At 36.0% G+C, this 67,704-nt stretch overlaps 2 protein-coding genes across 4 annotated transcripts; one reads left to right on the top strand and one right to left on the bottom strand.

Moving 5' to 3' along the window:
• The first annotated feature begins 11,532 nt into the window (after positions 1-11,532).
• On the top strand, positions 11,533-49,230 carry CLGN (calmegin). Its single transcript, XM_063108452.1, has 14 exons — positions 11,533-11,673; positions 13,806-13,879; positions 14,541-14,599; positions 18,332-18,473; positions 22,091-22,172; positions 23,624-23,816; positions 27,039-27,228; positions 32,047-32,160; positions 32,280-32,430; positions 33,689-33,904; positions 35,404-35,529; positions 36,284-36,446; positions 37,958-38,058; positions 49,150-49,230. The coding sequence occupies exons 1-14, from the start codon at positions 11,533-11,535 to the stop codon at positions 49,228-49,230; spliced, it is 1,833 nt and encodes a 610-aa protein (XP_062964522.1).
• A 7,310-nt stretch (positions 49,231-56,540) lies between these two features.
• Positions 56,541-65,870, bottom strand: SCOC (short coiled-coil protein). 3 transcript variants are annotated; one of them, XM_063108093.1, is made up of 5 exons: positions 65,762-65,870; positions 62,270-62,325; positions 60,095-60,166; positions 59,653-59,736; positions 56,541-58,153 (listed from the first exon to the last, which is right to left on the bottom strand). In XM_063108093.1, exons 3-5 carry the CDS (start codon positions 60,114-60,116, stop codon positions 58,011-58,013), a joined length of 249 nt encoding a protein of 82 aa, XP_062964163.1. In that variant the 5' UTR covers positions 60,117-60,166; positions 62,270-62,325; positions 65,762-65,870; the 3' UTR covers positions 56,541-58,010. The 3 variants fall into 3 exon arrangements, with proteins under 3 accessions (XP_062964163.1, XP_062964166.1, XP_062964165.1); XM_063108096.1 differs by lacking the exons at positions 62,270-62,325; positions 65,762-65,870 and adding an exon at positions 65,496-65,754; XM_063108095.1 differs by lacking the exon at positions 65,762-65,870 and having other exon boundaries at positions 62,270-62,340.
• Between the last annotated feature and the right edge of the window lie 1,834 nt (positions 65,871-67,704).

The following is a 67,704-nucleotide window of genomic DNA, read 5'->3' as shown; positions in this document are numbered from 1 at the left end:
ATAATGCCTGTGGATCTGTTATATATAGTACCTTGCACATAGTAGGCCATCAGTAAAACACAGCCATTATTTTGATCCCAAAATATGCTTCCAATGGGACATAACTCTGTTTCATTAACTAGCATGAGTGTTTCCTGCTCTCAATGTATTTCTTCTAGCTTTTTGAATTTCCCAGTCCCTCCAATCTTGGTTAGGTCATCTTGGGCTCTCCCTAAATCTCTCTTCTACTGTGATATACCAAAACACTTCACAACTCTATCATTCCACATTACCTTCTAGGACTCTTCCTCTTGTATTTCTAAAATCACATTATTCTCAGGAAGTTTTACCTCTGGTTCATTTTTTATTATTTTCTTCTCTTATATTATTATTACACTATTATTTTGGTGAAAAGTTACCTGTTAAACAAAATTAGAAATATTGTATTCAATCATCCTTTCAGCAAATGGCAAGTAATTTTGGAGATGTAGGTTAAGGTCTGAATTCCAGGCTAAGGAATTAAGATTTAATTCTGTAGGTAAGGAAAGGTCACTAGGCACTTTTGAATGAGATGAGGATTAAACCACAAAGTGTAGATAGGAGCTGCTGAAGGGGCCACCAGTTAGGGAACTCTTGGCAACAGTTTCTAAAGCAGTGAGAATCTGAACTAGAGAAATGGCACAGGAACTCATGGGGAAGGGACCTCTTCTAGATGATTTTATGGAGATAGAGTTTAATTTATGGAGGCAGTTAACATAGAACCCACGCATAAGAGTCAAAAATGTCCTCAAGGTTTTGAGTACTGTGTGACCAAGAAGATACTAAATTTTGCAAAAATCCCCTATTCATAAATTTTTAGTTTTCACCTTCTTCACTGCAAACTTTGAATGGATTCTTCAAAAATCCTTCTCTAGCAAATCAAGTGTATTTGTTATGGGCTACAAAATTTTGTTGAATAATAGAAGTTGGAAAGATGGAAGAAAGAAGTTAAGGGAATAAGTTTGTTTAAAAGTACCCCGAATAAAATTTCTCTTTTTTTAACCAGTAAATTAAATTTTATCCAAACAGAGGTGACAGCGTCCAAACTCTTGAAATTGTGGCCTTATTAGTGAAGAAACATGAGATGTGCTCAAAGATCTCTGGCCAATGATTGCATGTTGTGTATGGAATGCCATCAATCCATTTAATGTGTTACGCATATTCTTCCAGTAAGATCTAAATCATGATTACACCAGATTCAAAGCCAAGATCTACTATAAAATAGTAGTAAAAAGTAGTAAAAGCTGCACAGTCTGACATCTATAGGACAAAAAAGCTTGTGATTTAATACTGCATTTACGTAGTGTTTTTATTTTAACGTGTTGGTTAAAACTACAAGCTCTGAGAGGGGACAGGCCTGACTTGGATCCCGTTTCCACCATTTCCTAGTTGTGTAAATTCCAGCAAGTTATTATGATCAGTTTCTTCACCTGGGTTGTTGTGAAGGTTAAACGAGATAATGAACATAAAACAGAGCACACTGAGCACAATAAATGTTAGCAATTCTTATTAACAGTATTGTCAGAAAGAAAAAGAATATATTGTTTTATATATAAACTACGCGAACATTTAATATATCTATATTGATCATAAACACGAAATACAATGACCGCTCATCTCGTAACATACAGAACTCTAACAAAAGCCTAGAGTACTAATTAATCCTGCTACACCAGTAACTGGACCCTGTTCAAAAACGAGATTTACATGAAATTCAGGACCCAATTATTGTGCAACAGCAGGGAGAACCGCACTGTCCGCAGAGAGGGGAGGCGCTCGCAGGAGGCAAAGGCTTCGGACTGCTGAGGAGCTTCCCCTCGGCCAACCCAGCAGGCGGCGCTGCACGAAGCCCAGGGCGCGCGCCTCGGCGGCCGTTGAGCCTCCCGGGGCAGGTGCGCCCCGCACGCGCGTCCCACCGCCGCCTCCACCCCGCCCGCGGCCGCGTGCGCACGCGCAGTTGGCAGACGCTGCTGGGCGGCCGCGGGCGGGATTGGTCTGGGGAGACTTGGGGACCAAGTGGCAGCGATTCGGATATCTGAGTTGCCGCTGCCGAACACAGACCCGCAAGACAGGTGCGTGAGCAAGAGGCCACCTTTCCGCTGCCCTTTTCGCTCGGGCTGGGGTGAGGAATCGCTGTCGTTGCTGCGTCCCCCAAGGTGGGGAGTCCATCCCTTTCTTTTGCCACCCGAAAGACTAAACAGGTTGGGGCCGGGGACGCGGGCGGATGTTTAGTTCGGGAGTTGGGGTGCAGCGGGCCAGGCTCTTGCGTGGGCTCTGCCGGCCTCGTAGGTACAAGGCCAGTCCCGGGCGGAGGGAGTTGATGCCACCTCGCGTCTGTTGGGTCCCCTGCCGAGCGGGGACTGGCGCGGGGATGGCCAGCTGTCCCGCCCAGCCCGCCGCCCCCTGCGGCTCGAGGGCCGCGGGATCCGAATCCGTTATTCCAGCCGTTGCCACTTCAGCCCCGTTCCACGCTCGAGGCCGGGTGCGCGCTCCCCGGGGCTGTGGTGGGGGCCCGGGGCGAGTCCCGGCGCTGCTGAGTCCAGTGGCTGCTCCTCACAGAAATGCAAACAAAAACAAAATAGACTCAGGTTGCGCAATCTCCACCTCTGTAAAGGCAAAGGAACCCAATTGTCACGGCAGCGGTGGCCCGTGCCTCCTGGCCACTCCCCAGATGCGCTGCGAAAAGCCCAGTGTGCACCGCTGGAGAGGGAGCGAAAGGACTCTGTTGAATCCCGTGAAGCTCTAATTAGTAGAGACTCATTAGCTCCTACAGCCTGTTTACTATCGACCAGACACTTTAGCTGATCTTATTTATAGCACCTGCCCAAGCGGCAAAGAGGTATTTGCTTGGGATTTAGAGGCAAATGGCAACAAAGCTCAGGACTGGGAGAGAGAGTAAATAACATGCCCGTGGGAAGAAGTCTCAAATTAGAAGAGAGCTAACTTATATTGAGACTTTTTGATGCATAAAAGCCAGCAAAACTCCGATCTAGTCTTATGGTTTTGCTTGCTTTAAAATTTTAACATCTGTCTAGGTAGCCCTCCTTTTGGTAATTTTAAGTTTGGCCGCTTTTCAGTTTACAGTTGTGCCCTCATATCTAATTGGTTTGATCGTCCAGTCACATTTAGACGTTATCCCCATATCTTTAGAAGATATCCTATATTCTTTGTCCTATCTAGTTGATAAGATTAATTATTGTGGGTAAATGATGTTATGTTGGTGGGTCTGTAGAAATCGAACAGTGCTATAAGTTAGCTTTACTACTTGTTCTCAGTACCTAATAAATTTTAGTGTTCTTAATTAGAAAACTAGAGTTTTCAACTTTAATGGACTTGTAGATCATCTGATTTAACTCATTCACTTCACAATGAGGAATCAGGCCCCAGAGCAGTTTTAATCACTTGCCTTTTTAATAATACAACTAGAAACTTGGTGTGATGGTGCCAAGCTTAGTGTACTTTCTATCATTCTATAGTTGAGTTCCAGAGGCCACATGACATCTAAAACTTTAAATAACAGGGGATTATCAGACAGCACTCCCGAGGCATACTGTGTTGCCTGGGTTCTCAGTCAGCCATCAGAACTGAATAGCAGCAGAAAGCCATCTCAGAAACAGCATATACATAGCATAAATGTGTTAAACAGGTGAGTGTTGAGAGTGAAAGAAATGAGCCTTAGAAAGGGCAGAGTTTGTGCTGACACTATAGAGAACTATTGAACACTTTTATAAACAGGTAGTAAAATGACTTGATTTTTAGAAAAATCATGCTAGTGAGAAGGCAGAGGATGGATTTGGATATTGGCAAGAATGGAAGTGAAAAGGCAATGTGGCAGTTTACTTATCCTTCTCAGAAAAGATAGGTTCCAAAATTAAGGCTGTGGCATGGGGATAGAGACATCCCAGAAATACCCAAATGGATTTAGTTAGCAATGACATGGGAGATTGGTGAAAGACTAGTCTTAAGATAATGGCAAAGTAATTACTGATTTGGTTGACTGGAGGTACGGTAATAGGAGAAGGGAATTAAAGAGAAAAGCAGGTTTGGGAGGAAAGAAGAAGTTCAAATTAGTGGAGGCTTTGGGATATCCTTGAGGGTGGATGATGATTTGAGACTGAAAATTTACCTCTGAGATGTGAATATGGTTTGGGAATCCTTAGCTAGCTTTTATAGGTAAAAGCCAAAAGTACATGTAATGTAACAGAAACCGGGAATAGACCCCCAAGGAACACCAACATTTACAGCAGATTGGAGAAAGTGCCCATGAAGGAGGCAGAGAAAAGGAAGAGAATCAGGAATGATACCATAGCAAGGAAGAGAGGGTTCTCAGGAGGAGGCAGGCAGCAAGGTCAGAAGGGGCAATAGGTAACAGGACTGCAAAATGCTATTGCACTTATCAAATAAGACTTGATTAATAAAAACAGTTTCAAAGAAGCCAGAATTAAGGAGTAGATGAATAACAGGAAAGATACTAATTTTTCATTGCTGCCATAACAAATTACCACAAACAGCAGCTTAAAGCAACACAAATTTTCTCACAGTTCTATAGGTCAGAAGCCTGACTCAGGTCTCACCAGGCTAAAAAAATCAAGGTGTCAGGGCAGCATTCCTCAATAGAGCCTTTCAGGCTTGTGGTTTTAGGACTGAGTTCCCTAATTTCTTGCTGACTTGTCAGCTGAAGGCAGTTTTTATCTTCTAGAGGCCACCCATATTCCTGTGCTAATAGCCCCTTTCCTTCATCTTCAAGGCCCCCAGTGGTGGGTTGAGTCCCTCTCATTTCTGAAACTTCTCTGCCCATCTCTCTCTGACTGCCTCTTCCACTTTTAAACCGTCCTGTAATTACATTGGAGCCACATAGGTAATGCAGGATAGTCTCCCTATTTTAAAGTCAGCAAATTAGCAACCTTAATTCCATCTGCAAAGCCCCTTTTACTAAATGAGGTAACATTCACAGGATCCAAGTGTGGACATCTTTTGGGGACCATTATTCAGCCTATCATAGGAAGTTAGAAGTATTAACGGTTAATGGGGACAGTCTTTCCAGGAACTTCATTGTTAAGGAAAGGTGATATCTAGAAGCATTTATATTATCTAGCATGTGATATATATTTCCAACAGTAAACCTTACTGTTTATTCTTGAGCTTTTTAACTAAGAAATCCAATTATCTTTTTAAATATCCTGAAATTTGTTTGAGCACTCTATAAAATTTTAGAGTGCCATACAAATATAAGGTAATACCATGAAATTGTTAGTTTTTATATTTTTATGTATCCTTTACACCATTTAAAACCTTTTCTGGAAAAAGGCCATGTAATCAACTGAATGTATGTGTGTAAAATATTGTCCCGCGCAACCGTCTCGCCAGCAAGAACGACACACACAGGATCCTTCTGCAGTTTAGCTTTAATGCCTCTTGAGAGGAAGAGCATAAGCTTGCTAAAAATGGAGACCCCGAGCGAGGGGAGCCGCGCCCCTTATATAGAGACAGTCCCTCGCCTAGGACGTGTTCCCATCTGATTGGTGGCTGCCCAATCGGCCCAGCTGACGCCACAGGTGGGGCGGAGACTAGAGGTGGGGAAATTCCCAGCACATGCGCTCTAGACTTGTTTTTGCCGATTGTCAGTGTCGGCCGGCGCCATCTTGTAATGGCGATTACGGTGTAACGTGGGCAGCTCCCCACATCTCCCCCTTTCTTATTACATTAAGAGGCTGGAGCAAGCTCATTGGCCACAACATGTCTAGCCAGTAGTCCTGTCTTAGGTCGACCCACCTCAGGCCGTGACCTTACCCGTCAAAGGTTAACCCTATCGCCACCAGGCACCATGTCTTAGGTCGGCACACGTCTGGGGGGAAGTTGCCCGTCTCTGGATCTACTGGAGCGGACTCTGAATTGTGAATTGTGGGCCAGCACGAGCCAGGGCGAACCCCACTGATCAGTTTTCAGGGAGGCCAGCCGAAAAGAGGGGGGGGGACTAGTCTTTGAGCATAGATAGCCAAATATCGGGATTGGCTCCTTGCTCCAGAGCCACAAGTGCTTGGGCAATGACCACCTTGTCTTTTTGTGTTTGGGCTTTCAGCCTACAGACCAGCCAAAGAAGGAACACTAGTCCACAGCAGAGGGCCGCTCCAAACAACCCCACCCCCACCCATTCCTTGAAATGTGCCATGGCAGTTGTGATCCAGGAGGACAGTCCAGCTGAAAAGGAGGCATCCACTCTTGTTGAATTCACAGACACGATGGCATAGCGCAGTTCTTGCATCAGGTCGTCAAAGTTCCCTGTCCAGTTTCCTAAAAGATACTTAGACAATTGATGAGACAAATTTGCCGCCCTGGTAAAATTTTCATATTGGATGCTGGTTACACATAATCCTGAATATTTCCACTGACATCCCAACTGTGCTACTTGCCACAAAACATCTACTTGTTCCTGTACTAGATCTACCCGCTGGTTAACCACCATTAATCCTCCCTTTAACTGAGCATTTATCGCAGCTTGTGTGTTCAGGGCCTGAGCAACAGAAGAGGACAAATTATTTAATGTGGAGGCAGTCTGAACCGTGGTACCCAAAGACACAGCCGCAGCTGTAGCTGCAGCTGCCGCCAAGGAGACAGCGGTAACAATTGCTGCGGTGAAACCAAAATCCCTCTTTTGCCTGAATAAGGACATAGCATTAGGGGCCTCCACAGGAACGGGAACCCACCTAGGCATTCGCGCAATCACAGCCAATTTAAACCCAGTAGCATTCCAACACTGTGCATAAAAGCAGGATTCATTGGTGCAAGTAATCTGATTTTCCTGTACTGCATCCTGAACTAAAATAAACACGAAAAGGGGGGAAAAGGCAGACTGGTGTCGATGGTACAGACGTATTTTGTCCGTACCTTTGGACAGAAACAGAAGACTCAAAAGTCTCGGACGTATTCCACTCAAAGGTGGCATGCCCCCAGCTTCCTCCTTTAAATCGGACTCCTTGCTAGGGCTGAGGGAGTCAGAGTCGGGTTCATGTAGATTTAAGTCCTCCAACCCTTGGTCTATGGCCCTCAGCTCTCCTACAGGGTAAAGCTCTCTTTTGTTTTTTCTCTTTTGGTGGGGGTTTAAAACCCCTTCCTCCCCGGCAGATTTTCCGGGAACATCACTTTGATGGTTTAGAATCTCTCCCTCGTCCGTAGACTTACCGGGAGGGCACTTTTTTCTACAGGAGACGTCTCTCCTCTTGCGGGTACCCATCCTCTCACTCCGTTCAGTTTCTGACATGCTGTCTTGGACTTCCTCTAATATATTTTGTCCTTCTGTCACTACCGGTTTACAGCCTTCATCCTCCAAACAATTCTTAATGAACTTCCAAACGGTCTTGGTGCCCTGACGTAGGTCTCCCTCTGCGTACTTGCGGTCAAGGTCTTTGCCCAATTTGTTCCAAGAGCTCAAGGTTAGGGAGCCGGAACAGGCATACCATGGCGCCACACGATCTACCTCTTTCACAAAATTTCTGAGTACACGGCCCCCTACTTTGATCTCACGTTGTCTCAGCACAGCCTCTAACGCGGTAACCATAGACTGCGTGGAACCCATAATGCGCCCTGCTTTAGGAGGCGCTGTGAGACACACCGCTCCCTTATGTACGAGAGGCTCACACGGGTCTCAGGTGCAGCTGCGTATCTACGTCAGTCTGACCACACCAAGGGATGAGTCTAAAACCTTGTAATCTAACCGAATTCACCCCAGACCAAGAACAGACACACCTCTCTGAACTTACCCTCCTGCAGTTCTGAATCCTCCCTGTCACCAGGGGGTCTCCGAAGGTGCTGACGATGTCACAAGTTTCCCGGGTTTCGGCATACACAATTTGGATACACATCAAAATATGGCTTTTAAAATGTAAATCCCCATACACAAATTGGAATGCATGTCTAATGGATGGAAGATAATAAGAAAATATTTAACCTTGTACTGTATTTTATAGGCCTAGAACTTTAATGCCATTTAGTCAGGATTAAATAATTAAGTCTTCTAACCTTAGAGCCTTAATGAAAGGAATGTAGAGTTTGAAGCCGGACCCAACCTTGAGTCTTGCGTCTTATGTGTAGTAGCCTTATGTGGCCTTGGCTAAATTACTTATCTCCCTGAGCCTCACTTTCCTTTACCCCTTCACCATAGTGTGCTATAAAGATTAGAATTAATATACTTGAAACACAGAAAGTTCTCAAAAACAGCACTTCTTGTTGTTGTTCCACTCTTCTTTCAGTTCCTTTATCACGTGCTATTTCCTTTGTCTTTGTCCTCTCTTTGTCTTTGACCTTTGCATCTCACTTTAAATATTACTTTCTCTCAGAGGCTTTCCCTAACCCCTCCCCCACCATGTCAATTCAATTCCCCAATTGGCACAATTTCCTTACTTTTCGGTCACAAGTTCTTTGCTTTTCTGTCACTTACTATAGTTTACCTATTACACCTGGGCTGTTTGTTGTCTGCTTTCCATCCTGGACTGTAAGCTCTTTAAGATTGGGGGCCGTATATGTTTTGCTCATGACTGTAAATGCAGTGTCTAACATAATGCCTGGCACATAATTGACAATCAAATATTTGTTGAGTGAATTAGTGAATGATGAGTTCTATTATCTACTAGCTGATCTCCCCTGAATCTCTTGGGTGAAACATTAGCCATTAAAAAATTAATAAAATCCCTGATGCAGTTTATTCTGATTCATGCTAATTGCTTCTGTGTCTTTGACCATAAAGCTGGCAGCAGTAACACATGTCAATATAGAATGCTCATATTGTGGTAGGTGGTTGTTAAGATTTTTTAAAAGAAAACATTCATTTCAAAGTAAACTGTAGGGTTGTATCCAGTGACCTGTAGAAGAAAACATGGCCACGTGGCCCACACATTCATGTGAAGTTTTGATCTCACTGAAAATGGTTCTTATCAGTTGAGCTAAGGATATAGAAATGCTTTTTATGATTCGATGTTTCTTTTTCTTTTAAACAGCTTTATTGATACATAGTTTGCATACTCTCATGTTCACCTGTTTAATATGTGCAATTCAGTAGGTTTTAGTATACTTACAGAGTTATGCAACTGTTATCATATTCCAATTAGAACATTTTCTTCACCAGAGAACGAAAACTTGTACCCAATAGCCCCTCCCCACCCTACCCCCCAGGCAGTCTCTAATCTCTTTTCCAGCTCTATGGATTAGCCTGTTTCTTTCAAGTGGCATCTTACAGTCTGTGGTTTTTTTGTGTATGACTGGCTTTTCAGTCAGCACAATGTTTTTGAGGTTCATACATCTTATAGCATGCATTCGTTTTTATTGCTGAATGGTATTCCGTTGTATGGATATTCCACATTTTTTATGTGTTCATCAGTTGATGGACATTTGTGTTGTTTCCACTTTTTGACTATTACGAAAAATGTTTCTTTCAATATTTGTATGCAAGTTTTTGTGTGCGCATCTGTTTTAATTTCTGTTGTACAGATACTTAGGAATGGAATTGCTTGGACATATGGTAATTCTATTTTCAACATTTTCAAGAACTACTACACTGTTTTCCAAAGCATTTGCATCATTTTACCTTCCCCCACTCCCAGCAATGTACGAGGGTTCCAATTTCTTCATATCCGCCCTTGTCTTTTTGATTATAGCCATTCTGGTAGGTGTAGAGTGCTATCTCATTGTGAATCCGGTGTTTCTTAATCAGACTCATATAGTCCTATAGATCTGTTCTGAAGGGTCTAAGAGTTCTAAGAGTTTCATTTTTTAAAAAAAATTTCATGTTGATGGTAACATTGGAAAAAAAGTAATTATATTCTGGATTATCTGGATGATTGACCACCTTACAACCAATGAATGCCACACTGTTTCAGTGTCTGCATTTACTTGGTACCAAGAAATAAAACTTGAATTTTTTTTATGCTAATGGTAGTAGAGGAGGACATAATTATATAAGTCGTGTACTACTGCTAAGAGGCAGCCAAACTGTATTTGGCTTCTACTCATCTCAATTAATGCTATAAGGAGCAGAAGCTTTGCAGTATTTGAGTAGAGAAGTGGTTAGATAATTTTGTAATCACAGAATTGCAGGAATGACAAACACAGAAGAACTTTCCCTATAGCTGTCAACCTGATTGCAGTAAGCCCCATATTTGTTTGATTTGATTTCAGCAAAATACTGTCACATTGAATTTGTGATAAAATTCTTTCTTTAGTTTTTTGGTATTTATATATAAATGTTTTTGGTTTTATAGTTATAAAATGTCCAGTGCTATGTTTACATACACTTAACCAACATTGTAATAAAAAATAATTTAAGTGAACATTTAGGAATCATGATACTTTTTTCTTCCTTTAAAAAGGGTCTATGTAAGAGCTAAGTAGGCATTTCTCTAAGGAAGATATACAAATGGCCAACAGACATATGAAAAAATGCTCAACATCACTCAGCATCCAGGAAATGCAAATCAAAACCACATTGAGATACCACCTAACCCCAGTTAGGATGGCTAAAATCCAAAAGACTCTGAACGATAAATGCTGGCGAGGTTGCAGAGAAAAAGGAACTCTCATACATTGTTGGTGGGACTGCAAAATGGTGCAGCCTCTATGGGAAATGGTATGGAGATTCCTCAAACAACTGCAGATAGATCTACCATACGACCCAGCTATCCCACTGTTGGGAATATACCCAGAGGAATGGAAATCATCAAGTCAAAGGTATACCTGTTCCCCAATGTTCATCGCAGCACTCTTTACAATAGCCAAGAGTTGGAACCAGCCCAAATGTCCATCATCAGATGAGTGGATACGGAAAATGTGGTACATCTACACAATGGAATACTACTCAGCTATAAAAACGAATGAAATACTGCCATTTGCAACAACATGGATGGACCTTGAGAGAATTATATTAAGTGAAACAAGTCAGGCACAGAAAGAGAAATACCACATGTTCTCACTTATTGGTGGGAGCTAAAAATTAATATATAAATTCACACACACACACACACACAAAACCGGCGGGGGGGAGAAGATATAACAACCACAATTACTTGAAGTTGATACAACAAGCAAACAGAAAGGACATTGTTGAGGGGAAGGGGGGGAGGGAGAAGGGAGGGAGGTTTTGGTGATGGGGAGCAATAATCAGCCACAATGTATATCGAGAAAATAAAATTTAAAAAAAATAAAAATAAATAAATAAATAAATAAAAAGGGTCTATGTAATATTTGAGTTTGATAATCACTGTTGTCTATATTTTTCGATTTTTGTGCCATTGGCTCTTTGCTTTTGGAGGAAGGCCTATAGTTGTAGAATCTGTTTCTTAAGAGATCTGAAATTTGTATTTTTACTTATTCAAGGCAAGTTGAAAGAATTTGGTTAATTATTTGTTTTAAAAGCCATCCTAGGATAAAGGAGGTATTAAGGAGAAATTACTTCTTTGTATGTATACTTAACACATTTTTCACAACTTTGTTTTGTTTTCACAAATTATTTTTAATTTCACAGATAATATGCATTTCCAAGGCTTTTGGCTATGTTTGGGTCTTCTGTTCGTCTCAATTAATGCAGAACCTATGGATGATGGTGTTGAGATGGAAGACTTTGAAAATTCAGAAGAGACTGATGATAATGAAGGTGAACCTTCCTCAGAGGTAAGGTATTGAGAAGTAAGTTATAAGTTATTCCTTTACATGATACATAGAAGTGACTGATCTCTTAAGATTCATTTTAGTTCTAATAGGCTCCATTTTCTAAATAGAAAAATATTGTTTTTTTCTATCTTGTTGCTGTATTTTAAAGAGTGCCCATGAACTACAGAAATTTGTGCATGTCACCTAGCACGGTTTTATTAACAAATTCAGGGATGGATTTTACTATCATAATAGGAGTTTGTCACTGATTACAGAGGACTAAGTACTCTAGCTAAGAGAAAGGTTTTTAGTCTTATTTTTGACACTGCCAGACCTTTTCAAATAAAATAAAAGGTAGTCTGATTTGCAGTTCTCCTAGAAGTAAAGTATGTGGCTTTTCTTTATTGCTCTAAGGAAAGAAAATACTAACAAGGAGGTTGACTTAGAAAGGGAGGCATTGCTGGGGTAGGAATTTAACAAGGGTCACCCATGTTCTGTCTCAGCCTGGTTAAGATGCCTGCTTCTGTCTCAGCCTGGTTAAGATGCCTGCTTTGAGGTGGTGACTAATAGGAGACTCAGAAACTTTACAAAGATTTTTGTATACCTTGAAAATCCATAAGAGCTTTTACATTGGCAATATTCCTATCTAATATTGTGATAATCAGAAATATTTTTGATGGTGAGAAAGAGTTAATTGTATTGTGCCAGCTACTCTTTAAAGGGCAGAGGGGAATAATGCCTAGTTGTAATAGACTTCTTTGCTTCATTTCCTCTTATTTAGACTTTTTTATTGACAAATGTAAGTGTTGTTTAGCTATTTAAGGTGAGTATTCTGTTTCCTCTGTTAAATTTTAAGCTCTACTAAGACATTTAAAAAACAAACAAACAAAAAACCTGGTTCCGTGATCTACGGAAATTAAGTAGTACTTGAAGTGCTAATTACTGACTTACATACGCTACTACAAGGGTCTTCAGAGATTAATACTTCAGAGAAATTGACAGATACCTACCACTCAACTATATTTGACAGTAATTTGAGAAGATAATAAGAAGTGGGAAAGAATGATTTTTGATGCTTCTAATTATATGGCATGAGTAATCTAGATATGGTAAAGTAGGGAAAAGGACAAAATAAACTTTTAGTGATTTTTAAGGGTGGTCTAACAGAAGGAAGCCTCTTCTGAGACCATTGCACATTTTGCCGGTCTAGGAAAATATAGAGAACAGTAAAGTTGTAATTGAGTAAAATTCATAGAAGATTGGTAATTTTGGTAGCTGAATCATGACCCTGTCAGTAATTATGTGGAATTTTGTTTAATTACTGATTTTCCTCCCTTAGACAGGAAATGTTGTACTACCAGGGTAGGGTTGGGACAGTGAAAATAGAAGTACTTCTGCACACTTTTTCTTAAAGGCTGAGAAAAGAAATATATATGAGCTTTGGAGCCAGACAGTCTGGACTCCTGTATAAGTCCTGTAGTTATCTAACTGTGTGACAGTGGGCAAGCTACCTTCTCTCTCCCACAGTTTCACCATGTATGAAATGGGTACCATAATAGTACTTCCCTCATAGAAGTATTATGAGGATTAAAGGAACCACGATATTAACACCATCACTACTGCCACCATCATCATCATCATAGCAGCTGACACTTGCATGGCATTTGAAACAATGCTTTGCCAATAATTGCTTTGCAATGCTGTCTCTGTTGAATCTTTTCCTTCTCTGTGTTCCTGATCTCTTAACAGTGAAATTTAAGAATTAATTTTAAACTACCCTATATGCCTATTAAGCTTTTCATCTTATATGCTTTTCCTTATGCTATTTCCTTTGCTTTTAATGATTTTTATCCCCAAATATTATCATTCATCACAGTCCTTCTAAGACCATGTCAAATGTGTCATGAGACCATCTCTAATTACTTCAGCCTGTTCCTTCTGTGTTAGGAGGGGTCAGAGTATCCTCTGCACATATTGTATTTTCATCATCATAGTATTTCTTATGCTTTCTGGTATCTTATCATTACTAGGATGCAAAGTTTTGAGGTCAGAGTCTATGTCACCTCATATACCAGTTTGTTAACTAGTAAGATTGTTCAGTTAAAATATTTGTGGAGTGAATAACTTTAGATTTTTTTAAATTGGTTCTCTAGAAAAAATATAAGACACCTCGACCTATAGGAGAAGTATATTTTACGGAAACCTTTGATAGTGGAAGGTTGGCTGGGTGAGTATTCATTCAAGAGAATGGTTTTCTTGATTTGATTAGCCTTTTTGAAGCTTTTGGTTATTGGCTTATGAAACTTACTTCTACTACAGATCTATAAAAATTTTTAAAGTACCTTATTTGATAGTGTAAACCAGTACTTAATACATTTTTGTTATTGATAGAAATGTTTAATTTGAATAGTTATTCATTTATACAAAGAAAATATACAGATAAATTCTCAATGTAAAGAGAAACTTACATTTCGTTATTCTTTAGGACAGATACTAATCTAAGGTCAGACAACCAATTTGAGTTTCTATTCCATCCTAAATAATGGTAAAAACAATAAAAGTTCATATATATTGATTAATATGTGCCAGATACTGTCCTAAGTAGGTAGGTAAGTACTATATTTATCCCATTTTAGAGGTAAAGAAACCAAAATTTTGTGTGCCTTACCTGTGATCATACAGCTACTAAATTGCAGATTGCATATTTGGTTTAACTCTAGGCTTTCAGGATTCTGTACAGGCATCCTTATTTAACTTCTAAGTATTAATTTATTTTTTGAATGAAAAATGATTGTATTGGGTAATTTTTTGTGTGTTTCTAATGTGCATTGTATCTATAAACTGCTAGTTTTATTTTTAATGACATGTGTTTTCAACTTTATTTACAGGTGGGTTTTATCAAAAGCAAAGAAAGATGATATGGATACAGAGATTTCTATATATGATGGTAAAATATTTATTTAAATATTAGATATAACCAGTATGACCCAGGGTTCACTAGCTTTTTACATTATATTTCCATTAAATTGTGTTGGCTGAAAGCCTCGTCCTGCTTCACAGTAAAATATTCAGTCTTTTATCTTGTCCCTCTTCAGTGTTTCTGGAAATTTCACTCTTGAGCCACCATCTGGTTTTCACTCCACTGCATCTAGTCTTGCATTTCCGAAAGCAGTCTTTCTAGACTACTGCTGTTCTCTACATGGGCACACCTAGATCAAATTATAATTATGGCAAGATTCTCCTCATGAGTACAAAACAGAGAATAATTAATGAGAGCTATGAGATATGTGGCTACTCTTGGAGCCCACTTCTCCAGACCTACATCCATCATCATAGGGTCTCTAAGAGGATTATCTTCAGGTTTAGCTATAGAAAGAAATGCCCTATGCACAAGGGCCATCTTTTCTTCCCTAACAGGACTTCTCTGGAGTATGACAAAAGAATTTCTTCCTTCTAATCTAAAACCAGCCTCCTCAATTGTTATATCTTGAAGTAACATCAGCCTCTTCTCAAGGTGACTGATAATGGGAATTTCCGCTCTCAGAGTACCTCATACCTATACGCATGTAACGTCTCACTCAGACCCCACCAGTTACATCAGAACAATGACAAAACAGACAACAGCATGTCCACTTCCTTTTCATGGTTTCTCTTTTAGTATAAGATAAAGATCATGCCTACATGTCTTCCTTTGCACAGTGTTCCCCATCCAGCAAATTCCTCATGCTTATATGTGCTTCTATACTCCAAAAAGAACACCACCATAATATATGTAGAACAAGTAATACTATATTCAACCTAAATCCATTTAGAGAAAAGAATAAATTCCCCCAAAGAAGCAGTGAGTGTGCAGAGATATATAATGCTGCCTGAAATCTAGTCACATAAATATACATTATCAAAGAGAATGTCTAGCTTCAGACATCTACGTTTAGGTACTTTACAGTTTTTTCCAAGAACATAGGGTAGATATTTGCTTTACATTTGTATTTTATAAGAATCCATTGATGGAAGTTTCCCTAAAATTAAGATATGATGTACCTTAAGGATGAGTTTTAAGTTTCTGTTTCTTACTAAACTTACTACAAATGGACTTTAGTATTTAAATGAGTTTTTTTCCCCACCTTAAAATTAAATTGAACAAACAAGCAAAATCAAACATTTTCTTAATTCCAAAGTTGGGTCTGTTGTCTTATTAAACATTACATATTAATGTAAATAGTTTTCTTAAAATCATTTAAAAAAAAACATAGAGGTTCTACCAGTTGTGCAAATGCAGGATGCTTACAAATACCTGAGAAGTAACACGATTGAAGTAACACTACTGAAATAATGTAGATGGTCACCTGAGAAGTAACACTCTTGAAATATGTAGATGGGCTGTTGGACCTATGGGTAACATAATTTTCTATATATTCTTAACTTTTATGATTTTGCAATATTACTTTACTATTAAAAAATTAAGGACTCCCACAAAATTTTTTCTAGCATATTAGATTTACTGTGATTTCTGGCTGACTTTTTTCAATTTCTTAAAAGCAACTTTGAAAAATATGGAATAAATTAAAGTTCTGGGTTCTGAAAATGGTGTTTTGGGTATTGATATTAGCAGTGTTTTATACATAGTGGTTAGTTGAGACTAATATCAGATTCTTTGCAAGAATATTTAGTATTCATAGTAGCTAATCACAGCTTCTATCAAGTGCCACCAGAATAAAACTCATTCCAAGTGTTTCAGTAGTAAGCAAATTTGTATGAAACATTATGTGCTGGGATACAGGTTGTGCATTTGGGGGAGAATTATTTAAATTTTTCAGTTAAATTTATTAAGTTATTAATAAAAATGTAGACATTACATTATAAATACCCCAATTCTTTAAGTGACCAATTTTCAGGGTATCTTGTAAAACTATGTAAATTTTTTTGAAATTTATTTACAGCAGAATTTATATTATGTAGTATTGTCCAGAATTTGGGTAAACGACCTGATTAATAGAAAGTTATTGTTTATGTGAAGTTGGGAAAAACCTCTTGTCTTTGAGAGATAATTACCTTATCACAATTTTTATAAAATTAAAGTGCTAGATGATGACTTTTTCATAGCTGAGATATATATAGCTTTGAAACTGTTATTATATACAGCTATGAAATGTATACATATGAGGGGTCTTGAAAAAGTTCATGGAAAGATTTTTATTATCTTTTAATTCAATTTTTCCCCAAACTTTTTGAAGTACCCTCATATACATTTATAAATTTATATAAAATGTGTATATACACTATATATAAATGTATGTGCATAATTGAAAGAAAAGCAACATAGTTTTAAAAATCTTTTGCTATTGATATCTTGAAAATCCAAAAGATAAAGTTGTTGCTTCTTAAAATAAGACATTTTGGGGAAGGGAGGGTGCAAACCACAGATTAGTAGTGATAATACAATTCATAATCAGTGTAAGAGAAGAAAAACCAAATAAAACTCATCTTTTTAAAAGAATATAGTATGACCAGATGGGGGGAGAAAAAAAAACCCTGAAATTTTATTTTTTTAAAAAAGCATTTTTGAAAGTCTAATGTGTACACAGTGATTAAAAGTCACCCCTCTTTGATTCATAAGACTATTCTGGTTCTTGCATTGTTTTTTTTAGAAGGAAAAAAGTAATATAAGAGCATTAGTGGTTCAGAAGTGCCCATCATCATAATATTTTGAGTTGACATAACACTGGAAAATAGCCCGTTTCTGCCAAATTGAGTTTTCTTGGAATAGGCAATACCTATAATTTTCAAAACTAGAATATTTTATGCAAATTAATGAGTTGTTTTTTTTTTTTTTTTCCTCTAAAAAGAGTAAAGGAGTAAGGTCTAACACAACTTTTGGGCTAGCTTTATGTTATATGTAGCCCATGATCAAATTTCAGGAGTGTTCTGATCTTAAACGGGAAATTCCAGCCAGAGAGGGCCTAACTCAGTTTTGCCACGTTACAGCTTAGTGCTTATCCAGTGCTTTGCTGCTGTCCTGGCCAAAAATCCTGAGAGCTGATTGGCTTAGCCTGGGAAGGGCTTGTGTGAATTAAACATACAATTTTCAAAATAAAATTTAAGTCCCTACATCATTTCATAGGCATTCCAAAATAAGGAGAGAGAGGCAAACTGCTCATTTTGTGTTAAGGATGCTCTTTGTCTCATATACAATTTTAAGTATCTTATTTTTTAAAATGTAATGTTGATAGACCCTATAAGAAAAACCACATTTTATAATTCCTTTGATTGTAAGTCTTTCAGAGAAAACCAGACTACTTTAGCATAAGAAGTGCCTTAATCAGATACTCTAATGTTTGTTATTAGTTTTCACAATTTTAACTAAGAAAATGAAACCAAAACAATGAAATTTTAAAAAAAGAGAGAAAGGAGGCATACACATAGTTATAGATATTATTTCCTGATTTAAAATTTTGTTGGGCTGGCCAGTTGGCTCAGTTGGTTAGAGTGCAGCCTTGTAACACTATGGTCAAGGGTTCAGATCCCTATACTGGTCAGCTTCCAAAAAGAATAAATAAATTGTTCTATTTTTCCCAAATTAGCCTTCATGGAAAAAAAATTATTGTTCATAACTGCTGATAAATAATTCTTATGTCGGTGTTTTCTGTTTTAGTTTAATTTGATTTGCTTTATTTTTTAGGAAGATGGGAAATAGAAGAGTTAAAAGAAAACCAGGTACCTGGTGACAGAGGACTGGTATTGAAATCTAGAGCAAAGCATCATGCAATATCTGCTGTATTAGCAAAACCCTTTATTTTTGCTGATAAACCTTTGATAGTTCAGTAAGTTTTATTATGTTTTTGAATACTTTTTCTGAATTTTATTTTAGTTTTGTATAATTTGGCTTCTGAACATAGCTTGTAGATAATGGGTATAAAAATCTAAATTGTTCTTTTCAGTTTCAGTTTGTTAAATATGCAAATGCAGATGTACACACAAACACACCCTGAAGTTTTCAATGAAAAACAGGTTAATGATAAAGTTATATAATTGATACTGTAATATATACAGTTCTGCCACCATAAACTATATAATGCATGGTAAAATCACCTTTTCTTAAAATTACTTGCTATTAAAATATTAATCTCAATATATTGAGAATGGAGCCATAAATATTGCTGTTAAACCAATGACAAGATTCAAAGGCAGTAAATCAGTTTTAAAAAGGAAATGTAAACTCAGATCAGTGTTTTTAATCATGGACCACTTTTAAAGGTCACACATTCCCACAGATGTGCTCCCCTTCCCCTAGTGTTGGCATAAACTAGTGATGTTGCTTGCATGTGTACTGTCATAAAATCAGGTATAATTTCCACAAGCTTATTTCACTTATACTGCTATAAAACCAAAATAAATCTGTGCAAACACCGTTATAAAACCCACAAAATTCAAACTACAAAGGAAAGAAATATCATTAACTGTAAACGATCTCTCTCCAGAATCCCTTTAGTACTTTGTTAAAATGCTAAACACTTTCTTACCATTTCATATTTTATAGATTTTTGAAAATAAGGCAATTAGTGTAATTGGCTTCATATTTCAGGTGTGATGGTTTGGCTTAGTCTGTATTCTTTCAATGAATTTAAAATATTAAGTAATGTTCAAGAGTATATGACCATTATGTACACAAATTAAAAATATTGTTACAGGTTCTTATTGGGACTAATGTTTGAGTTTGGTATTATTTATCATTATCCAGGGTTTGGTTTGAGTGTTTTTTGGTGGTGGTGTTGTTGTTGTTGTTTTTGAGAGTTTGAAGGTGATCTTATTATTCTCTTGGAACTTAAGTGATTATAATATCACCTTCTGTTTTGATCCTTTGTGGCTTCGGTGAAAGGGCAAAGGAAAATAACATAAAATTTAACTTATCCAGAGTAAAATTAATCAAATTTAGTTTTTTCAGTTTGAGTCAGTACTAGGCAAGTGAACAATGACAGCTTGCAAGATTAGAAGCAATGGTTGAAAAGTAAGTCTAAAGAAGTTCTAAACAAATTATGAAATGATTATACTGAAAAAGGAAAAAGAGGACCAAGGATTGAATAGCAGTCTTTCATGTGCTTAAAAACAATTCTAAGGACAGTGAATGTTTGTTTTCTCTTAATATTGATAAGATGAAATGGGCTAAATAAAATGAAGAGATTTTATATTAAATACTATAAATATTATGGACTTGTGACATAACTACTCTAAAGCTGCTTTTCCCAAAGCATAAATTAGAAATTAGTTTGCTTCACACACACCTGTGTACACCTGCCTCCCAGCCCCTAGGACTATAGGTTCTTCAAATCACTTGGCAAGTCACAGAAGGTCTAAGCATAACAGGACAAAAAAGCTATGGTTACATTTGTAGAGCCAATTTACAAATTTGTTTTTTCTAGTTCTTACCTTTCACAGAACCCTTTGTCCTTAGATCTCTTATTATAAAGCAGTATCTCTCTTTATTTTATTTTTCCTAAATATAGTGACCTTTAAGTCACATTATGTACCATTTCTTCTACTTAATGGTTTTCAAAGAACATAAGTTACATGAAGAAATTTCCTTGACAGCTATTGCTTAAAATAAAGATAAGGTTTTGAGGAAAACAAACTGCCCTTTATTTTAAAAATGAAAAAGAACAAAACAAAACCTTTATTCTGATCATAACATAAGCTAAAATTTTTGAGCATTTATTTGCATTATTGTGCATGCTATCCTTTAATCATCATAATAATCCTTTGAGGTGTTGGTATGGGCCATGTACCCATGTAATAGATGAGAAAATAGAGACTTAGAGCTTGAATTGCTCTTACCCTAGGTGTCACTAGAGGCAGAATCACGAATAAATCTCAGGTCTTACTGACTTCAAAGTACATGCTTGTAAGCACTATTGTCCACAGCTTGAGAAATAAAGCTTAGTAAGTACAGGAGGAGGAAATCACCCATACTTTTGCAAGTCAGAGATAACCACTTAAAACTTTACTGTGTTTCCTGTGGGGTTTTTTTAATACAAAGTATATACACTAACTGGATTCAAACTGTTAAAATTTTCTACACTATTATTTTTCACCTTCTTGTCACTGAAGTTTCTTCAGAAATATTTGAAACTACAGTCCTTTATTAAAAGTATCACTATTTCCTGTTGCTTCTCTAATTTCATCTCTTTTTGTTTCAATTCATTTAACAAAATCATAACCTTTTTGGTTTTTTCTGTGTTTCACACCGACAGCCATTTCCTCATTGATTTTTTTCACACCTAATTCATAAGTTTACCAATAATTTCTTCTAAAACCTGTTCAGTAAGTCTGTGCCTCATTGTCTTAGCAAGTCTACGTTTTTCCTTTAAAAACCAAAAAAACACAAAACTTTGCTGACAATTACACTGTGTTGTAAATCCATGAGAAAACTCTCATTCACTCTTTCATCTGTTTGTCTTAGTCCATTTTATGCTGCTATAACAATACCACAGACTGGGTAATTTCTAATGAACAGAAATTGACTTGGCTAACATTTTTGGAGGAGGGGAAGTCCAAGGTGGAGGTGCCCACATCTTGTTAGGGCCTTCTTGCTGAATCATCCCATGGTAGAAGGCAGAAGGGCAAGGGAGCACATGTGAGAGAGAGGGAAGAAAGTGGGCCGAATTCATCCTTTTATCAGGAACCTACTCCCTAGATAACTAACCCACACCAGCTGTAACAGCATTAATCCATTCATGAGGGCTCTTCATAATCACCTCTTAAAGGTCCCGCCTCTCAACACCATTGCATCAGGGCTTAAGTTTCCAGCATATGAACTTTGGGAGATATGTTCAAACCCTGGCACCTTTATACTAAACAGCTAAAATTTCCCATATCTCCTGGCTGTTCAGGTCTGAGATACTCCACGTTATTGAGTGAGATAACGAAATCTCTTTGCTGGAGCTGTTTAATTAAATGTACAACTTAATTAACATAATTTAAGTGTAGTTGAACTAAAAGACAAATTAGTGAACTCTGGATATCTAACATCTAGCAATTTCTTAGAAACCTGTTGCTGTAGCTGTGGTCTGCATGGTCTTTGTTTTTTAGATTATAAAGTATATAGTGCCTACCTTATCAGAATTTGAAGTTTACTATTATAGTTTTAGTCAAAGTATCTTATTCCTAATTTAATAGTTTTGATGGAAAAATTTATTTAAACAAATTGGTTGGATTTTCTGTAGTTGATTATAATCATTCTATTTTTAATATTTTAATGATGTACCTTGTATTGCAGTAGTAGAAAAGCATTTCTGCTTATTTCCTATAGGTTGTGGATATGCTTTATATGAGCCTTTTGGTAATGTAAAACATTTAAGTTTAAATGAAAGTAATACATTAGATTTTAAAGAGAAGTTAGTAATTTTTGTTTACCAGCAGTATGGTTCTTTTTCCCTTCATTTAGATATGAAGTAAATTTTCAAGATGGTATTGATTGTGGAGGTGCATACATTAAACTCCTAGCAGACACTGATGATTTGATTCTGGTATGATATTTTAATATTTAAGAAAACCTTATTAAAGTTAATAAGTATTTTTAAGGAGTAATTGATAAAACTGGAAATTTCATTTTCAACTGAAATCTAAAAGAACTATGACTGTCTTTTTCCAGCATGAGTTTATATAGCTTTCACAATTTGCCTTCAACTTTTATATAAAACTGGGTTACTTGAAGGCATCAATTTTGTAATCTTCAGCAACATAAAAAAGTATCATGTCTATAAATCAAAAATTACATGCTTATAAATTACAGCTTATAAGTGCTGTTGAAATATCATCTTACAGTTATATTCTTTACAAAGTAAGAATCAAGTTTGTTTAGAGAAGTTAGATAACACAGCAAAGCAGTGAAATGAAACGGCCAAAGAACCAAATAAAAAGTTGGGCTAGCTCAGGCATTGGCAACCCACAGAAAATAATTTTTAAAACTTTTCATGATGAAGTAGCTATGTAATTCTAAGAGGTTGGATTAGGACCATTTGAAGATTGGGACCACTTCTTATAGCATTCTCCTACTGTGTCAGAGTTCCTGCATGTGGCAGAAATATGAATGAGACATCACTGAGACATTTGTCAGAGTGCATGACTATGCACAGGCTAGGAAATGTGGATTCAGGCCTTCTTCATGTACTACTCATTATTAGAATTAAGTAAAAGAGAGGCCATTTGTAGTATATATTGAAGTTCATGTTAGGTGTTGTAAGGTGATGATCACCTGAAGGTAAGATGACAAAAAATCTAATGCCAAGTATTTCTATGAATACTTACTTATCTGATTAACTCAGTTAACCCTATGAGAAACCTTATAAGGTAGGTACTATTATCATCTACATACTTCAGAGATGATAAAATGGAGGTACAGAGAGGTTAAAAACATACTCAGGGCCACATACAGCTACTTTAAGTAGCAGTGATGGGATTTGAACCCTAGCATCTTAATCCAGAGCCCATGCTCTTAACCACTATGCCATGCCAAAGAAAATTACTAGTAGTGAAGCAGGTAGCATGTCTGTCTGTTTTGTGTCTGAATCTCTCTTCATTTTGTGCTCAGAAGGGTCATTTTTCTGGTGTCTGAATAATGGGTAATCATTTTAGTCTGGAGGTAATAAGTACACTTTCCTCTAATGCTTAATCCTCTCAATAAAATATTATAATACAGATTTACATAAAGTTAGTAAAGCTTATTATGATGTTGCTAAGGTAGTTTCAGCTTCTTTCCTATATCTTCAAGAAGAAAGTATCGTGTGCTTTTTTTTTAAAAAAAAATCTGTTTTGAAGTAAAATTTGTCATTTTCCCACATCCATAAGTCATTTGTGTTAAATAGTTCTTTGGTGAATTAGCATTTAATACATTTTTTAAAAACCCATTGGATAGAATAGAGAAATTCATTAAATAGTCTAATTTTGGACTAATTCCAGTACTTATCTCTCTTTGAAGGAAAACTTTCATGATAAAACATCCTATACCATTATGTTTGGACCAGATAGATGTGGAGAAGATTACAAACTTCATTTTATCTTCAGACATAAACATCCCAAAACTGGAGTTTTTGAAGAGAAACATGCCAAACCTCCAGATGTAGACCTTAAAAAATTCTTTACAGACAGAAAGACTCATCTTTATACCCTTGGTATATCCTTTTAATTCATTCATTAATTCAAAAATATTTGCTGACTACTGATGTATTCATGGGAAGTGTTTTGGGAGAAAAACGTGCATCCTACCCTCCAGGAGCTTGTCTTTTTGGGAAAATACGATATACATCATTATAGCACAAGTAGAAAATAAAGTGCCATAGGAGAGTTACAGATGAGGTACCAATAAAAGTTCAAAAGCAGTATTACTTCCAGTTGAGAGATGTGGACCAAACCTAGTGAAGATTATATTTGAACTCATGTTGAAGTATAGATTGTGGAAGATAGAAGGAGAAAAGGACATTTTAGAAACTGTGACATATGTACTGAAAGAATAGAAAACTACAAAGTAAAGTTAAAGAGGAGGAGGTCCTTAATGCCAGGCTCAAAAGTTTAGACTTTGTATGCAGTTGTGACTGTTATTAGGTCCTACCTCCTGGTGCTGTTGGTACATACCTAACTTTGAAAGGAAAAGCACTGAGCAACCATATATTAACACACTTGGCTTTACTTAAGCAAATAGGAGTTTGCATAGATAGGGGGTTGTTTCTCCAGTTTCCAAGTACATATGGTTATAGAACTTTGGCCTGCGCATGATTACTTAAAATCAGAGCATATCAGAACCTAATAGGACATTTTTTTTTTTTTTCTTTTTTTTGTCTTTTTCATGACCAGCACTCAGCCAGTGAGTGCACCCGCCATTCCTATGTAGGATCCGAACCCGCGGCGGGAGCGTCGCTGCGCCCCCAGCGCCGCACTCTCCCGAGTGCGCCGCGGGCTCGGCCCCCTAATAGGACATTTTGAAGTGCCTGTATTAGCTTCCTTTCTCAAGTCTCAACTCTATTCAAGACTAAGGTATTTCAATTTTCTTTTCAAAGGCTGCAGTTGCAGAAACATTCATTTTGTCTGCAAGGGTAGTGCCTAGTTTTATCTCTAATAATCAGTCATGATATCAAAAACCTTTTTCTTGAAATAACTGGAAGAAAATACTGGACATTTTGGGAAACACAAAGTAAACTGTAGAAATGAGAAATTATAACTAGAACAGAACAAATTAAATTTGGTTTTGTATAAACCTGTTCAAAAGCAATTTTGGTGTAGTAGGTTTCGAAGGCTATATGAGGTTTATATCCTTTGAAACTATAATTTCACTTTCAGGAATTTATCCAAAGAAAATAATGCAGAAGAAAGAAAATGACCTATTTGTGAAGATATACTGAAAATTTGAAGCAAACTAAATGTTACAGTTAGGGGAGTTCTCTATACAGTAAAAAGATGGTAACTATGAATATGTTTAGCAACTGAGGGAAAATGCTTATAATATTAAAATTGGGAAAGAAAGCAAGATTGTGGGCATATCTTGATGGCCACTAGGCAAATTATGCAAGAAAATAGGAAAAGACTAGAAAAAAAGAACTAATTTTCATTAACCACTTGATGTATACCATGCTCTATGCTAGGCACATTGTTTGGGACAGTCATGTGAGGTAAGCAGTGGTCTCTATTTTGCCTTAACTTAGTTAAGTAACCTGCCCTAGGAATCAAGAATAACTAGTAGGGCTAGAATTGAGATTCAAGTCTGACTCCTAAACACTTGCTTTTCTTACTACTGTATACAAAAACTTTGATCCTTGTGCTAGGATTATTGAATGACTTTTTCCTTTAAAAAAATCGTTTTAATACAAAACTATTTTATTTTCAAAACATTATTCTATAGTTTTAAGGACCTAAGAGTACCTTTACAAACTTTGTATAATCCAATACCTTTTATTGTAGATTCATTTAAAATATTTATTATAGTTTTCTAAACAGAAAATTCTTTTGGCCAAAGATTTTGAACAGAGATTTTTCACATATGCCTATTTGTCATATGCTTTTTTGTTTTAACAGTAGGTTTAAAAGTTGAATTCAATTGCAAAATTTATTCAGAAACCTTTCTTTTCAGGTTGTTTCCTTTGTTTTGAATTAGGAAGGATCTAGTACTTTTTTTGCACTTAAGGTCTTACCCTTCTGCTTCAATCTTGACTTTTTCCCCTTTGTTTTAGTAATGTAGTTTCATAATCTCAGCTGTATTAGAAGAGGAAATAGTGGAGGAAAAGAAGGGAGAAAACATTGAATTTGGGTTTGCATTATTTGAGTTTGTATATAAATTGCATTATTTGGTTTTGATATGAGTAATTTGGCTTTATTGTGACTGAAACCTCTGGAGATTGTTTTAATTCAGAGCTATTTCTTCCAAAAGTGGTAGCCTGCTTAGCTAGTTAAGTCAGGATGATCCTGACATTTGTTGACAGCTCCTGCTTCTTTTGCTAATTGAAAGCAAATGGTTAGGCAGCTATTTTCATCTATCATGCTTTTCAAAGTTCTAAATTTTACCCAGTTACCACCATATTTACAGAAGGAGGAGAGAGCTTTTATTTTGTCATCACAAAGGATAAGGGAATCCTTTATGAAATTTTTGGCTTAGAGGCTGTTAGAGAGCTAGAATTTACCTTGAAGCAACATGCTGGTATGTGTAAGCCTGAGTATTTTAAATCACCTTTAAGATACTTTACATCACAGGATATGAGTCATTGAATTTGAAAAGCCAATAAGCCTTATCTTGAAAGATTTCTATGAAATGATAGTAATGTATCAGTGTTAATTTTGTGATTTGAGTGGCTGGATTAGGGTAATGTGGGAGAATGTCCTTGTTTGTGGGAAATATACATTAAAACATTTAGGGGTCATGTGTATGAGGTCAGTAACTTACTTTGAAGTGGTTCAGGAAAAAAAATTAAGTTCTTTGTAGTATACTTGCACTTTGTAGTTTACCTGTACTTTTTAAGTTTGAGATTGTTTCAAAAAATTTGAAAATTCTGAAGAAGATTGGGTTGTATTCTGTAACTAAAAATATATAAAAGATATGTAAAACTATATGAAAGAGTTAAGCTAACTGGTCATGAGTCCCAAACAGAGCTAGCTATTGAGGATTTTTTGAGATGTAATGGAGCATTTTATTGTAAAAAATGCAGTTTAAAACAAAATTTTATTTTTATTTTAGAAAGTATTATGTCCAGTGATTTCAACATATTTTGATTTAATGCTTTGGTTATTCTTCTCTTTCTGGTTGGGAATTTTTTTTACTCATGATGTTTAAGGTAGTTTTATTATTTAGAAGATTGTTTTAAAAATGTCTACCAAAATGATAAGTATAATATATTTAAATTGGTCTTTAGTGATGAATCCAGATGACACATTTGAAGTATTAATTGATCAAACAGTTGTAAACAAAGGAAGCCTACTAGAGGATGTGGTTCCTCCTATCAATCCTCCCAAAGAAATTGACGATCCCAATGATATAAAACCTGATGAGTGGGATGAAAGAGCAAAAATCCCTGATCCTTCTGCTGTCAAACCAGAAGACTGGTAAGCAAAGAATTCAGTAGAAAATCATTATTTGGCATAATTAAGTGTGAGATATAAGATATAAATGAAGCTTACAACCAATGGAACTTACTCTTTTAAACATCGGAACTACTTATTTTGATTATTTTCCATGAAATGATTTTCTAAAATGGATTTTACACTTCCCTGGCCTTTTATTTTCTTAAATTTCATTTTAATTTTGCTGAATTTTTCAATATATGTTTATTTTTTATGCTTTTAATGCCGTGGGGAATATTTCATGAATCTAAAACATCCAACACTTTAATTGTAATTCCTGGTTTGATCTTTATCATATGTTTATGAATATTTTATGTAGTTGCAGTCTTTCTGTTAATGATTACTTTGCCTTAAAATAGTCACATCCTCAACATCTTATAAAACTATATGGGATTCACTCACACCATTGTGCTTAAATTTTTCACTAGCTGAGTATTTGTATTGTTTCCATTCTACAGGATTATGAATGTTTTCCTTAAAAGAAATGTATTCAGTTCCTGAGTTCCCATAGCTTGAGTTCAGAGGGTGAGAGATACCTGTATATCTCTCCATTTACCGAGGTATTCTTTGTCCTTCAAATATGTTTTGTAATTTCTCCGTAAAGATCTTGTTACCTTTATTCCTAAGACCCTTATTTTTTTCCTGCTGATTGGGTAACCATTAATTATGGTTTTGGTAAGTAGATTATCTGTCTTTTTGTATTTAGCCCACCATATTAGTTATATATTGCTGTGTAACAAATTGCCCCAATTCTTAGCAGCTAAAGACAACAAATATTAATCTAGGAGTGGCTTAGCTGAGTGCTTCTGGCTCAGGTTCTCTCATGGGGTTGCAGTCAAGCTGCAGGTCAGGATTGCAGTTAAAGCTTTGACTCTGGCTGGAGGATCCTCTTCCAAACCTGCTCAAGCAGCTGTTGTCAAGAAGCTTCAATTCCTCTCCGCTTGGGCCTCCTTAGATTTGTTCATGACTTGGCAGATGGCTTGCCCCAGAAGGGCGCGATCCAAGAGGAGGAGACATAGCAACCACAGAAGCTTCAGTGTCTTTTATAACCTAATCTCGGAAGTAACATGCCATTACTTGAGCTGTATTCTATTTGTCACACAGACCAACCCTGGTACAATTGAGAGGGCACCACATAAGGGTATGAATGAATACCAAGGTAAAAAAAAAAAAGTTCTCCTAGTTTACAGAAAGTCAGGGTTTTTTTTCATGATTGGGTGTTAAATTTTGTAAAGTACTTTTTGTACATCTATTGAGATAACTATATGGGTTTTCTCCTTTATTTTCTAAGTATGTTGAATTACATTGAAAACTTTTCTAATGTTGGACTAATCTTGCAATCTACTTGGTCAACAAATGTTATCCTTTTTATAATTTTCTAATAGAATTATAATTTAATTCCATTGCAGTCAGAAAATATTCTGTATGAGTCTAGACTTTTTTTTTAGTTAACAAATATCAATTATATTAGGTTGATTAGGTATTGTTTAAGGCTTCTATATCCTTATTGGTTTTCAACAGAGTGTTCTCTTACTGAGAAAAGAGAATTAAAATTTTCAACTGTAATTGTGGATTTGTCTTTATCTACTTTAAGTTCTGTCAGTTTTTGGTTTATCTATTTTGAAGACCTGTTAATGGATATTCACGGTATTTCATGACCTGTTGAGGAACTGACCCTTTTATTATTATAAAATATGCTTCTTTATAAACTCTTGTAATATTCTCTACCTTTAAGTCTACTCAATTTGATATGAAACCAGCACTCCTGCTTTCTTTTAAATCCTGTTTACGTTGAATATTATTTTCCATTGCTTACTTGTAACCTACACAAGCCTTTATTTTTAAGGTTTCTTGTAGGCAACCTGTATTTGGGACTTTGTTTTAATTGGAGTGTTTATAAACCGTCTACGTGTAATGTAGTCATTGATATGGTTCAGATGTAAGCCAACTGTATCACTGCTTATTTTCTATTTGTCCCATACATTCTGTGGTCCTTTATAAAACTTTTTTACCTGACTTCTTTTTGACAGAGTTACTTTCTTTTATTTTAGTATTACATCTTTTCTTCTCTTTTGGCTTATTAGCTTTTCCTCTCTAGTGTATTGTTTTAGTGGCTGCTCTAGGGTTTGCAATATACATCTTTTACTTATATCAGTCTACCCTCAAATAATAATATACCACTCCACATGTAATTTAACATTATGAGAGGCTTATATTTTCCCCTTTGTATCTTTTGTGCTATTATCATACCTTTACTTCTACATATACTGTGAAGGCCACACATTCATTCTTTACTGGGTGTCTTTTAATCATATGAGAGGAAAAAGTCCTTTTGTTTATCCACATATTTACCATTTCTGGTATTCTTCTTCCTTTTGTGTAGATACAAATTTCTGTCATCATTTTCCTTCTGCCTAAAAAACATTCCTTAACATATTGTAGTGCATGTCTACGGTCATTGAATTCTCTTAACTTTTATTTGTCTGAAAATTTCTTTATTTTTTCCTTAAGTTTTGAAATATATTGTTACTATTGGATTATAGGTTGATAGTTATTCTCTAACAATTATTCCTTGTCTTGGGGCTTGCATATTTCCAATGAGAAGTCAGTTGTTATTCTCATCTTTGTTCTCTTCTACCTGATATATTTGTTCTTGGTTTGGTTTTAAGATTTGTTAACGTTACTACCAGTTTTCAACATTTTGATTTGGATGTGATTTGATGTGGTTTTCTTTGTGTTTGCTTTGGGTTCTTGAGCTTTTTGTAATATAGATTTATAATTTGTATTAAATTTGGATTTCGCCATTATTTCTTCAAATATTTTTATGTTCCTCTATTTTTGGGGGGGGACTCCACTTAAAATCTGTTAGAATGATTTAGATAGTCTCACAGATCACTGTTTTAAAATCAGTTTTTCTCTCTGCTTCATTTTCTAAAGTGTCTATTCCTATTTCTTTAAATGTTTGTTTGTAAACACTGGGGTTACTACCTACCCAGAACATAGTGTGTTGCTCCTGGACAACCAAAAGTGTTAACTCTCTTATACGACGGTTCTTCAAAAAGTTCATGCAGAAATAGAATTAAAAGATAATACTAATCTTTCTGTGAACTTTTTGAAGTACCCTTGTACATCAAGAGAGTGATTACTAGTGAAAATGTTGTTGCCTTCAGGCAATTAGTATAAAGGGAAGTAACTTGTACAAGGTAGCAAGAATAGTCTGGTTTTTTAAAAATTTAATAGAAGGTCACTATCAGTGCATCACTTTCATGCATTCATGCCATCAAAAAAAGTAGGACCACACCCTTCCCTGTGGGCTAACATCACTTCATATTTGTTTACTCATAAGAGTGAGTTTGCCCTTAGAGGAGAAAAACTGCATATAACAGCCTCATTCTGGTGGTGAAATGTGTTAGAATTTCTTTTATAAAGTGTTGAAAGAAATGTTCCCTTAAATTTTAACCTCTGGTTATTCTGAGAACTCAGAAACTCAAGATAACACTGATATCAGGCAAGTACAAGTCTGTACATTTATAGAGTTGATTATTTCAGTTTATTTTGTAACTTAATTTTTGTTTGGAAAATCACAAAGTAGCCCCTTGTTTAAAATTTCTACTTTTGTATAAAGATGAAAATTATGTTAGTAGTTCTGTTCAGTACTTACTGTGATTATGTTTATATACTTTAGAATTTATTTTCTAAGTTAGCATTATTTTTAAAAGTAAACACAAAGATACTAGAATTAAATATGGAGACTTTTTGAAAAAGTAATATGGGAACAGGGAAGATCTTCCAAATATGATATAAAATCTAAGAATCATAAAAGAAAATACTAATAAATTCAACAACATGAAAATAAATGACTTGTATATGGCCAAAAAACCCATAAACTATGTTTAAAAAAAACACACATGGGAAACTGGAAAAGATGTTTTCAATTTATGTAGCTGACAGAGAGCTATTTTTTTAAATATTAAAGTAATGAGCTGTTCAAAGAAAATACAGTTTTTATACATGACTTATGTTAAATGTACACTAAAACTACAGAGAAACACCATTTTCACTTATATGGGCAAAAATCAAAAAGTTTGGTAACACTATTGTCAAGGATAGGAGAAAATAGGTTCTCTTGTACACTGCTGGTAGGACTGGAAATGTATAGCCTTTAAAGAGAGAAATTTGGAAGACACTATCAAAATTTAAAATGCACACGCTCTTACAAACATATCTCCACAGGTGAGAAATAGCATATATTCTAGGACATTCAGTAGAGCATGTTTGTAATTGTAAAATTTTGGGACTGCTAAATGTCCTTCAAGAAGATATAGGCTAAAAAAATTATGGTATATCCACGAAGTAGAAAACTATTCAACTGTTAAGAATGGAGCAGGTGTGTGTGTGTGTGTGTGTGTGTGTGTGTGTGTATATATATATATATATATATATATATATATATGATCTCCTAGAGCAGTCTTGACACATAGTAGGCATCCAATATATATTTGTTGATGAATGAGTTTTTAAGTGACAAAATCAAGGTCTAACATACTATGTATAGAATGCTATCATTTGTGTAAAAATAAAAACTATGTATTGTATGTGATGTATCCGTAGAGCACAACAGGGAATATATACAAAAAATTGGCTAGTTAGCAGATTTAGGTAGATGAGAGATGGCGGAAGGTAGCAGTAAGCACAAAGAAGAGTAGGAAATACTTTTATGGTACCTTCTTAATTTGATAACATGCATTTTAAAACTTCTTGAATAACTAGTGATTTACATAAAATATACGGTATTTACAGGGATGAAAGTGAACCTGCCCAAATAGAAGATTTAAGTGTTGTTAAACCTGATGGCTGGCTTGATGATGAACCAAAATTAATCCCAAATCCTGATGCTGAAAAACCTGATGACTGGTAAGCAGTCTTCAAATGTCAATTTCAAATGTTTCTAACTCAGTCTCTTTGTTACTACCTTATATGAGTGACAGGAGAGACTTGAGGTTACTATATTTGCTTTGTTCTAATATCCTAAGGAATGAAGACATGGATGGAGAATGGGAGGCACCTCGTATTCCTAATCCAGCATGTCGTATTGGGTGTGGTGAGTGGAAACCTCCCATGATAGATAACCCAAAATACAAAGGAGAATGGAGACCTCCAATGATTGATAATCCTAACTACCAGGTAATAACCATTTGTTCCAGCTCCTTAGTAAAGTTAAAAATGTTGTGATATTTTCTGTTATATATCTAATTATTGAGAATATTATGTTAACTTTCAGAACTTAGATTTGTAATCTTAAATGTCAAAGAAAATAGACCCCAACTAATTTATATTTTAAAAATAAAGTATTCTTTATTTAATTATCCAGGGGAATAAAATTAAGAACTAAAGATAAATGATTTCATATTATATTCTTCCCTAATAATCACTTGGTGCTCACTTTGGAATAAAGCTCTGTTTTAGAAGTAAATATAAGAAATGAATTCTGATCAGAACTCACGCTGTATATTTTAATAATTAATGCCTGTGCTTGAATAATGTCCTCCTTATTTTTTAGTAGTAATAAAATGCAAAATTTTTTCTAATATGATCCTTACATCTTTTGAGTGTACCTACCTTTTTATATTAAAAGTCCCTGTATTATCCATTTAATCCTGTGGTTTTACCTTTGTAATTATTCATTGACATTTTCCAACATCATATATTTACAGTTACATATTCTAATTACTCACTGTAATTTTTCTTCATATTACTTATCACAAAATGTTGATTTTGATAATTTTTTTGTTAACTGTCTGTCTCCCTCATTAGATTTTAAACTCCATAATACAGGAACCACATCTGTCTTGATCCTCAATCACTACCGTCTGGCATAGTGTCTAGCATAGAATAGATATATATATGATGATGGAGTAAGTCAGTGAGTGATTGCGTTGTCTAATTCATCTGATTTCATTGTTTAATTATGTAAGATCTAATGGAACTTTTATGTTGAATAATTTTTCTGAGGTTCAACTATGATTGATTGATGATGTCTGTCGGGTCATGGGCATATGTTAAAAGGAGTGGCTCCATTTTTGCTATGCACTGATCTTCCTGATTTGGACAACTTTAATGATATTGAATAACTTTACTAAATCTAAAAAGTTTATCTTAAGTAGTATCATTTGTGAAATTTAATTAAGTTCCTGTGTGTGTTGAATTTTCACTTTGCCTTTTATGTAGTTTAAAGTCAGTATTGCTCATAGGGAACATCGTGTACAGAGTAAGAAGAAACAAGATTTTATTTCCGGTAAATTACTAATGAGTTAATATCAGTTGAAGTTTTCTTTTTTCTGTAGTTAGTATTGCCAATTTTGTTCAATAGCAATTACTTCTTAAGAAGTACTTATAATGAAATTATTTATTTTAAAGTGTGTTCAATTATTTTTTCTTCCAGGGAATCTGGAGTCCTCGAAAAATTCCTAATCCAGATTATTTTGAAGATGATCATCCATTTCTTCTGACTTCTTTCTCTGCTCTTGGTTTAGAGCTTTGGTCTATGACATCTAATATCTACTTTGATAATTTTATTATCTGTTCAGAAAAAGCAGTAGCAGATCACTGGGCTGCAGATGGTTGGGCAGTGAAAATAATGATAGCAAATGCTAATGAGGTATAGTATTGATCATAGTGGTAGTGATGTAACTGTATAGTAGTAATAGGACTTGGTCCTGGTTCTAGTTTATACAAAGGGCCCTTTTAAAAGTAAATAAATGTGCAATAATTAGTAAATGCCAAGGAAATGTAATTGAATAAGTTTATGTAGACAGACTATTTTATGATACAACTTCATCATAAACTACATCATGAACTATATATGCATAAGTCTTAATTTTATTTATTAAATATGATAGCTTTAATGAGATTTAATGCCTATGTGTTGTTTATAGAAATAAGACTACTTAGTATCTTTGTCACCTTGCCAACTCAAGGCTTAAGTGGTAACAGTAATCTAAATATTATTTTATTCATTTAACTGTTATTCACTTAAGTGGAATGCAAAGAATTTTTTAATTTTACATTATTAAATTCTGTTCCAGTTCTTTTTCCCGGATTTTAATACTGTTTAGAAAAGGTTAAGCTAAATATTTCACCACAATGGATCTTGGAGAATGTATCTTTAAAATTAGTTGCTATATTAGTCCGTTTCTGTTGCTTATAACAGAAATACCTGAAACTAGGTGATTTGTAAAGAAAACAAAAGTTATTGCTTACAGTTTTGGAAGCTGGGTAGTCCAAAGTCCAGGGAACACATCTGGTGAGAGTCTTCTTTGATAGTGGCTTTACAGCAATGTAGGGATCTCACATGGCAGAAAATGGCGAAGCAGAGAGAGACTTCAAATGCTATCCTTTTAAAGCCCTCTGAACCACACCCCTGATCATCATTATTAATTGATTCATAGTCCTACAATCTAATCACCTCTTCAAGACCCCACCTTTCAATTACCATAATAGGATTTCCCATAACAGGTCCCCTGTTGCAGTGGGGACCAAGCCTCCGACACATTAAACTTTTTGGGGGGGGGGACAATTCAATCTAGAATTTCATATCTTATATTTGGTTTCTTTGGACACTAGCAAAAACCACCAAAAGAGTAGGTAAAGAGGGATTCTCGTTTTGAAACTCTGTTAACTAACACATTTGATGGTTTGGGATTTTATTTTAATAAGAGAAATAACTTCCTCACCAAAGGTCATGTGTGAAATTTGTTTATATAAAGAAAAAGAAAACATAATTCTGAGATACAATTTTATTCAAAAGTTCAAAGTATCAGAAAGTTGTATACTTCTAAATGAGCCATCTAAGACATCCATAAAAAGTAGTTCTATCCTTAGATTTACCGGAAAAAGAAAATTGTCATTATTTTTGCTGGTAGGTTAGGAGTTTCGACTTTTGTAGTAACGTACCTTCTACAGAGTTTCACTCAGTGATGCATGCTAATTAAATACGAGTTTACAAAGTATAAGGTGGAAAAATAAAACTTTTTTTTGCTTATGGGTTTATCACTCCTTATATAAAATGCCTACGTAAAATAAGTTCTTTTGTAGTCTGTATTTCCCAATGAATGTTTAAAAATTTTGATTGCATTTTTATGCTTATTTCTTCTGTAGCCTGGTGTATTTAAACAGATAATGGCATCTGCTCAAGAGCAACCATGGCTTTGGTTCATTTGCCTTGTGATAGCAGTGCTACCAATAGCATTAATTACATCATTTTGTTGGCCAGGAAAAGTAAAGGTAAAGAAAATAAATTCCCTTCAACTTTTTTTTTTTTTTCAAATTTCCTAGTGTTTAAGAGTTCTGTGAATTGAGCATGTGATTCTTAAAAGTAAAAAACTAAATTTTCTGTTTTTACTGACAGTTCACTGCATATGTTATCAGTTATTGCAAGAAATTTTTTAGCATATTCATTATTACAAATCATACTTATTCTTTATGGCCCTTATCCAATCTCTCCCCTTCTCCCCTCTAATAACCATAGATTTGTTCTCACTATATGATAAATTAACTGTTCCTCCTTTGATCTGTCCATACTGAGATAGGTGTGATCAAGTCCTCCCCTATTATTGTAAAGCAGATGCTTCTTCTGTTACTCTGGACTGTGCTTTGTGGAGAGAGAGGACCTGTTTCTATTTTCTTTTTTTTTTTTTTTTTTGGTCTTTGCTGGTGCCTCTCCTTGTGTCAACGAGGTTGAGAGTCTGGCATGCCATCTACACGGTGGCTGTGACTGCTGCCATAGAGACTAGCCACTTTTGCAGCAGCCGTGGCTGTGGAGGGCTGCCTGTGTGGAAATGGTGTTTTTGGTGTGCTCTTTACCTGGTTGTGGCTGAGTTTGGCTTCCCGCAGCTCCATGCCTCAGGACTCCAGCAAGGCCCTGGGGCAGGGGCAGCAGTGTGCCTAGCTGTGGCTGGGTTCAGCTTCTCCCCACAAGGAACTTTTTTTAAAATAGTGCTTTGCTTTTAGTAAAAATAGCTTATGCTAATTACCACAGAAAAAATATGAAGATACAGAGTACAAAAAAACTGACATATGTAAACCACAAACAAAGGGAGCACTGGAGGAAGAAGTGAAGGAAGAGGAATCAGCCCTGGAAAAACCACTAGACTTGGAGGAGGAGGAGAAAAAGCAAACTGATGGTGAAATTCTTGAAAAAGGTAAGGCAATGATAGGGATTTGTAATGAGGACCCTGGGCACAGCCCATGAAAACAGTTTATTATCTCACAGTGACCAGCTGTTGTACTTCCTTATCATCAGCTTTATACATCTGAATCCCCAAGAATACATACATGACTATGGCAAAGAGGAGTGATTAATAGTCCTCTGAGCAGCTGCCCTGTTCATAGTTTTTGTCTTTCAGGAATAAAGAGATTTAAATGGTGTTTAGTTGCTTTGGAGCCTAACAGTTAGGAATCCCATATGCCATAGTTTTTTCAAGGTCTTTTCTTGCCCCTGAGAACGTAGAAGATGAGATGGAAGGTATATATCATGGCCTCTGTAGAAGAGAAATAGTTATAAGGCAGTTGATTGAAGCAACAAAATTAACACCAAGTCTTCCAATGGCTGTTGTTATCAGATAGTTATCATATAGAATAAATAATTTCCTGAAAGGATTGCTGAACATATGTCCCCTTCCCACCCTGTACTAGATTCTTGAAGGTGTTAGAATAAAGAACTGAGGCTTTTTGGTGGCTCTCCATTGAGATCTGCTTACACACACCCACGTAGAAATAAAACTATTGATATGCCAGGTGTTCTTGAGCCCTTTACAACTTAAATTATGTCCTAAAGCATTATCTTTAACTTAGTAGTTGATGAAACAGTTGACTTAAAAACCAGACTCTCTCTCAAAAAAAATAATATAGACACATATATATGTATATTTACATACATATACATATACATATGTACATGAGTACATATCAAACAAAATTCTTTAGGTTTTAATTTCTTAGAGATTTATCTTTGTGACTTCTTAGTGCTTAGTATATTAATGTCTTGATCAGCCTTATTTAGAGGACATTTATATATAGCTTATTATATTGGAATATTTAAACATCAAAAGAGTCTTCTTATAGAAGGTACTTTCACATATCCACATAGTCCCACATTGTGGGTGTGGAAATATATGCAAGAGGTAGAGCTGATGATTTTTCAACTTCCCTTTCCCTAATCTCCATTTTTAGTGGGGTAGGAGTTTTTACTTTATGTAGCTCTAAGGGCATCCTTAATATTTTTTGGTAATGATGGTGACAAAGTTGGAGGTTTGCCTAAATGGAATTGAAAGGAGGGTCAATAATGAAAAAATGCATGACAGTGTGCACAGCAAATAACAAATAAGTAGCACATCAAAGAATAAAAGATCACCAAAAATTAAGGAAAGTATTATCAAGACCTGAACACAGGAAATGTGATAATTCTTTGGTTTTCATATTACAGACTGAATACTTAAGAGTTCTTTAAACCTATCCCTTAACTCAAGTATGATGATTTATTTATAAAATGTGATTAAATAATATTTGTAATTCATTTTTTAAAAATTTTGAATGGAAGGAATTGCTTTTAAATATTGGAATTAAAATAAATCCCACTTACTGCAGTTAATACTTTTCAGTAGCAAAATTTTAATTCATCAAGTCTTTGCCTTTAATGAAATCTGTATTCTAGAAGAGGAAGGTGAACCTGAGGAAAAGAGTGAAGAAGAAATTGAAATCATACAAGGGCAAGAGGAAGGTAATAAATCAAATAAGTCTGGATCAGAGGATGAGGTAAGCAACTTTTTAACAGAAAATAAACTAGTTTCTATGTATAATTGTTATCCATAAAAAAAATTTCAATAGAAGCATCAATCTGGTTTGTGAAGGAATTTTTGCCATATTCCTCCCAGCTTTCATTAAAGCCTCCACATTGTTTTTAAAACATATCCATAAAGAAGGCAAGAAAATACTATAATTTATATTCTTTTTATTTTTTTAATTAAAAAATATTTTTTATTTTAACATTTATTTGTACATATTTGTGTGATACAGTGTGTTGTTGCAATACATGCATATACTGCACAATGGTTCACTTAAGGTAGACAGCACAGTTTTGTACCTCTTAGTCCACCACTTCTCCTCCCACCCTCTGCCACTAGTAACCATTATTCTACTATCTGCTTCTGTGAGAACCACTTTTTTTTTTAGATTCCACATATGAGTGATATTGTGCGGTATTTCGTGCCTGACTTACCTCTCTTGACATGATGGTTTCTAGTTACGTGTTGCTGCAAATGACAGGACATCATTTTTTTTAAATTGCTGGGTAGTATTCCATTGTGTATATATACCACAGTTTTTTTTTTTTTTTTTTTTTTTTTATCCATTCATCTGTTGATGGGTATTTAGGTTGATTCCATCTCTTGGCTATTCTGAATAGTGCTGCGAGGAAAATGGCTGTGCAGATGTCTTTTTGATATATTGATTTCATTTGCTTTGGGTATATGCCCAGTAGTGAGATAGCTGGGTAGTAGGGCAGATCTATTTTTAGTTCTCTGAGGCACCTCCCTACTGTTTTCTACAGTGGTTGTACCAATTTAAACTCCCACCATCAATGTAGGAGGGTTCCCTTTTCTCCACATCCTTAACAGAGCTTATTTTTTGTCTTATAGCCATTTTAACTGGAGCGAGATGATATCTCATTGTGGTTTTTTTTTTAAATTTTATTTATTGAATCAAAATTGATTATACATATTTTTGGGGTTCAACATTGAGATATGTTGATTAAATCAGTATTACTAGCATATATATTGTTACAAATCATAATTATTCTTTATGCCCCTTGTCCAACCTCTCCCCTTCCCCAACTCCCTCCCCCCTCTAATTACCCTAGGTTTCTTCTCTCCTTCTGAAGGAATAATGGTTACTCTGTTAACTTGTTGCCTAGATGATCTGTCCAATGCTGAGAGATGTGATCAGGTCCCCCATTATTATCATAGAGCAGATGATGCTTCTGTTACTCTGAAATAGGCTTTGTAGAAAGAGACATCCTCTTCTTTTCTTTGTCTCTGCTGGTGATTCTTCTTGTGTGAATGCACTGCAGTGGTTGGCAGACCATCTGCATGGTGGCTGTGGCATCTAGCCGCTTTTGCAGCAGCCATGGTTATTGTGGTGGCTGTGGTGGGCCACCCACGTGGAGGTGCTGTTTTGGGCGTGCTCCTTGGCACTGGCAGTATGCCTGGTTGTGGCGTGTGTTTGGTCTCCTTCTCCTTGCCTCAGGTCCCTGGGTAGGCCCCAAGGTGCTGGCGTGGTATGCCTGGTTGTGGGAGGGTGGTCTAGTCCCCTTCTCCATGCCCCGGGACCGTGGGCAGGCCCCGAGGCACTGTCTTGGTGTGCCTGGTTGTGGGAGAGAGGTCCAGTCCCCTTCTCCATGACTCAGGTCCCTGGGTGGGCCCTGAAGCACTGGTGTGGTGTGCCTGGTTGTGGGAGTGAGGACCATTCCCCTTCTCCTCGACCCGGGTCCCTGGGTGGGCTCTGAGGTGCTGGTATGTTGTACCTGGTTGTGGGAGGGTGGTCTGGTCCCCAACTCCATACCTCGGATCCCTGGGTGAGCCCCAAGGTGCTGGCTCAGTGTGCCTGGTTGTGGGAGAGAGGTCCGGTTGCCTTCTCCTTGCCTTGGGTCCCTGGGCAGGCCCCAAGGTGCTGGTGTGGTGTGCCTGGTTGTGGGAGGAGGGGTCCAGTCCCCTTCTCCATGCCTTGGATCCCCGGGCTGGCCTCGAGGCACTGGCACAGTTTGCCCGGAAGTGGGAGTGAGGTCTGGTCCCCAGATCCAAGCCTCCGGTTCCCAGGCAGGCCCCAAGGCGCTGGTGGTGTGCCTGGGCCAGAACTAATTTTTTGTCCTTTGCTTCTAACACGGGGGAACTTCCTGTGGGAACCAGTACTTGAGTGTGTGGTTGTTTAAATTGCTACTTTGCTGCTGTTTCCCTAGGGAAGGCTTTTTGTGCAGCTTAGGGTTTAATGGTTGACCTTATAGGTACTTCCGGCTCTCCAGAGACCCAGTGGATCTGTGTTCTGTAGAATCTCTGTTCTGGGCCTGAGTTTTTTCATCAAACTGCACGCCATGCAATTCTGCATTCCTGACCAGTCTCCTCTGAGTGGTCCTGTGCTAACTGGGGGGCAGGTCAGCTGTCCTTGCTGTGTCCCAGTGTCCCCCTGGTGGGCCTGTCTTCCCCACTGCCTGTGCTGCAAACACTTCCCATGGGACAGGCCCTGCGCTGGTCCCTTGAGATGACTCACTGGCCTCTGAGTGGCTCCCTTTCTTTAGTTGTTTTGGCTCCTCGCTCCTGTGTGGGTCCACATGAACCCTATTAGCAGTCTTGCTGTCCTGGGGGCCACCAAGGCCCTCTTCTCTCCTGATGCCTCTAAGCAACTCCATCTGAAGGGCACAGCTGTGACTTCTGCCAGCTCCTGCTCCATGCGCTCAGCAGCTCCAGCCTTAAAGCAGCCACAGCCTGAAATGCTCAGAGCAGCTTTTTCTTTCTCTCATTGTAGTTTCTCCTGCCTTCATGAACTCCGTAGGTCTCTCCTCTTCTTCCCCTGAGCTCCAGTGGCCCCGGCTTGGCTGATGTTACATTTTTATAGTTGTAAATTTGGTTGATTTGTGGAAGAGAGTGATGCCAGGAACCGTCTATTCCGCCATCTTGATTGGATCTCTCATTGTGGTTTTAAATTGCATTTCTCTGGTGATTAATGATGAATATTTTTTCATGTGCCTGTTGGCCGTTTATGTGTCTTTTGAGAAATGTCTGTTCAGGTCCTTTGCTTATTTTTTAATTGTGTTGTTTTTTTGCTGTTGAGTCATTTTATTTCCTTATATATTCTGGATATTAGCCCCTTGCCTGATGCAAAGTTGGCAAATCTTTCTCCTATTTTGTAGGTTGTCTCTTCACTTTGTTAATAGTGTCCCTTGCTGTGCAGAAGCTTTTTAGTTTGTAGTCCTGTCTATGTATTTTTGCTTTAGTTGCCTGTGCTTTTGTAATTTTGCTCAAAAAAGCACTGCCCACTCCCATTTTGTGTAGCGTTTTCCCTATTTTCTTCTAGTAGTTTTCATAGTTTCACGTCTTAAATTTAAGTGTTGATCCATTTTGAGCTGATTCTTGTGTATGTTGAGAGATAGAGATCTAGTTTCAGTCCTCTGTGTGTGGATATCCAGTTTTCCCAGCACCGTTTATTGAAGAGACTGTCCTTCCCATGTTGTGTATTTTTGGCATCTTTGTTAAAAATCAGTTGGCTGTAAGTGCATCGGTATATTTTGGGGCTCTTTATTCTATTCCATTGGTCAATTTGTATGTTTTTTTGCCAGTACCATGCTGTTTTGGTTAATATAACTTTATATTTTTGTTTTGTTTTTACTTCTACAGTATTTTTATTTTTTATTTTTTATTAAAACACGATTGTACATATCTGTGGGGTACAGAGTTGAATATCAATACTTGCATGCAATATATGATGCTTGTATTAGTCCGTTTGTGTTGCTGTAACAGAAATACCTGAGACTGGGTAATTTATAAGGAAAAGAGGTTTATTTGGCTACGATTCTGGGACAACTGCATCTGGCACAGGCTTCAGGCTGCATCTATTCATGGCGGAAAAACAGCAGGCAGCCGGCAGGTACAAGCAGATCACATGGCGAAAGGAAGCAAGAGAGAGGAAGCAGGAGGTGCCAGGGTCCTATAAACAATAAGCTCTCGTGGGAACTAATAGAGCGAGAACTCACTCATTAATCCCCGCTCCCCCAGGAAAAGCATTAATCCATTCATGAAGGGTCTGCCCCCATGACTCAACAGTTTCCAACACTGCCACATTGGAGATCAAATTTTCACATGAGTTTTGGAGGGGACAACACATCCAAACTCCATCAATGCTAAAATCAATGTAATTGGCATATTCAGTGTTACACAATGTAATAATTTTTTATGGCCCTTTACTAAATTCTTGCTTACCCCTCCTCCCCTTCCCTCTTTCCCACCTCCGGTAACCTGAGTTCTGTTGTCTCTTTTTGAAAGTTCAGTGTATTATTGTGATTGTTTTATCTTTCTTTCTTTTTTTAAACATTTATTATTATTATTATTATTATTATTTTAGCTCCCATTTATGAGTAGGACATGCAGTATTTCTCTTTCTGTGTCTGGCTTATTTTACTTAACATAATTTTCTCTAAATTAATCCATATTTCTGTGAATGGCAGAATTTCATTCTTTTTTTGTGGCAGAGTAGTATTCCATTGAGAATATATGCCACATTTTCCTTATCCAGTCGTCCATCATTGGACATTTAGGTTGGTTCCAACTTTTGGATATTGTAAATAGAGCTGTGATAAACATGGGAATGCAGGTGTCCCTTCAACATGATTTCCATTCCTTTGGGTATACACCCAGCAGTGGGATTGCTGGATCGTATGGCAGTTTTATCTGTAGTTGTTTGAGGAGCCTCCATACTGTTTTCCATAATGGCTGCACTAATTTACAGTTCCACCACCAAGTGTAGTAGGGTTTCCCTTACTCTGCCTCCTCACTAGCATTTGTTATTCTCTGTCTTTTTGATAGTAGCCAGTCTAACTGGAATGAGATGATATCTCGATATGGTTTTGATTTGCATTTTCCTGATGCTGAGTGATGTGAGCATTTTTTCATATATTTTGAAATCAGGAAGTATGATGCCTCCAACTTTGTTTCTTTGTTGTTTTTCAAAATTGCTTTCACTATATAGGGTCTTCGTGGTTACATACAAATTTTAAGATCATTTTTTCTATTGCTGTAAAGAATGTCATTGGTATTTTGATAGAGATTTTGTTGAATGTGTAGATTGCTTTGGGTAATTGGACATTTTCATAATGTTAAATCTTTCGACCCATGAACGTGGGATATCTTTCCATTTACTTGTGTCCTCTTCAATTTTTTTCAGCAGTGTTTTATAGCTTTCTTTGTAGAGGTCTTTCACCTCCTTCATTAAATTTCCTCCAAGGTATTTCATTGTTTTTGTGGCTATTGTGAATGGGATCACTTTCTTGATTTCTTCTTCAGCTTGTTGGAATGTACAGGAAGGCTGTTGATTTCTGTGTGTTGATTTTGTATCCTGCCACTTTACTGAATTCATTTATAAATTATACTAATTTTTTGATGGAGTTGTTAGGGTTTTCTACACATAGGATCATGTTATCTGGAAATTAGGATAGTTTGACTTCCTCATTTCTGATTTGAATGCCCTTTATTGCTCTCTTTTGCCTTATTGCACAAGCTAGAAATTCTAGTACTCTGTTGAATAGGAGGGGAGAAAGTGAGCATCCTTGTCTTGTTCCACATCTTAGAAGAAAAGCCTCCAATTTTTGTCCATTCTGTATGATATTAGCTGTAGGTTTGTTGTATATAGCCTTTATTGTATTGAGATACTTTCCTTCTACACCTAATTTGTTGAGTGTTTTTATTATGAAGTGGTGGATTTTATCAAATACTCCTTCTGCATCTGTTGAAATGATCATATGATATGATTTTTTCCCTTCATTCTGTTGCTGTGATGTATCACATTTATAGATCTGCATGTGTTGAATCATCCTTGTATCCCTGGGATGAATCCCACTAGATCATGCTATATGATCATTTTGATAGGTAGCTGGATTCTGTTTGCTAGTATTTTGTTGGGAATTTTCATATCTGTGATCATAAGGGATATTGGTCTGTAGTTTTCTTTTTTTGTTGTATCTTTTTCCAGTTTTGGTATGAGAGTAATGCTGGCCTCGTAGAATGAGTTTGGAAATATTCCCTCCTCTTCAGTTTTTTGGAAGAGTTTGAGAAGAATTGATATTTGTTCTTCTTTGAATGTTTGGTAGAATTGGGAAGTAAAGTCATCTGGTCCTGGGATTTTTGTTTTTTGGGAGACTTTACTGCTTCAATCTCATTACTCATTATTGGTCTGTTTATGTTTTCTAGTTCTTCATGATTCAACTTTGGTAAGTTCTGCATGTCCAGGAATTTATCCATTTCTTCTAGGTTTTCCAGTTTATTCACATATGGTTGTTCTTAGTAGTCTCTTATGATCCTTTTTATTTCTGTGTATTTTTCTTTATTTCTTTTTCATTTCTAGTTTTATTTATTTGAGTCTTCCCTTTTTCTTCTTCAGTACAGCTGGAGATTTATTGATTTTATCTGTTTGAAAAACCAACTTTGTTTTATCAGTCTTTTGTTTTTTTAATCTCTAATTCATTTATTTCTGTTCTCATCTTTGTTATTTATCTCCTTCTACTGATTTGGGGTTTGGTTTGTTCTTGTTTTTCCAGCTCCTTGAGATGTTAACATAAGGTTGTTTATTTGGAGTCTTCTTTTTTGATGTAGGCATTTATTGCTATGAACTTCCCTCTTAGAACTGGTATGTTGTGTTTTAATTTTCATTTGTCTCCAGAAATTTTTTCATTTCCTTCTTGATTTCTTCCTTGACCCATTCACTGTTTGGGAGCATATTTTTTAATTCCATGTATTTGTATGGTTTCTAGTGGTTGGATAAAGTAATTGATTTGATTTCAATTTTTAAAAATATGTTTAGACTTGTTTTGTATCCTAACATATGGTCTGTTCTAGAGGATGTTCCATATGTTGCTGAGAAGAATATGTATTCTGCAGCTGTTGGATGAAATGTTCTATAAATGTCTGTTAGGTCAAGGTGACCTAACAAAAAAGTAGAGATTAAATCTGATGTTTCCTGGTTAATTTTCTGTCTGGATGATCTGTCCTTCACTGAAAGTACAGTATTAAAATCCCAAACTATCACTGTGTTCGAGTCAATCTGTCCCATTATTTGCAATAGTAATTGCTTTATGTAACTGAGTGCTCGGGAGTTAGGTGCGTATATGTTTAGAATTGTTATATCCTCTTGTTGAATTGATCCCTTTCTTGTTACGTAGTGACCTTCCTTATCTTTTTTTACTTTCCTTGGCTCAAAGTCTATTTTATCTGATATAAGTATAGTTATTCCTGCCCTTATTGGTTTTTATTTGCATGAAATATTTTTTTCCATCACTTCACTTTAGCCAGCATGTCTTTATTGGTTGAGTTTCTCATAGCAGCATATTGTTGGTTCTTGTTTTATAATACAGTCTGCCACTCTGTCTCTTTTAACTGGGACATTTAATCTGTTTACATTTAGAGTTATTACTGATATGTAGGGACTTGTTACTGCCATTTTGCTAATTTTTTTCTGGTTGTTTGTGGATCCATTTTTCCTTTTTTCTGATCTTACTGTCTTCCTTTGTGGTTGAGTGGTTTTACATTTTGCTTTCTTGCTATTTATTTTTAATATGTCTAAGTTTTTGTGTTATGGTTCCATGAGGCTTACAAAATCATGTTATAGTTATAACAAATAATTTTAGACTAATAACATAACTAAGGAAAAAAAAACCAACTCTAGGTTTTGGCATCATTTGCCCTCCATTTTTGACAGTTTGTTTCAAGATGCATCTTTTAATATTGCCTTTCTCTTATGTGGTTATTGTATATGTTAGTGTCTTGTTAGGTTTGTCCTTTAATCTTCATACTAAGGATGTAAGTGGTTTATTCACCACCTTTACACCATTGGAGTATTCTGAGGTTGTCTGTGAACTTACATTACTAATGAGTTATGTACCTTCAGATGTTTTCTTGCTGCTCCTTAGCATTGTCTTCTTTCAGATTGAAGAATTGTCTTTAGCGTTTCTTGTAATGCAGGTCTGATGTTGATGAATTCCTTTAGCTTTTGTTAGTCTGGGAAAGACTGTATTTCTCCTTCATATTTGAAAGTTTAATTTTGCTGGATATGGAATTCTTGGCTGACCGTCTTTTTCCCTCAGCTCTCTGAATATATCATCCCATTCTCTTCTGGCCTTTAGGGTTTCTACTGACAAATCCACTGAGAGATGTACTGGGGCTCTGTTGAATGTAATGTGTTTGTTTTCTCCCACTGCTTTCAGTATTCTTTGTCTTTAGTTTTTGATAATTTGATTATGATGTCCCTTGGGTTGTTCCTCCTTGGTTTGAATTTGATTGGCAACTTCTGAGCTTCCTATACCTGAATGCTGTCATCTTTCTCCATTCTTGGGAAATTTCCAGCCATTATTTTCTTGAATATGCTTTCTACATCTTTCTTTTTTTCTCTTCTTCGGGTATTTTCTCTTCTTCGCCAGTTATATGGAGATTATTTCACTTGAGGGAGTTCCATATTTGCTGTATTTGTTTCATTTTTTCTTTTTTGTTCCTTTGGGTAATTTTATGTGTTTTATCTTCAAGCTCACTGATTCTTTTCTCTGTTTAAGTCTGCTGTTGGAGCTTTCTATTGAGTTTTCAATTCAGATAATATATTTTTTATTTGTTTTTTAAATTCAGTTTCTTTGTCAAGTTTCTCATTCTGCTCTTGAATTATTTTCCAGATATCATTTAATCTTCTCTCTGTATTTTCTTGTGACTCCCAGAACATCCTTAAGAGGGTTATTCTGAATTCTCTGTCTGACATTTCATAAATCCACTGTTCTTCTTCATCCATTGCTGGTGCTTTGTTTTTGTTTATTTCATTTGGTGATAACATATTTCTGTGTTCCTTCTCAATCTTTGTTTCTTTATGTTGATGCCTAGGCATTTGGGGAGACGTCTATTTGCTGCTGATTCTCTATGGAGGGCTTTTGGTGAGGATCATTAATCATTTCAGGGTCTGGGCTGTGTGGAAATCCCTACCCGGCATTGGATCTTTCCGGCCTCTGGGCAGCTCTCCTCTCCAGTTGGTTGCAGCCATCTGTTCTTAAGTGCACCTCAGGGAATCCTGTTAGTGGTCTTTATGGCCTGTGGGCTTGTATGGTGCACTCCAAAGTGCTCCTCTCCCCTGCAAACTCCAAGCAGGTTTATGCAAAGTGTGCCACAGCTTTTTCTGGGTTTGATCAGTGTGTAACAGCTAGTCCCCATCTCCATACTGGGCTGGCTCAGAACAATAGGCACCATCCCTACACCTCTCACCATTGCCTCTCATGCCCTTGTGAGCCTCTCCTCCTCCCCCAGCTCCAGCAGTTCCAGGTTGGCAGTCTTTGCTTTTTAATAGTTGTAATTTGGTTACTTGTGGGGAGGTGAGACCCTGGAAATTGTCTATTCCACTGTCCTCATGACATCACTCCAATTTATATTATTTTACTGTATAATAAAACAGTTTAGAGCAAGCCTGAGATGTGCAAAATATAGATAGAACCACATGTGTAAAAGAATTGACTTTATCATTAAAATATTCTTTTGAAAGGTATAATAAACAGATCATTTGAATATTTTTAAAGTAATCCTCATTATTACAAGACAATTTTCTTTATAGCTGCTGTAAAAATATTCTTATTGTCTCAATATTTTACTGTCATATTTTGAAATATTTCATATATTGAACATTGAGTAATATCTGCCTGATAAGTGTTTTCCTCAAAGCTTTAATGAGTTAGGTTTTTTCCTATTAAATTGATATATCTAACCCATTTTGTATCTGATATAAAATGGAACTTTCCACAATGCCGTTTTTTTTCCCCAGTAAGTTATTATGGAATCAGAAATCGTGAAGAGTATAACTCAGAACCACAGCTTTATTTTTTTAACCAGCATAAACCAAAAGCCTGTTTTCTCTACTTCTTTAGCCCTTTAATAGCTGCATAATCTTACCCCACCGAGTCACCACCCTGACACATTAAACTGTAATCACCTAGGTAGGGTAAAAGTACAGTTCTAGTTGGCCTATTGCATGTGATGAAATAAATTTTGTTTTATCTCTTTGAGGAAATATCCCAAGTAAATTAATTGTTATTGTTGTTTAGGTGTTTTCTAAAGCTTTTTCAGTACACATACCTGGCCATTGGTCTTAACTCCCTTTAAATTTTTAAAAGGATTTTGGGGATCATTATCTACTATGAATTTCCACATTTAGGTGGAGCTGGGTGAAGACAGTTTCTTCTGGAGCAGAGTTTTAAACAGTCATTGTTTCAGCTGTGACTTTCTTATTAATAATATTTACAGCCATTTACTTGAATATATATTCTTACTACATTTTGTTTCACAAAACATTTTGTGTACCTTTGAAAATATCTTAAATCCATCTTCCAGCCTTTTATTCTTCTTATGTATATTTGTCAGTGAACTAAAATAGTTCACTGACAAATATATAGTATAGTATATACTGTATATATATAGTATATATAGTATATATATAGTATATATATTGTATAGTATAACCTTGAGAAAAAATAACTTTGTTTTGTATAATGCCATATAATACCTTCATTATTTTATATTGTTCCAAAAGTTTAATTTATGTACAAACACAAATTCTGAAAGGATGAGAATTAAGGAAAGAAAAACTCTCAAACCATAAATATGCTACTTCCTTTTCCTTGCTCTCTCCTAAGTTTTTTGGAGGTACTTATGTGCCAGAAATTCTGAAAAGTCTTTGTAACACCATCTCAGCAATTCATTAGTTATAAAAATATTGTGATGAATAGTTAGTGCTTACTACTACAATGAAAATATCATATAACCATTAACTATGACATTGAGATTAAGTTCTAAGTCATAAAATAAAATTGTGAATAGAATTGTTAGTAGTGTTTTTTGTCAGATGCTTCTTTGATAAGTAGGGTAATTCTAAAAATGTTATCATACCAAAAGATAAACACATCAATTTATATACACATTTTTGATCAGGTACATGAAGTAAAACAACATATATAAGATAGCATTTGATTGTTAGAACATGTATAATAAAGAGTAAGAAATGTATTATTTTCTACTATCTACTAATTACATGTTATAGTAAAATAAACATTTTCATAATTCTTTTTTCTAGATGAAAGAAGCAGATGAGAGCACAGGATCTGGAGATGGTCCTATAAAGTCAGTACGCAAAAGAAAAGTACGAAAGGACTAAACTATACTATGGTATTTTTAATTCCTGCGAGAGAGATTTGGCATTCTAAAATTGGTGTGCCAGAACTGAACTTAAATCAGTCTGTACATCCTGTTTCTAATATCTATCAACATTATTCTTTCAGACACTTATTTTAGTCTGTCTTTTCGAAGGGAAAAAAAGTAACTTGGAAGTTATCTGGTCTTTGAATTCCAAATAAAAGTGGCATGTTACATGTCAGATTTCAGAGATAAATATCATTAGAAGTTACACAGTTTTAGTTGTTTGGAGATAGTTTTGGATTGTGCAGTGCAAAAGAATGTGTAGCAGTTTCACTGCTATTGGATAAATCAGTTATTGGCATTTCTGCTTAAATGGCTATGCTACAATATAACTGGTAGTTCTATAATAAAAATTAGTGTGTTCTGTTGTACAGAGCTAAATGCAATAAAGTTTCTGTATGGTTGTTTGACTTTATCAACAATTGAAAGTGTTGTATGTGACCCACATTTACCAAGCTTGTGCCAAATTATAGTTATGGTTAGTTGCTCACTTAAATTATGGATTTCTTTAAAGAGGTGCTTTGTTGACATGCTTTGAGAAGTTAACGAAACAGAATTGTCTAAGTGTCATTCATAGAATCACTGGATAATATTGAAGCATACATTTTACATTTGAATACAAAAAGAATAGGTTTAACCCAAAACAAAATGTTGTACAGATTTTTTTCAAGCTTTTATAGTAGTTTTATGCCAGAGTAGCTTACCCCATTCACAAAATTATTTATTCATACATTGCCCTTGAAAATAAAATTTAAATACTTTTTCTTCTTTAAACTATACCCTCTTTTAACAGGTAGATTATTGAGGAGGCTTTAAGTGATTTTTTTAATTTAAGAAAATTCTAATGGCTGATATCAATTCATCATGCTTTGTATTTTTATCTTGCTTTTTTCCCTGACAAATTCAAATCTGTTTTAAGTCTGTTAATCTGTTGTCTCATCTAGCTTCAAAGCTGCCTCAGAGGTAGGTAGGAGTAATATTGCTGCTCTTTTTAAAGCAGTTACCAAAAGTCACTGAACTACATTTTAATGGAGATCTGTTGTTCCACTTAGAATATCTTATTTAAGAACCTTTTATGTTTGGGTAACAGGCTAGACCCTTGGGAAAGTGATCTAAATCTTTGAGACCGCAGAACTACTTTAATACTAAGTATCTAGAGAACTTTATACCAGTTGGATAAGATTTTGGATTCCTTCATGGGCATACACACTGCATCCTTGGGCAAGCCCCAACTAAGTTCCCTTACAGCTCCCTCCCCAGTAGGTACATATAGAACATAATTATATATAAGGAAAATAAGTCTCCAGTTTCTCCTTTTACTAAAAGAAGCGAAACATAGCCAATAATACTATTCCCTCCTTATTGCAAAGAGTGAAATTAAAAATGAAAATAAGTGCTTTACTCCATTGCTGTGTTCTGAACTTTTATAAATTGGTGGTGTAAAATCTTAATATATACATTTAACCGTACTTTGTATTTATTTAATACTAACTGAACATAATACATCTTATGAGGACTCCCTCTCTTTCTTTGCATTTGGAATGTCCAAATGAACTAGACATACTGAATAATTCTAGATGAGAATATTTCTGAGAGGAAACCACTACTTTGGGAGATAAGTCCTTTTTTAATTTTATGAAAACATTCTTGTCTGACATGTGTCTTGTATGTGAGCATTTTTTCTAAAGATCGATTAAAACTTTCTTTCCTTTCTTGGTGCAGATTCATTTTAACTTTAATGTTTGGTTAAACTCCCTGGGCTTGCAGTGGTAAAATTTAAGCAACCAATTCTACCAAGTCACTGCTAATTCCTGTGCATGTACCCCTCTGTAGGTGTACCATGACTGATAGGTTTAATCAAAACTTAGTCTTCTAACTTCATTATTTAAAAATGACTTAAAGTTTATCCTTTTCTCTAATAAAGAAGAAAAATAAGTAAATTTTGTTTTTCTTTTAGTTGGACTTTGTAGAGGCTTTTTAACTTGACCAGGCTAAAAAAACTTCCCTTCTTTCGAATATTTTTTCAGATAGCCTTGCTTCCATGGATCATTTCTCTAGGAAGACATCATGTTACTAGAATTAGTAGTCTTTTTGAAGTGTTCACATTTGGAGGAGACACATGGTGGAACTGCTTACATGTTAAAATGAGACACTAGCAATGAATTTAATGTACCTAAACATTTAGAATTCTAGTCCAAAAATGGTGTTGTATTCAGTGAAAACTGTTCAGAATAGTTAATACATAATTATACTCTGGGCATCTATGAGCAGTTTTTTGATTCTCTTTTCAGTTGTAGCTATAAGTTTTAACTTTAGCAGGATTTAGAGTTGAAATATCAGATGGCTAAAATGAAATATCTACTTAAATCTTTTATATAAATGACTTATTAAAACATAATGGCATTTTTACACAAATTTCAATAATTTCTTCCACAAGTATATAGCTGCCATGCATTTCCACAGTGTGACAGCTGGTGAGTTTAGGAAGTAAAATTATCCCTCATCTGACAGGTCAGATGAGGCAGGTTGATGGGAAAGAAAAAGCATGGAAGAGTAAGGGTAGTTTTAGAGAAAGTAGGCAACAGGATAACTGAAACATGATTTTTTAATTCCTGACAGTATCTTTTCACATATATTGTGTTTGTTAAATGAATACAATACACATTCCTTGTAAAATCAGGAGTTATTTTCAAGTTTTAATAACTCAGACTGAACACTTGAAAAGCCATCTATAAACAATGTATACAATTTTAAAACAAGATAAATACATTACACAATTCATTATAATGTATTACTTCAGCTTCTGTCATCACTCAACACCCTGCTCCATTATAAGGTAAAGTCCTAAAACCAATGTAAAGTCCTTCTTATAGTAAATTTATCTTTTAAATACCATTAATCTCTGATTTAAATTAAATGAACTATAGCTGGTTTTCTGGTTAGAGTAGCTAATAGACAGTTAAGTCATTCTCTTCCAATTCTTAAACAGCCTTCCATGTAATCACATTCTCTGTTATTTCATGATTTACAAGTGGTCTTAACAACTAAAGTAATCTCTGGTGTTTGCTGGTAAATTTTGGTTATATCAGCATTGAAAATATCTTATGACAACCACCAGAGGGTGTTAACTCAAGACAGGGAAAAATAATTATTAGGCAAAGGCTTTACATTCTGAAGAATTAAGATCAATTTTGCTTTGCGTTGAACACAAAATTAATTTTAGATTCTATAATTCACCTGTCATTTTTCTTTTAGAAAAGGGTCTAGATCAGAGGGAAGAGTAATAGACAGGAATAGAGTTGTGACATTAACTGGTTGGAACTAAATACACGATTTTGGTTAGTTTTCTACAAAAGGCTTTCAAGTACAATTCCAAAATCCAAAAATCTCTGAAAAGTGAGGTTTTTTTCCCCATCATTTTAGCACCAAAACTCATTTGGCAGCCAAATTTGACCTCCCTGGCAGGTTTTTATGTAGTCTTTCTTTATCTCACTTAGCATTAATACTCATATATTTTGCTGCAGAAATGCTAGTGTATTTGATTGCAGGTGCTGCCCCAAACCATATTGGTATATGAGTCACAATACTTTATAAAATCTGAAAAATTCCAAATCCTGAAACATTTTGCCCTACTAGTTCCAAATAAGGGACTATGATCTATAGTACCTTTCTATAAGTAAAGTCCAAAGGAATATAAAGAGGAAAAATTTCGGATGGACTAGCAGTGTCAATATTGAGGGAAGTCTTACTGGGAACCCTGGGGAAAGGGTATCTTAGTCTGTTTGGGCTACTGTAACAAAATATCATAGACTGGGTGGCATATAAACAGAAATTTATTTCTCACAGTTGTGCAAGCTAGAAGTCTGAGATTAGGGTGCCAGCATAGTCAGGTTCTGGTAAGGACCCTCTTCTGAGATGCAGACTGCTGTGGTCATCTTGCTGTGTCCACATGTGGCAGAAAGAGAACAAGAGAATGATAGGGTCTCTTTAATAAGGGCACTAATCCTGTTCATGAGGACTCTACCCTCATGACCTAATTATCTCCCATAGGTCCGACCTCCTAACATCACAATGGGGGTTAGGACTTTAGCATGTGAGTTTTGGGAGAATACATTCAATCCATGACAAGGACTATACTGTTGTATCATTCCCCCAGCATATAGCGATAGGAAATGTTAAAGGAAAAATTATTCTGACACTTATAAAAATGGAAAGGAAGATTTTATTCAGGACTATTGTGATAGGTGTTAAGACTGCTGAAATAAGGGAGAGAAATTGGGCTTAACTCCTAATACAGCAAAGACAGCTGGGTGGTTTCTGAAAATCAGCAAAGTGAGGGAGATGGTGGATAGATTACTAAGTGGAGGCATCAGGGGTTGGGGGAGTGCTTGCTGAAAGCAGGCCAGGGTGATATTGTGGGGGATGAGGGATTTGATCAGTTGTGGAAGGCGATCAGATACCCAGTGTAGGGAATTCTCTCTAAACTGCTTTAGCAGGATTCTTTCTAACACTGGACTAGTCAGGCCAAAGACAGGGCCCAAGAACAAGGCCTAATCAAAAAGAAAACTCAGTGGAGCCTGTCTAAAAGTTGGTCAAGTCTTTGAAGCTGGACACAGTCCCTGTGTACACTGTTTACCATCCATATTTCTAATAGAGAAATTGATATCTTGAAGTGAGGTATTGCCATAACAAAAACAAAATGTATAGCATTGGCTTAACATTCACATGACAAGCAGGTGGGGCATATATTTCAGGCAACAGTTTCTCACCTACTCAACTGATAACTCTATGGGTAGCAGTTGGGAAAAGACAGAACATTAAATGAATTGGCTGTTCCTTGATGCTCTTAGCAAGGTATCACAAAAAGAACTTATCAGTTTCCAAGCAGAGATGGAAAGGAATAAAGTTCAGATACCAACAACCTCACAAGATTAGACAAGCCAATTTTTCTAAAACCTGAATAGCAGGAAAAGGTTCAAAATTATTTTATTTTTGAAGTGTAGGAGGTGGAGGGGAAGCCTGTTAAGACTTCCTTGCCAATTGTTATGCCAAAGGAACCCAGCCCTGCAGCAAAACTCAGGGTATAGCATTCCCAGTACAGTGTTATTTTCAGTTGGTCCCAAGATAGCCTCCATTAAACAGGAGCAGGACCCTGTAAGGAAAGAAAGCATACTTTGAGAATTTGGTCTATAAAAGAGTTTGGTTATGTTCCTGGCATACAGAACTGGAAGTATATAGATAAAAAGGCTTGAGTTTTTAAGGGAATTGTACTGCCAAAGAATTGTGAGCTTGACCTTAAAATGAAGGATATCAAGCTCACACCAGGAGGATGTGGACTGTTTTCACAACCCCCACGGAGGGAACACTCCCTACCTCTACTTCTGATGAAGCCATGGAGGAAAATTGATAAGGAATTACTTTTCAGAAGAACAAGGGAGATCTCGCCAGAGATCAGGATGAGAGTTTAATCAAGGAACTTCTCTGCTATTAGGAACAAAATCTTCACAAGGTCTCCCAGGAGCATTCCAAGATTGCTTTGAATGTGTTTCCGTTTATTCCATTTTCCAAATTGAGAGTTTGTATTTCGCTATCCTGTCCCCCCTACAACTTTTTAAATGGGCAGGGGCAAGAGTGAGAGCAAACAATTTGCCTATCAGTTTAAAGGTTGTTAGACTATTAGAAGCCATATCTACACTGATGGACTGTAATAGAAATCCTGGATTTTGAGCTGAACCAGTAACTGGATGACGGGTTGAGCATGTTCTATGAGAGGGGAGAAGGTTGTGCAGATACTTAGTTGCAAAAGAAGAGGGCTGTGGCTGGGGCTGCTAGTGGCCACCAAAATTCATCTGCTTCCATAGTAATACATTAGTCCCCACTTTTCCACAGGGACATGTTCCGCCAGTGGATGCTTGAAACTTCAGATAGTACCAAACACTATATATACTATGCGCAAATTTTTTTCCTTCTTGACAATTTCATGGATACAAGATTCATTCTGATTTAAGAGGTTTTCAAGAGTAATTTTGAACTTCTTCCTTTTTCAAAAGTAATCTTTTGCACTGATTTTAGCACATAATTACATATCAAAGTAAAATTTGATAAAAATTAAAAAGATTCATTCGTACTGTAGATCTTAGCAACCTCGGCATATGATTTTTTTTTTTTTTTTTTTTGTCAAGAACTTTAACCTTTTCGTTTAAAGGAAGCACTTTACAGCTTATCTTTGGCATATCTAAACTGCCAGCATCACTACTCTTGCACTTGGGGCCATTATGACATAAATTACAGGTTATTTGAACACAGCGCTGCGAAACTCGGATGGTTTTATCTAATAACCTAGTCGGCTACTAAGTGACTAAGGGGTGGTACTGTCTACAGCACAAATATGGTAGACAAACGGAGGATTCATGTCCCAGGCAGGACAATGCAGGACGGTGCAAGATTTCATCACACTTTTCAGAATGGCATGCAATTTAAAACTTATGAATTATTTCTGGAATTTTCCATGTAATATTTTCAGACAGTGGTTGACCACAGGTAACTAAAACCTTGGAAAGCAAAACCTTGGATAAGAGGGAACTACTGTACAGTTGTAGCTGGAATATGGCTTCACAACCGGGGAATAATTTCTCAGCTGCTCTTACATATAGATCTAACTAAGTCTCCACGCTACTGGAACGTGAGAATACAGAAGCCATTTCCAGGCCTGGTTCATAAAACCTTGCATAGGTGTACTCCTATGCTTTCTGCCAGTTAGAATGGTGATAACTAGAGTGACTTGGAAGCTGTGACTAAAAACAGTAGACGCCATCCTCAACCAAAGTCTCTGAATATTTGTGTGGGACAAAGCCTGCTAGCCTGTAATGCTGACCTCAGGAACCATTGGTTGGGAGAGAAACGTCTGTATTACTATATTCTTTATTGCCGGGTCTCTTGTTAACAGTAGCTTAGCCTACCCTAAAAAATATAACGTCCTTTCCCCTGGATATCTTGGGTTCCTTTCTTTGAATGCTTTGCTTTTATTTTTTTAAATTAATGTGTAATATTTGTATTAATAAAAATATTATTCCCCTAAACATTCAGTAACAACATTTAAGACATACTATTTATCCTGTGGCACTGAACAGCCCTTGGATACACTGCTACTCCTACATACCCCATTTACTTAGGCAACTATATCAAAACACAGAAATTTTCTGAAACAGCTTTTTATTAAACAACAAAGCAGAATTGCAACACAACTTTAAATATCTATAAATTAGGTCACAAAAGGGATGCAAAATGTTTGCAGTACAACTAGTATATATTCATACAGATAACTTCATTCATCAAATCTTACACCAATACATAAGATTATTCCATGATTAAAAGTCCAAATCTAATAACCATAAGCTATAACAGTGGATCTCTTTTCCTATTATAATATTTTAACATTACTTCTGATATTGATTCCCTTACCAAATAGAATCTATAAACTAAATTATTTAAATCTGTTAAAGGATGACTAAAATTCTACAAACCAATAGTCAAGTTTACAGAAAAACCTGGGAGAACAAATGAGATAAAATACTGAGGGAGATTATAAATTACTATTATGTTAAACTCTCCCATTTTATTCATGATTCGGATACTAATCCACTCAAGCAATTTTGTAAAAAACGTTGATCTGCTGAGTAAAAAACCTTGAGACCAAACTCTCTGTAACTGTTCTCTTAAAAGATGTGGCTTACATAAGGTTAGTCAAACAATCCATTTTCATGTAGTTAATCCATTTGAAAGGTGCTTCAAAAACTTTGTGTAAAAAATGATATTAAAAGATAATATTAATCTTTCTGTGACCTTGCATTCTCCAAAAGATCTACTCTGTGTCAGAGATAAGACAAACCTGGAGTGAAAATGTTTGGAGTTGGTTCCTGTTGTTTATCATGTACTTTTCCATTCTATTCCTATTTTTCCTCAAGATTTTCTATTTTAAACACACACATGACCAGAACTCATATCTTTTCAGATACTAAGTGGGTTATTTTGTGCAAAATCAAGTTTTTAACAAAAAGTCTTCCCAGTTTGGCAATTCCATTTCAAAGAAAAAATTTTCCTTTTTGTAGCTTCCTTCTGTTTTCAATTGTTAAAGAGAAACCAGCAATCCTATCTTATTACTGAATATCACAAATGACAAGCTCTAGCTGAGAAAGTAGCTTATTTTCATTAAGTTTCAACAATTAAAGTTCAGGTTACTCTCGTAGGTGATTAACTATTAAAATTACTTTCATAAATGTGAAACCAATTGTTTCCTTAAAGGAAGGGAAATGGGAAGGAAGAAGCCAATGGAGAAGAGGCACACAATGGTGGACAGAGTACATAAAGCTGTGCATTCAATACTGATTTTGGTCACTTTTTCACAACATGGTGATTATTTTCTTGTATATTTTACTAAACCTATATTAAAAGACAGTGCTAAACCTATAAATAAAAGCAAATTCGTTAAAACATTCATTTTCAAGTTTCATAAATATATGCAATTCTAATTATAAAGTTCCTACAGTACATCTGCACATTTTCATAGACTAATATACAAACTTATGGAAGTCTCCTGTTAATGCTGTTAATTTTGCCTAGATCTGACATTATCTTCATAAATATTCAATGAAGCCACAAACAAAAGTACTGTAACTTTTGGAATCTATCCAAGTTTTACAGAAATGATCAGCAGCAATTCCATAAAGGGATATCAATCCCTTACTTTCTTTTGCTTTTTGTGTCAGTTGTTTGAAAAACACTAGAAGCTGACATGAGGTTTTCTATATATTGTCCAAGAACTTGGTTTTCTGATTTTAGCTTCAGATTTTCTTCCTTAACTGCATCAACTCTTGCAGAGAGATCTATGTAAAAATATAAAAATGCCCATTATCAATAAAATGATGGCAAAGACTCTGTATTAGGAAAAGCTTAAGACTCATTATTAAAAGAGATACCACAATCCTTAAATTTTCTGTTTTTAAATTCCTATTACTTTAGAGAAGGTAAGCAAAGTAAACTGAGTGCAAGTCAGTAGACAATAATTCCTAGGTTTAACATTAGACTAAATGTTATTCTTTGTAAACAGCATTTATGTTGAATAGTTAACTTTTAAAATATTTATTTAAAAAAGAAAACAGACTTTGTTTTTAAAACGTGAATTCTGACTCATGTCTTACCAATGTAAAACTATAATGTCTTTACTAGAAATGTTTAAGTAAGTTAATACAACAGAATTTATATATCTGGATATAGACAGTCACTTTCCAAGCAACTGACCATTTAGTATTTTTATATTAGCATGAAATTCAAAAGATGTAGTTCCTGGTGATCAAATAAAAAAATACCTCCATTCATTCACTTAACAAATATGTATTGGGTTCCCTCTGAGAGCCAGGCATTGTTCTAGAAGTAACAATAAACTAAAAAGACACATGGGCACATATGCATTAAGAGGGTACGAAGTGGGGGTCAGAAGCAAACATTAAATAAATATATTGTATGTCACACTGAGATTGGTTGGTCTGGAGAAAAAGCAAGAAGGATAAGGATCATAGGAAGCACAAGGAAGTTGCTCTTTTCAGGGTTAGTTATTTTGATAAAGGAATTTGACCAGAGACCTAAAGGAAGTAAGGGAATGAGACATATAGATATGCAACTAAGGGAAGAAGACTCAAGCAGAGAAGAACAGCAGCTAATGACCCTGAGTAGAACCATGCTTGGCATGTTGAAAGAACAGCATGGAGGTCAGGGTCTGAGGTGGAATGTAGGAAGCAGAGTGTGACACTTCTCTGAAAAGTAGCAGGGAAGTCACAGACATTGGCTTTTATTAATTCTGTAAAATGGGAAGCCACTGGAGGGTTCTGAAGGACAAGATATGCTTACTCTGGTGCCCCCAAAATAACAACCTCTTAATTTCATTACAAACCAAAAGTGTTTCAGTGGTAGTATTCATTTTATGAAAGAATACTAAATGAAAAAGATCAATTCCCTTTTAATCTCTGAGGCTAACACATTGTTTTCACTTTAAAATAAGCTTTATTAAAGTGGACTCAGTAACACATTGTGGGTTCTTAAAGGGGGCTCTCATACTAAATGGTGTTATGTTAGACCATAAGACATAAGCATGAGAATACTATTTGACTTTCCTGTTGAAGCATATCTGTTCTATAAAACCACCAGACAAAGCTACAGGCAGGAGGGGGAAAAAAAAAAAGAATATTGAAAAAGTATATACTGAAATGGACTTTGGAGTTTACACTTTTTAAACTATACACCCTAACAAACAAAATTTAGCAACATAAATGATTATAATTTCAGTTAATTGGATGTCATTCAAGAAAACTAAAAAATCTAAACTAACCTTCAAGTGTGTGTTGAAGTTCCAACACTTGATTAATAAGTCGTGTTTTTTCCTCCAGTTCCACCTGATTTTCAGCATCAACTGCTATAATAAAAAGGTTGAAATTTACTATTAACAGTAGGTACCACATATGTAGTATAGTGCTTAAAAATCTGAAAAATGGTTCATATTATTTTACTTATAAAGAGCCCTTTGAAGTAAAAAGTTATATCCCCACACTGCAGATGACAACACTAAGGTGAAGATAAAAATGACTTGCCAACATCTCAGTTAAGGAATGAAAGCTGCCTTAGATCCTTTCTAAAATTAGATGGGATATCAATAAGTAAATTAGCCAAGATCCAAGCCTTCTAAATATTGTTTCTCTGCTATTCCCATTGCTTAATAAAGCAAAAGCATCCACAAAAACAGGAACATACAAAACAGAAAATGAAAAACATACCGTCCATGTCAGCATTCATCATCTTGGGTAACAAACTTTTGAACCTTGGATACAAAATCCTTGATGAATGGTCTGCAAAAAGAAAATGTTAGTAACATAGACACATATAAATTTTTTTTTTTAAAGCAGATGTTTCTTATTGCAAAGGGCATAAAGAAATATGATTTTTAAGAATGAATATGCTAATAAAAATTTTTTTAAAAAAGATGAGTTAGTCACATTATGTGACCCAGCAGAAGCCTATTCATATGCTTTACTGTTTCTAAGAATAAAATAAATTCCCAATGGGTAAATAAGCAAAGAATACAATCAATACAAACAGTTTACAAAGAGAAGTATTAAGTAAACAAGATAAAATGTTGAGCTTCTTGCTAATCAAAGAAATACATAAAATTAATTACCACTACATTTATTAAGTTAGTTTTAAAGGTAATAATCAATGCTAGCAAAGAGTTATAGGAAACAAATATACAGGTATTAGACCCAAATTTTAAATATGTAATTTTTTTGGAAAGCAGTACCATAATAAACAAGATTCATTCGTATTTTACTCTTGGAAATTTAGCCTATGGACAATTACAAAGAAGGAAAATGTTACACAATCATCCCTCAGTATCTTCGGGGATTGGTTCCAGGACCTTCTGCAGACACCAAAATCTGCTCAAGTCCTTGATATCAAATGGTGTAGTGTTTGCATATAACCTATGCACATTCCTTGGTATTCTTTAAATTATCTCTAGATTACCTACAATACCTAATATGATGCAAATGCTATGTAACTAGTTGTTATACTGTATTGTTTAAGGAATAATACAAGGGAAAAAAGTACATGTTTCAGTACAGGTGCAACTTTTTTTTTTTTTTTTTTTTTTTTTTTTTTTAAATATTTTGACCCATCACTGGTTCATTGGTTGACCCCACAGATGCAGAACCCATGGGTAGGGAGGGCCAACCCTAAATATAAAAATCTTCACTTCACCCTTATTTACAACCTAGTAAATCAGAAACAACTGTCCATTCAGGGTCTGGTAAATTACAGTTGTAATTTCTAATGGAGTAACTACTAAAATAATTATAATGACTATAATAACATGGAAGAATGTTTACAAAATTGTATATTCATTGTTGTAAATTATGTAAAATATATGTAAATATGGTTAAAGAGAACACAGCAAAATGAAAAAAGCTCATATTAAGAATGTTGGTAACCCTTTTTCAAAATATTCTTCATTATTTAAGTATTATTTTACATATACTTAATTTTTTATACATAAAATTCAAAATACAAAATATCTGATATACTGATATGGAATAAAGGAAAAATGTCCACTTGTCACCTCTGGTTATGGTTAAATCAAAATCAACTAATCATGATGTAGATAAGTAAATAAATAAATATTAACATTTTATTATTTCAATCAAAGTCTCCAAAATATTGGAGCACAAAATTCCTATGAAATATGTTCTGCTCCATTGCTAACAATCATTTCACATTCAAGGTGCTCAATATGCATTAAATAATGCTAGTAAATTACTACTGAAAACAGATTTGTTAACCGATCTAATCTACAACACCAAAGCAACCTAAACCTATCTTATCCATATTGTTATTCTTTCAACAAGTATTTATTGAACCCCTACTATACCCAAGGCATTGTTATGCCTACATTTACTTACAAGTGGAACATAGACCTATTGAACAAGGAGCTCTACATACTAGAACTAGAATCACTGTCGAGAGATATCAGTGTATTGTATATTTCCTCACAACTTCAGTTAATATAATTCATGTTACACTTCAGATACTAGCATGAACATGGAAATAGAATACCCATTGTACATATGTGTAAACTACTTCTCAAGTAAGACACTCATTAGTCTAAAAAAAAAGATATGAAGCATCCCTTACACAACCTTACACATTATTAAATAATTAACTGCAAATGGTATACAGTTAACTTAATAATGCTTAATAAACCTACTCCAAGTCATCTAGCATCTTTCTACTTATCTAAGCAACACTTAAAGCTGCTTTCCCCCACCTCTTTTTCACATGGTTTTAATTCTCAGGTTCTCTGCGCTTCAGAGAAAGTATATATTAGTACACCTATGTACATCCGGACAGATTGATACTAAAATTTTTTTCAGAAATTCTTTTAAAGTTATTCAACTTACTGTAGCATTCGAAGACTACACTTCAAAAATTATTCCTCTCCATTCAATCAACACCTCTTTAAAATTGGAGAGGGAAAGTGTTAGCAGTGAAAACTTGATAGGACACCTCCCTGAAAAAAGAGCACATTTCTAACAAGGTGCCAGTCACCCTCACTTTTCACATCATTTCAACCACTGATCTGGCTAAAGCAGGTCTGGGAGAGATGACAGAGGCAACAGCCAACAGCAAAAGTAAGTGATCAAAAGCGGACTGTGATTTGGTTATTGGCTTGATAACTAATAAAAAGTACTTCAAATTTCTAATATGCAGTATTTTTAAGAATACAGCTAAAACATAATTTTCACAAGAGCTGAGAAGAGTTTACAACATATACAAGCCAAAACAACAAATAATCACCAAATCAATATACCTGATTTTGAAATCAGATGTAGTACACATATGGGATATTCTTCTTTTGTTTGTGTTTCAGTCTAAAATTAAAATTAAATTCTACAAAAACACAAGTGTTCCAAACCAACCAATGCAGTAGGCAAAGAAAAAGTCAGTTTCTAAAATGTTAGCCAGATATAACCCAAACCAAAGAAAACCTATGCATGGCTTATCAACAGTTTGACTTCATCTGAAAAAGTGAAAAGGAAAAAAAGCAGAAAAACAGGATGCCCAGGGCTTATTAGAGAAAAAAATTACTCTAAAAAAACACATTCAAGATTGAGGTGGGGGCAGGAGCACAAAAGCAGTGCCACAAAGACACTGCTATAGAATATACCACACAACCCCAGACAGCACTGTTTACATCACAGTCCATGTAAGATCACACCCGGAGGGTTGTACAATGCAAAACCTGCCCAACTGTATGTGGCAGCCCTGTGCAAAAGGACATTACTCTTTAAGAAAGTGGACTAGAGCATTACCCACTGACTCTCCACAATGGCAAAAAAAAAAAGTAGCAATTTTCTTTTATTGTGATGTGGTTAAATAAACCACCTCAAAAAGCTACTATTATATATATTTAAAGTCTTTCATTAGATTTAGAATTATAAACTGATTTATTTTACATATGGGATCAAAAGGTTTGTTGAACAGTTTATGTCAAAGTATTTTAGCTGTGGATTTTATTGTCTTTCAAAACAGGATCCATCGTCAAACTGCACAATGTCTACATTAGCACAGTATTACATCACAATAGGTACTTAATACAGTTTTTCAACTATCATGAAAATCAACTGCAATGTATATTGAGAAGTTAAAATTTTAAAAAATCCTTTTTTATCTATAGTTGCTATCATATCAATCCAATTCCATGTCAAATGTGCTCTAAAGAATTCATTTTCAACTCCTGCTCCTACGCATAAATGCAAATCTGACATGAAAAGAGAGAGAATCCAGACCAAAGCATCCCAAGTGTGGGAACACTGAAATGAATTCGGGATGCTAAGGCTGGTCTATCCTAAATCTGCCTCAGCTCCAAAATGAGTATGGTTTCCTGAAATTCTACACCTCTGATCCAGAACTTTTCTCAAAAATCACAGTAAATTTTGGTGCCTATCCATATCTAGCCTGTCAGTGAAAAAGAATCTAGAATTACATTTGATGGTTTAAGTCCAGGAAGCAGAAAGTATGAAGAGAATAAGGATCAAAAAGTATAGCAAACATTAGGACAAGATCCATTAAATAATCTTTTCCATGCCCACATATCTGTAACCAAAGACTATCATCTTACCAAATATATCTCTATTTTATAATACCTCACATAGTAACCCAACATCCCTTTACAAGAGGCAGTTTAGCACAGTGATTAAGAACATGAATTTAAGATTACCTGGATTACCTGCTATTTATATGTTCTGGAACCCTAGGCAAGTTAACATCTCAGCCTCAGTTTCCTAACCCGTAAAATGGGGATAATAATAATATGTACCTCATCGGTTTGTTGTGAAAATGTAGTGAGTTGATAACATATGTGCTTGCAACAGTACCTAGAACAAACATAGCAGGTATTCAATAAGTGTTAACTATTATCTTCTCTACCTTTTAGCTCTAACTCAGTCCACAAAAAGAATTTTAGACAAATTATTTGGTCCAGATACTTCATTTCACTAAGAAACCAAGGCCAAAGAAGAGAACAGCTTACTCAGATCACAGTAATAGTTACCGACAGAGCCAAGACTGCAGCCAATGTCCCAATCTGCTTTATTTCACCATCTCACCACAGCTATGCTCACATCTGAGACCTAAGATCTGAGACTTTTTCCTACAGTCTGTCCAACCTCAACCGCACAACTCTCCAGCATCTAAAATTAATTTTCATTATTTGTCATCCACTTCCTAGAGAGCTAGTAAGATGCTAAAATAACGTCTTTGTGCATTAACGTGCTAAACAGTTTACATGCTAATATTATTTCATCAATCAACAGAAGAAAACTGCAACTTACAGATGTGGACACTAAATCTGAGAAAGGCTAGGTAATCTTACCTCAGGCTTCACAACCAATATCTGTACCAAGAATTTGAACCCAGTCTAAAGTCATAGGCCCTTTTTTATCCATTATACAATGAAAGAAACTTTAATATGGCTCTAATCTAAATTTGCCAAACATTTTGCAAACCCTAATGTCAAACTCTTTTGGTATTCTACTAACTAAACAACTTAAGATAAATTTCATTCCCTTCGAACTGCATCAACTTCAACATGGTTTGTTTGTTCGGATCTGTTCAAGTTCTGCTTTGACTCGTTCTGGTTAGATAAATCGTTTCAAATTCCACGAAATCAATAAATTGGTAAATGAGGATTTAAACGAGAGCTAGATCCCCAGAGTGGCTAGCTACACTGAACTTAATCAATAAAAAGCACAGGCACAAAATATACAGGGATAGCCTTGGGTCCTCAGATATAGATACCTTGTTGGAAACACCTGAAATAGCATCTGTCCTTAATATTGTTACGTAATACTCAGAGGCTGATACATTGTATGACAAGTCCTGCAGTTCAGGAATGTAAATCTTACTCCCCAAACGTTCCGGAGCTGCGTTCAGCGCCTGCGAAGATGTTAAAGCCCTTATTTTACAGCTCACTGGCCTCCTCCCCACCTCAACGTCCTCTCCCATCACCCTGGCTCTTCCGGAGTAGCCACAGGCAAGTCTAGGCGTGTCAGGTCCCGTCCCACCCAAAGCCCCTCTGGCAGTCCCATTCTAGAGTAGGAGCCTGGACAGGGGCCCCCAACCCACGAGCAGCAGGGAGAAAGCGGCAGGATGTCTGCGTCAGGAACCTCTGGGCCCGGTAATGAAGTCGAGAAAAAGAGGCTGCGCAGGAGTTCTGCAGGGAGCCAGGCCTCCGCCGCCCACCACACGCCCAGGCCCGAGGCCGCTCTTCCCAGGCCGGGGTGCGCCGGCACGCGCCCAACCCGCCCCGCCCTCCAGGTCCTCGGCGGTAACAGAGGCCGCAACTCCAGTCTCCCGGAGCCAGGGCCTTAGCTGCCCGGGACGGCCCTCACCTTCCGCTTGAGGAGGAGCCGGGAAGGGGAGGGACTGGGAGGACGCCTCACGCTCGGACACTTGGATCCACTGACACCGGCAGCTCAGCGCAGCCTCCGCCTACAGAGCGTGCGCCGAGAAAGCAGTCCCGCCCCGTCCCTTCTCGTCACCCACCAATCCCAACTCAAGAATGCACGCCTGCGCATTAGCTGTCCGCCGCCCCAGGCGTCCTATCTCAAAGCACCGGGATCCGCCTTTGCCATAACAAAAGGGCATTGACATCCAATCAGGATTGAGGTCATGGTGGGCGGGTCCGAGAAGAGCAACAGCCAATGACAGTACGGGAGCGAAGCTAAGCGTGTGAAAGCCAGTCCTAGCGGAGCAGCTCTTCAGTCTCATCAGGAACCTGAAAATTGGGGTTTTAAATCCAGTATGGAAAATCGTGACTGTTGTCAAGAACGAGATTGGTATAACCAAATGCCGGGCGAGGGAGAAATCATTCAAATTCAATAAAAGGTCTTTGTGGATAGAACAGAGAAAGCAAGCCAATGCAATATCGTAGTTCCTCAATTCTAAAAGCAGAATTTTTCGTATTTTTTTACTTCCAAAATCGGGAAGCTGATAAAACGTACCGCTAGTGGAATATTCCTCTCCATATCCACCCCCCCCCCCCCACACACACACTATTACTAAATCTATAGTGCATCTGACCATTTAATAATTCAAAATTGAGAAAATACCTTCATAGTACTTTGGTATAGCTCTTTCGCTGATCTTATTCTATTTGATGCTCACAGCAACACACAGAAAGAAACAGAAGCTTAAGAGTAAAACATTTCTTGTTCAAGGTCATAATGTGGCATGAAATGCTGTGTGCCAGACTTTTCAGGTGTAATGTGACGTTCATGACACTGTTCACAGTAACGGAGCACTTTACACTGCTTCTTTTTAATATTCGTTGACTACAAGGTAGACATCCACAGCAAAACATTATTGTTTTAGCTTTGGCACAATCTCCTGAGCTGTAGGGGTGAGCCTTATGTCTACCTGTTTCTTGTCTTTATTCTGGCATGGTTTGCTGACACATAGCCTTAATCCTTTTAAGGGCTACATTAAAAATCTTCCATTTGGGGGCCGGGGCCGACCCGGGGCGCACACGGGAGAGTGCGGCGCTGGGAGCGCAGTAGCGCCCCCGCCGCGGGTTCGGATCCTATATAGGGTTGGCCGGTGCGCTCACTGGCTGAGCGCGGTGCCGACCGGTCACAAAACAGAAAAAAAAAATCTTTCATTTGGTGTTTCAGAACTATACATTAAAAACAATTACATTGCATAATGTTGAATATACTAATTATCCTGATTTGAGCATCAGACTGCACACAGGTAACGGTATTCAACTCTGTAGCCCACAGATATGCATAATCAACCATGTTACAATAAAAAATATGTATATATAAAAGAACTATACATTTGGATGGGACTACAATACACAATTTGAGGAAATTTACTGCAATGCAATGCAGGAGGCTAAATATATGGGGGAGAAAAGTCTAACATAAATCTAATAGAAGTGCCAAAAAGAGAGACAAGAGAGAATGGATGCGGGCAGTATTCAAAGAGTAATTACTAAGACTTTTCCAAGGTTGTGGAATATTTGAATCCTCAAATTCAAGAAGTACTTTTTCTTCAGCAGTATTAATACAAAGTATTCCATGCAGTGGTGAAACTGCAGAACACAAAAGATCAAGAGAAACTAGTAAAAGCATCTTTTTTGCTAGAACAGTTAAAATTTTTAATTGTGGTAAAATATACATAATGTAAAATTTACTATGTGAACCATTTTTAATTCAATAATATTAAGTATTTTCACATTGTTGTGCAACCAATCTCCAGAACGTTTCATCTTCCCAAACTGACAAGCTTTACCCATTAAACAACTCTCCATTTTCTCTGGTAACCACCATCC

This window comes from Cynocephalus volans, chromosome 9 (assembly GCF_027409185.1).
Source record: "Cynocephalus volans isolate mCynVol1 chromosome 9, mCynVol1.pri, whole genome shotgun sequence".
NCBI classification, from domain to species: Eukaryota; Metazoa; Chordata; class Mammalia; order Dermoptera; family Cynocephalidae; genus Cynocephalus; species Cynocephalus volans.
Note: the sequence above shows the minus strand (reverse complement) of the source record. Positions and strands in the feature narration are given on the sequence as shown.

What these genes read in the sequence shown, in the direction of transcription:
- CLGN (XM_063108452.1), top strand. Translation starts at nt 11,533, where the DNA reads ATGCATTTCCAAGGCTTTTGGCTATGTTTGGGTCTTCTGTTCGTCTCA. An exon ending in GATAGTGGAAGGTTGGCTGG is followed by an intron (nt 13,880 to 14,540) that starts GTGAGTATTCAT and finishes CTTTATTTACAG; the next exon opens with GTGGGTTTTATCAAAAGCAA. An exon ending in ACACTGATGATTTGATTCTG is followed by an intron (nt 22,173 to 23,623) that starts GTATGATATTTT and finishes CTCTCTTTGAAG; the next exon opens with GAAAACTTTCATGATAAAAC.
- SCOC (XM_063108093.1), bottom strand. Translation starts at nt 60,116, where the DNA reads ATGATGAATGCTGACATGGACG. An exon ending in GATGAATGCTGACATGGACG is followed by an intron (nt 59,737 to 60,094) that starts GTATGTTTTTCA and finishes TTTTTATTATAG; the next exon opens with CAGTTGATGCTGAAAATCAG. An exon ending in ACTTCAACACACACTTGAAG is followed by an intron (nt 58,154 to 59,652) that starts GTTAGTTTAGAT and finishes ATTTTTACATAG; the next exon opens with ATCTCTCTGCAAGAGTTGAT.